We start from the raw sequence: 72,089 nt of genomic DNA on the forward strand, positions 1-72,089 counted from the left end.
ACACTTTGTACATTAAATGACACACCAAGACTATACTTTCAGGGATCATTTCTATAGTTTTATGCTTGGGAAATGTGTTTCTAAAGTGTCTGGTCTCGCTATCCATGATGATTATGTAAGATATTCTTTTCAGAGCATGAATCAGGTGAATAGAAATGACTGTTCATTTTTTTTCCACCATTGATGATTGTCCATTGTTCCTCAAAGGAAAATTGTGGTTCCTTTTGTGATGATATGCAGTTAGAGGCCTCCCACATGAACCATTAGAGAGGTATATATATCACAACACGTCCTAGTGGACCATGAGAGAACGTACCACTGGCGAGACTCAAGCTACCGCACAGGAATAACAAAACACACAACTTAAATAGAAATGTCCTATTGAAATAATAAGCACCTGCGTGCCTGAATGTTAATCTCCGCTGCCCCCTAGTGTCCAGATGGACACACACTGTACAGGTGTTTTTTATTGGTTTTTATAAAAACGCAACACCGTGTATACAATCAATTAATCAAACAATCAGACATTTAAGACATTACATTCAACAACAACCAACATTAAACTAACTAAAGTGCTCAGTGTTCAGTGTATTGTCCAGTGTAGTGTAATGTTCAGTGTTCAGTGTTCAGTGTCCAGGTTCCAGTGTCGGTAGGAGGCAGGGGTAAAAAACCTGTTCGCTGTGCATCCGGGAAAAAAATTCCCCTGCAGCCCTCTAGTTGTAGAGCGACTACTATCCAGTTTGCCCACCAGTGCAAAGCCGTGGCTCCCCCACCTCCCTCCCCCGAGGGACCCCACACACCCGACTCACCCGACCCGCCCCACCCCCGGCGCGTCCGGCCCAGCCCACCAGGCTCAGACTCCTGTAGCCCTTCACGAGGCTAGCCGGACCAGGCGCCCCAGCGGCGGAGCAGATCGAGCACGCAGGCCGACCGGAGGCCCCTGAGGAGAGGCCCAGAGAGCTCGGCGCATGGCAGGCAAGCAGAGGCGAAAAACCTGTACACAGCTTATCCAGGGAAAAAGCTCCCTGGCTCTTCTCAGCTTGTTCCGGGCTGGGGGTTGGGGGTTGGCGGGTAGGGGACTGGGCCTGTAGCTGGGGGCCTGGAGTTGGGGGGGGGGGGCCCGGAACAGGGGGTTTGGGGTCGCTGAGTTGGAACCTGGGGTTGGTGCTGGGGTGACGTGGTGGTTCCCGCCGGTCTCTGCTCCTGGGTCTGGAAGCCTGGGTAGGTGTCAGAGCTGGATATGACATGTGCCTGAAAAGATACAGGAGTGAGAGAAGGGAGGTGTGCATGGTTTGTGTAGTGTGCATTTTGGTGTCAGGCGGGTGATCAGTACTTCCCTGTGACCCAGTGGTGTTGGTCATCCTGGTGCTGGTGGTGCTGGCAGAGACGGCTGGTTCGGCTGTGGGTTGTGTGTGGTGATATTCTGGTGAGGGTAGGAAGTGGGTCAGTGCTGTGTACATGTGTAGGTGGTGGAAGGTGCAGTAAACTTCCCTGTTGGTGTTGTGCGCTGCTCCTCTCCTGGTCCTTGTGATGGTGATACTGCTGACCAGGGCTTGTGCTGGAACGGTGGTGAAGGTGATAGTGCAGGAACTGGTGGTGTAGTGAGGTAGGCCCGGGGTGGGGGGGGGGTTGGGCGATGCGGCGCGGCATGGGGGGGGGTTTAGAGGATGACGTCCTTCCATCTCTCCACCCCCCACACCGCTCTTGCTTGATCCGGGTTATTTTTAAAGTCAACAATAGCATGGTCCCTGAGGCAGAGGGTGATTCTCCTCCTCAGGGTTGTCAGGTGGACGCTCTGTTTCTGATAGACCCTGATGTTCCTCGTCTCCCAGAGTACCTGCTTGACGGCGCTGATGATCCTCCACTGTTGTTGTAGTTGGGGGGTTGTGCACCCCCCGGGAGGACCATACAGGATGTTCTCGCTCGTCAAGCGGGGCAGGGTCAGCAGGCTGTTTAGGGAGACAGAGGGAACAAACAGGGCCCAGACCCGCCTGGCCACGGAGCACTCACAGAACAGGTGGTTAATGTGTTCTGTGTCCGTGCATCCGTGGGGGCATTTCTCAGTCGTTGCGATGTGCCGCCTATGCAAGAATTCCCTAGTGGGGAGACAACCATGAGCAGCCATCCAGGCAATGTCTTTTTGTTTATTGTTAGTACATTTATGATTAATGTTTTTCCATACCTGTTTGGAGTCCACGGCTGTGCTGGCCTTGGGGTGAGTAATGGTTTCCTTCGACCTTATGAAGGTCATAATGTCTTTGTATTTCCATGAGGCCAGCCCAGCCGCGGACAATCCTGTCTTGAAGGCAAAGTCCCTCCATATCTTGTAGACTGGAGGGGGGTCCCAGCTGTAGGGCACAGTGTGATTTATTGATGCGGTCACCCTGAGTGTCCGGAGGATGGGTGTGGCATAGTATATTTCAAAGAACCTGGCTTTCCTATCTTTGTTGTTGATGTTGTTGATGAGGTTGGAGAGTCCCTGTGCCCTAATGATGTTTAGGATGTCTGGGACCCCTTTCCCCCCATTCTCCACTGTTTTGTACAGGGTGGTGCGTTTTAGTTTTTCCATCTGGCTCCCCCAGACAAAGGTAAACATGATCCTTTCGATGGTTTTGGATACTGCTCTGTCTGGGGGAAACACCCTGCCCAGGTAAAGGAGAATGGGAAGAACAATAGCCTTCAGGACCAGGATCTTGCCTGTCATTGTGAGAGGCCGTGCACTCCACTCACAGATCTTCTTTTGGACCTGGCGGATGGTCTCCTTCCAGCTGCCGGAGGCTCCTCCATCTTTCTGGTAGGTGATCCCCAGCAGCTTAATGTTTTCCGTCTTTACAGGGAAGGAGGTTGCCAGGTTCTCCTGCCAGTGCTGCGACAGAAACAGCTCACACTTACCCCTATTGATCAGGGCGCCAGTGGCTGCACAGTAGTCCTCCACCACTTTCGTTGCTGTGGAAATGGAGCGACTATCTGTGCCGACGATGGTAATGTCGTCCATGTACGCCACCACCTTGAGCCTCTCCCCCCGGGCCCCTGGTAGAGGGTAGCCCATGATGTTGGGGGAGCTCCTGATCTTCCGTAGGAACGGCTCCAGGTAGATGACGTACAGTAGAGGGGCCAAGGGGCATCCCTGCCGTACTCCAGCTTTGATGGGGAAGGGGTCTGTCAACTGGTTGTTGATCCGAACTCTGCTCGTGATGTTGTTGTAGCAGAGTTCGGTCCAGTTGAGCAGGTGCTGGGGGAAGTTCATGCCCCTCAGCACCCTCTGCAGGAAACCATGGCTAACCCTGTCAAAGGCCTTCTCCTGATCCAGGCTGAGAAGGCCTAAAGGGGACCTCCGCTCCTGGGAGTGCAGGATGAGGTCTCTCACCAGGAGCAGGTTGTCATTGATGGACCTACCGGGGACGCTACAGGTCTGGTCAGGGGCTATAACTGAGGGGAGGAGGGTTTGAAACCGTTGGGTGAGGGCTTTTGTCATGATTTTATAGTCCACTGGGAGGAGATTGATGGGGCGCCAGTTCCGGAGGTCCTTGAGGTCCCCTTTCTTGGGGATCAGTGTGACCGTACTCTGTCTCATTGACTCTCCAAGCCTCCCTTCCCTGTAGACGGCTTTGAAGACCTCCGCCAAGTCCTCCTTGAGGAGATCCCAGAGAGTCTTGTAGAACTCTGCTGGGATCCCATCCGGTCCAGGGGCCTTGTGTGTATTCAAGGAGTGCACGGCCCGGGTGAGCTCCTCCGTGGTCAGCTCTGGGTTCTCACTCTCACCACCCTCGGGGACCCGGTCCAGACCATCCAGGAAGGTGGCCATGAGAGTCTCGTCGGTTGTCTTGATGTTGTAGAGACTCTCGTAGAACTCTCTTGCCACCCCCGGGATGTTGCCTCTGTCTGACACGGTGTCCCCATTGGTGTCGTATAGGGACAGGATAGGCTTGTGTTTTGACCGTGCCTTGCGGAAGAAGTGGCGTGTGCATTTCTCCTCCTCCTCCAGGCCCTGGAGTTTTTCCCTGAACTGTTTCTTTTGTTGTTGCTCCCGGTAGAGGGTGGCAAGGTGTTGTTTGGTCTCAGCCAGTTCTCGGGCCACATCCAGACCACCCAGTTGTAGGAGACTTAGGCGTTGGAGGGCCGCGTTGTGGTGTTGAAACCTGGCCCTCTGTTCTGCCGCTTTCCTCCTTCCGACTGACCCGAAGTAGCCCTTTGTCCTGGCCTTAACCATCTCCCACCACTCTATCGGGGAGTCGAACAGTTCTTTTAGGGTCCTCCACTCCAGGTAGCGCCTGGAGAAGGAATGCACCACTGTTGGGTCCTGAAGGATCGATGTATTCATCCTCCAGGTACCCCTACCCGCTCTTGTTTGGCCATCCCATTCCAGGGACACTGTCAACATCCTGTGGTCCGAGAAGTGGGCCGCCTGGCTGGTCAGGGTTCCCATCCTCAGACCTGGCGAGAGCAAGAACATGTCTATCCTGGAGGAAGAATTCCCGGAGGAACTCACCCTTGTGTGTGTCGGCGGGGAGGTGCCACCGGCGTCTACCAGTTGGAAGTCGTCTATGATGGACTGAAGTTCTGTAGTGGATCGGTCTCTCCTGGGCCTGCTGCGGTCCTCATCCCGGAGGGCACAGTTGAAATCTCCCCCCACTAGGACTGGTGTGGGGATGAGGAGGAGAGACCGAAGTTTCTTGAAAAGGGAGACTCTCTTGGCCACGTTGGTTGGGCCGTACACATTGATGACCCTCAGCGGCGAACCCTGGATCTCTAGGTCCAGAACCAGGATTCGCCCGCTCTCTACAACCTCCCCCTTTTTGGTCTGCAGAAAAGGGTTGGCCACCAAAATGCCGACCCCATCAGCTCTATCAATGTTTGAGCCTGACCAGAGAGAGTCCCCCCGTGTCCATTCCTCCTCCAGGGTGGCGTCCATCTCCTTGAATGGGATGGCGCACTCCTGGAGGATATACATGTCTGACTGATGTTGGGTGATGTACTGGTAGACGACCTCCCGTTTGTCTGGTTGCCGGAGGCTTCTGGTGTTGAGAGATGAGATTGTTATCCTCATGGTTCTTGGATTTGGTTTGTTCCAATTTTTGCTAAGCTATTGCACATGAGGTTGAGGCCCTCCAATGGGTCGTTGGGGGCCAGATAGTGTGGTACCTCCCCTTGGCTGCTCATGGTGTGGGGGTTGTCTCCCCTCTGACTGCCTGGTGGCCCCCTCATCTGTGTTGTTGATGAGGTGATTTTCGGTGGCCCGTACGGTCCGGTGAGCATGGACTGGGGGTGGCTGGTGGGCTGTGCAGGGTGAGGAGCATGTGATGACTGGAGAGAGGAAGAGGGTGGGGAGGAGGGTTTGGGGGGGGGAGCCGGCTTACCTGTATGGCGTTGGGGTTTGGGTTCTGGTGTAGTCTTTTTGTCTGGTTTTTTCCGGATTGCCTTTTTTTGTGGTCTTTTGCGTTTTGGTTGAGCCAAGCTCCAGTCATTTTCACTGTCTGATTGGGAGGGGAGGTGGATCTGCGGTGTGCTGCTGGTGGCTATCTCAATAGAGGCCGGCTCCCCCTTCATGGTGTTTTTGCAGGGGGTGGAGGTGGCCATGGGGTTTAGGAGGGGGTGGGTGTTGAGGTTGTCTGTAGGGGGTGCTGGGACGGTTGGTTCCTCTCCTTCTCCTTCTCCGTCGCTCGAGCTCTGATCGTCCCCTCCATCGCTCGGGCGCCGGTCCTCCTCCGTCTCTCCCTTCTCTTCCTCCATGTTGGGTGTGGGTTGGGGTGTGGGTTGGGGTGGGGGTTGGGGTGGGGGTTGGGGTGGGGGTGGGGGTGTGGGTTGGGGTGGGGGTGGGGGTTGGGGTGGTGGTTGGTTGGATTTATAGCCCCGGGCTCTACTTGCATAGGAACTTGGGCAGTCACGGTAAAGATGCCCCTGTCCCCCGCACAGGTTGCAAGGTCTGGTCGTGGTGCACTCCGACGTCGGGTGGTCTTGGCGGCAGATTTTACATACCACGGCCTTGCAGGCCGCTGCCAGATGGCCCAATTGGCCGCAGTTCCTGCAGAGCTTCGGCATACCGTAGTAGTAGACGGAGCCCCTGTTGTTCCCCAGGTTGATGGTGCTGGGGATATGTTGGACTCCGCCTATCCCCTCCGGGTCCGGACGGAGTTGCACCAGCCATTTCTTGGCCCCCGTCCACACTCCGTCTTCATCCAGGACCATCCGGGCCCCCGATTTAAGGGTGGCATGACGGTGTAGCCACACCTCAATATCATATTCCTGAATCACCTCGTTGTGGAATTGAATTGTGACCACTTTTGATTCTAAATCCGTTAGTGGGTGGGCTGTAAAACGGTTAAGTGGGGGTTTGTGTTCATTAATCCTATGAAAGGTCCAGAATTCCTCTAACAGTTGGGGGGTTTTAAAGCTCACTTCAAAACATTCATTCACACACACTGTACAGAGTGAAAAATGTAAAAGAACACAACAGTCTTACCAGTCCTAACCACCACAGCCTTGACAAGTTCCCTTGTGTAGAAGCGAGTCTGGATGACGTGGGTACCACAAAATAGTGTGTGTCTCTTGTGTTCCTCCACGCAGTAGGTTGTGTCCCCCTCCTCTCCAGAGCTAGGCAGGCTGGTCTTCGTGACAGGGACACTCTCTCCTGAGAATGGAGGATCCGTGGGACACTTATTCACATCATGAGGCACACAAAGTTTGTTACAGCACAATATCTAGATTAGAATGTTATCATAATATGAATGCCAAAGTGATGAATATTATTTAATTGCTAAAAATCTGGAAAATAATAGAGATTACCCTAAGATGTTTCGACTGTGTCAACATACCTGTGCCTGCAAATTGGTTATGTTTTGTACAGACCGAGACAACATGTTTGCTATCTGGCAGAAATGCTGCATTTTTAGTACATTAGTTTTCCCCCTACATAGCATAGCATGGTGAGTGAGAGCTTGATTTAAGGTGGTTTGCACTTCTATCATTCAACAATTGTTTGGCTGCATCTAAAAGTCCAAAACAGGATTTGAATAAAATCCAACATTGTTGGGAGTCTAACCAGTGTTGTTGTGGTGTTGGCAGTTAGCGTACAATATCACAAAGTCACTTCTAAACCAACTTCCACCGGAGTGTGAGTGCGGCATGCAACGCAGCTGCTGTGTTGTAATCATGTACATCATATCCCATTGAAAACAATGGAGGTCCACTGGTCCTCAACTGCATCCAGCAGTCTGTCTGTTCAAGGCGTTCTTAGCATATAGAGAAAAAAGAACGTTTCCAAAATAAATAGAAATAAACAGTCTACACTAAGAAATAAAGAGGCACTACTAACATAAGAATGAGAGATGATATTAGTACAGATAAACTACATTGTACTTGCATAGTACTTCAGAAGGCAAACATAACAACAGAAAAAGGATAATGTAACCAATTGAATGCAAACGTATTCATTACCAAGCGAGCACACATAGTGCTCTAACATTATCATGTCTGCCCCGCTCCCTTATGATATAATGACATACCTTTATTTCCTCTACACACTGAAACACGTACAATACTGTGGGCCGCCACCATGTCATGGAGCATAACATATTGCTGAGATAAAAAAGAGAGTATTTCCAATCATGATACACAAAATCATACAACATCTCTAGCAGACAAACACAGGTAATCAATTCATGGTTTATGAAAGTAAGTGATCTGAAATGTAGGGATCTGACATTAGGTACCTAAAGACAAGCATGACTGGTTTTACTTATTCAGGGAGGAAATGCTCTGCACCCACCTTTTTGACTGTGTACAGCGAAGTAGCTATTGATATGATAGACATGAAGACGATGGCAGCTGCATAGTAGTAATATTGTTCAGTGCTCCAGAGGATGACACTGAAGAGCTGGAAGATGTAGAAGGGATTTAGGACCTGAGGAGAATGACAGTGACTGATTATCAAGCAGTATTATATGGCTGTCTATACAATTTCTAACATTGAAGTAAATGGACAATTAACAGTATGTTTTAGACATCTTGAGAAGTAGGATACACAATAGCCTACCTCTTTTATGAGTAGTTTGAACACAGAAGGAACCCTCACAGCGATTTCATTCACCTCAAAGAACAATCTCCTATTTGAAGCATTGTGAGGTAATTAGCATTTCTTTGCTTCTAAACATGTTCAATGCCAACTACTGTATGTACTGTTTTGAATGACCAGTTAAGGCAAATGTTAGAAACAAATTGTGTACCTGAAGTGACAGATTCTGAGCTTGGGTGTGGTATCTGTATGGTGTCTGTATGGTGTCTGTATGGTATCTGTATTATATGGTATCTGTATGGTATCTGTATTATATGGTGTCTGTGTGGTATCTGTATGGTGTCTGTATTATATGGTATCTGTATGGTGTCTGTATTATATGGTATCTGTGTGGTATCTGTATGGTGTCTGTACGGTATCTGTATTAAATGGTATCTGTATGGTGTCTGTATTATATGGTGTCTGTATGGTATCTGTATGGTATCTCTAGGTGTCTGTACGGTATCTGTATTAAATGGTATCTGTATGGTGTCTGTATGGTATCTCTATGGTGTCTGTACGGTATCTGTATTATATGGTATCTGAATGGTATCTGTATGGTATCTCTATGGTGTCTGTACGGTATCTGTATTATATGGTATCTGAATGGTATCAACCAGAGGAAACGAAGACCACGAATCGAAAGGTTCTCGAAGAAGAGGACTACATAGAGGTATGGTTCTATCAGATCCCGGCCAGTGAGCTAGCCAGCTTGCTGTGCTAATCTTGATTTGTTTATGTGTGACCCAGACTGCAAACGATTGGGTGTTTAACGATATAGCTAGTATGACTGTGGGATGTTTTAGCTAACATGAACAGTGTTTGTGACTGTATTGTGACTGTATTTTCTCCTCCCTGTTATACCTTTTGAATAGAGTTTAGAGAAGATCATACAGAGGGACTTCTTCCCAGACGTAACCAAATTGCAAGCACAGAAGGAATATCTTGAAGCCGAAGATTGTGGGGATCTTCAGAAGATGAGGGAAATATCCATTAGATATGGCTCCTCTTTAGCCAGGTCTACACCACGCAGCTCTGCGCCATTAAGATTGAGTGAACTGTTGTATAAACGGTTGTTTCCGCAATGTGATCGAGGCTGTCTCTGATTAATGTAGCCCTGTTAGAATAATATGCCAATACTTGTTTATTCAGATCTGACTCCAGCTACCTTCGAGACACCCGAGGGGCAACCAGGAACACCCGGTTCCATCCTTGGCAAACACAAGACTGGGATGAAAGGGGCAGATGGGGGTAAGCCCTTGTTGTCTCAGTTACTGACAAATCCCTCCTAATAATGTTAGAAATGTTGCAATAGACAAAAGTGAACTGAATGGCATCCATTAGACTCCCTGTGAAACCCTGTGTTTGTTGATGCATTGTGTTTGTAGTGAATAAGGAGGCTAAGGAGGAGAAGGAGCTGCCCTGTCTGGATCGGTTCCTGGCTAAGAACACAAGTGAGGACAATGCATCGTTTGAGCAGATTATGGAGCTGGCAGAAGACAAGGAAAAATTAAGGCATTCATGGTTGTATGACGCAGAAGCTGAATACAAACAGGTACACTTGCCTTTAACATCTCTCAATTTGATCACAATCAAATATTGTCGTTTGTAATGATCCTGGAGTGTAATGTTGTCCTGCTTGGAACTCAATATTAGATTTACCTTTGGTTGGGAGTTACTATATGATTCTGTGTTTCTTGTTTAGAGTTACTATATGATGCTGTGTTTCTTCTGTAGCGTCATGAACAAAACCTCGCCCTACCATCATCAGAGAAGCAGGCCCTTGAGTGTGTTAAGGCTGGACTGGAGACTTGGGAATACAAAGCAAAAAATGCGCTGATGTATTATCCAGAGGGTGAGGATGGATGTTCTTATACAAGTACACCATATGTAATGGATAAAAATGAATCGTGTTTGAAAGTTGTAAGAATAAGTTTAACAGCTCTATGATCTGGTCATCAGGTGTCCCTGACGATGACCTCTTCAAGAAGCCCAGGGAGGTGATTCACAAGAACACTCGCTTTGTGGCTGACCCCTTCAGCAAAGCTCTCAACAAATGTCAGATTCAGCAGGCAGCTGCCCTCAATGCACAGGTAAAGTGCCTATCCCTTTCTGTGCGGGACATGACTGTATATCGTACATGGGCTGTGTCTAAATAAACTGTATATCGTACATGGGCTGTGCCTTAATAAACTGCTATAACCTGAAGTCCTCTAGATGTGTGCCTATAGCCTAATGATAGTTATTTTCAACATTGCTATGGGATCCCACATGGTAGTCTATGAATCTTATTTTGTGGTAGCCACACAGCCTGATGGCATTTTATAAGAAACAATACAATTATATTAATTGGTTTGGATATAATGGTGGTAGCGTCTTACCTGTTGTCAAGGGTTTCTATAGTTACGACCAGATCAAAATATAAAATTAAATTGTTTAATCCTGAATGATGTAGCTGATCTTCCCAAATATTTATCTCCAGTTCAAACAGGGTAAAGTAGGCCCAGATGGAAAAGAGCTCATCCCCCAAGAGGGTCCAACAGTGAATGGATATGGCTTTGAAGGAGCTCCCTCCCCTGCACCTGGCAAGTAGCATGGTTATGTTCAAGACAAGTATATATTACTTTCAAAATACTCTACAATAGAATAGCAATGAGAAACATTTATATTACTGTCTCCTCCCGATGAGATCGGAGAGGGGACTATGACTTGGTCTCTGTCTGTTCGTCACATGCGTTTTCTCCGACACCACTGGGACAATTCTAATGAAACTTGAGTGAATGATGGGCGTTGTCATAGAGATGCAACAATTACAAAATTAGAGCCATAGAGATTGTTAAGGCATTTCGGGCCTAAGCCGATTCGTCATTAAAAACGTTATCCAAAGTGGAGAGTTAGGAGTGTGTAGCCTAATGCAGTAGGCTACATTCCGGTAATTCTTCAGTCTGACTAAAAATGCAGCTGCAGGTGTGTAGCTTAATGCACTAGGCCTATAGCCTAATGAATTTGTGAATAATATTTTGTGAGTGAAGTCTGTTATGCAGCATAATTTAACACCGACACTTGGCATATATCAATACGAAAACCAACACTTGTGTAACCTCACATTCTAATAATGTAGAACTGTGTGCATGTAATTTAATTTGTCTCTTTGTCTAATCCTATTGGGGACACTGCACTATAAAACCACTGTGTCTTAGTAAACAGTTTAGCAATGAATGTCTTGCTTCATTCAATTACTTTCCAGGGGGGAACAACATGTTTACTGTACACTTGTATAATGTGTATTAATATAACAATGCACAATAGATTCAACACTGTGCCTTTAGAGGGCACTCTGTAGAAGAGTCCCCTAAAATGATGTTGTCTATGCAGGTGTGGCTGACTCTCCTCTGATGACCTGGGGTGAGATAGAGAGCACCCCCTTCCGCCTGGATGGGTCTGACACACCGTATGAGAGAAAGCATGGCCCATCATTTAAGGTATAATCTAATGACTGCCCTTGTACTATCTACATTTCTCTTGATCTATATGTCCTATTTTGGTTTTTAAATTGTTCGTTCAGAGCAGTAGGTAATAGACATTATTTTACAGATTCCAGAAACAGGAAGAAGAGAGAGGTTGGGTTTGAAAATGGCTAATGAAGCTGCAGCCAAAAACCGGGCAAAGAAGCTAGAAGCATTGAGAAAGGTCACAGAGAACCTTGCAAGGTAGAGGACATTTCTGGACAATCAATACAACTAATGCTTCTGTTTATCCCCACAGCCTACTGTTGACATTTATCATTGTATTTGGCAAAACGCCAACAGTTGTCTGTCCCATGCGAACCCTTTATCAGGCACTATTTTGGATGCCACTCAATGTACCATTGCATGTGCTCTGCTGTTATTTGCACTGGTTGCTGAGGAAATAACCCTAATGTCTGTCTTGCAGTCTCACCCCGAAAGGCCTGAGCCCAGCACTGACTCCTGCCCTTCAGAGGCTTGTAAACCGGACGTCCAGCAAATACACAGACAAAGCTCTAAGGGCAAGCTATACCCCCTCACCCTCACACAGAGGAGCAGGCTGCAAGACTCCCCTGGGGTCCAGTCTCTCTGGTACTCCGACACCAAGCAAGGCCGGGACCCCTGCATCTCAGGACCCAGCCTCCATCACAGACGACCTTCTGCAGCTTCCCAAGAGGAGGAAAGCCTCAGACTTCTTCTGATGGGGGGGGACCAAAACTGAGAGAGAACAGACTTCTTCTTCTGATGGGGGGGGGGGGGGGGGGACCAAAACTGAGAGAGAACAGACTTCTTCTGATGGGGGGGGAACCAAAACCGAGAGAGTACAGACTTCTTCTGATGATGGGGGACCAAAACTGAGAGAGAACAGACTTCTTCTGATGGGGGGGGGGGACCAAAACCGAGAGAGAACAGACTTCTTCTGATGGGGGGGGGGGGAACCAAAACTAAGAGAGAACAGTTGGATTTTGGGGAAAGCAGACTCCATGCTTTCAAGCAAGTTGTCAAGAAAATGACTATTTGTTCAATCCCCCAGCTCACGCCCTCACAATGTTTTATGAAAACCTGGTAGAACGGTATGTGCATAGAGATGGGGAAAGAGGCTGAATAAACTCTGTTCAGGAATATTTGGGAGTTCATAATTGTTCCTAAGTTGTTGGATGGTATCATAGTATCTGAAACCCTCCAGAAAGATCCCATAATTGTACATAGACAGATATAATTACAATCATGTTGAATGTTATAATGAGGCTTTGCTGAAGGTTTTAGTTCTTTGTAAATATAATGCTAACAATGTTAGCCTCTGTTTTGTATGCCTCTTTCTGCAATATAATCTTTCATGGCTTAATTTTTACTTGTAATGTGTAAGAGTGATTTGTTTGTAAAACTGAAATATTGAGCATAGAAAATACTTGCCTTTAGACACAGCAGACTCAACATCTGAAAAAGTTAATGTTGAGATGGGCGATATTCACAATGATGTATGCTCCGTTTATTATGCACTAGTTTGGTCTAATTGAGTCATGAATCTGCAGGTACGTCTTGATTTGTAACAGGGGAGGCTGCCTTTTCCTTGACCCTCTCGGATGGTCCAGCAATATCTTTGCTCTCCGTGGGTTTGGGATCCGATTCCTCAGCATTAGCCCCTTTAGACGTGGAAGGCCCATATTTCTTATTCCCTTGATGTGACTTGCATTTACCCTGCATCCATGCATGCTCGAGAATGACATCAATCTCAATTCGCTGGGTCACGTCGGGGTTAAGCATCCGATGGATCAGGTCTTTGCATTCTGACGGTACACTCTTGCTTCGCGGGAAATGAACAGAATGTTTTTTCTGCATCTTCAGCATCTTCTTAATGTTGGAGTCGTCATATGGCATACATCCACAGAGCATGATGAACAGAACCACGCCCATGCTCCACACGTCATACACTTTGGGGTTGTACGGGATTCCCTCTAAAACCTCTGGTGCTGCATAGGCTGCGGAGCCGCAGAAAGTTTTACTGAGGATCATTTGTCCATCATCATGGTAACTGATTCTCCTGGCGAAGCCAAAGTCTGTCACTTTGAGGTTGAAGTCCTTGTCCAAGAGTAGGTTTTCGCATTTTAAGTCTCTGTGGACAACGTCTTTGTCGTGTGCATATTTCATTGCGCGTGACAGCTGTCCGAATAGTTTATTGGAGAAATCCTCGGGTAAAGCACACCCACCTCTGGTTTTAATGAAGTCCAGTAAGTCCCCTTGCGCACCAAGCTCCATAATCATGAACACCAAATTTCCTTCCGACGTCTCGAAAATCTCGAAGATCTTAATGATGTTGGGGTGGCTTAGGGATGCAAGGATCTCCAGTTCCCGGGGCAAGAATTTCTCCAAGAAATCCGCTGTTGATTTTTTTTTGTTCATAATCTTCACCGCAACAGTTGTCTTCAGACGCTCGGAATAAGCGGATTTTACTTTGGCGTAGGATCCCTCCCCTACACTGATGCCTAAAGTATATCCTCGTTTCTGCAGCACCTGCGAGTCGTCCATGGTAAATTATGATGATTGGTGAAATAAAACAATCACCATAATGGTCGACTGACCATTGCATTCAGATGACCATTAGATAAATAACAAATTCATCAGTTAGTTTCAAATATGTATGTGTATGAAGTTGATTTTATGACATATTATGTTGTGTCATAACGGCTTGGAGACATTATGACGTCACAAGAAGTATAACAAGGCTATAAGAAGTATGACAAAAACACGACATGATTTTACTTTACAGTAACTATAACATTTTTCACTTGATGTTGGCAGCGTACTTTCACCCATAAGGTACATGAGTCTCAGGCGTTGGTCATCGCGTTCCAGTGTTAGTGTGTAAGCAATTGAGGAACAACTGTAAAAGTTTACTCAACTGAAAAAAACAAGTTTAACTGAAAAAACCGAAAGGAATGCATGCACCTGCCGGCCATCAGCGAAGGAGCCGGATCATCGGCTAGCAGACGGACGTCTAGACATTATTGTCAAGGCACCAAAAGACAACAATAATACTTACACACATAGCCGACTCACATCCGTATACAGTTCAGTTATTTGATGTTAATACAGAGGGAAGTCGACTGTTTTGTGTCCGTTTTGAGTTCAGCCCGTTTTGCCTGAGTAACCTTTGGTGGCAGAACATCCATATATATATAACTGAGCGACACTTCAATCTTTTTTGCAGGAAAAGTGCTATATTATTATAATTATTATTATTATTCCGATTTGCTTTGGGTACCGTGAAGAAAGCAGTGACGTCAATTCGACATAGGCGATAGGCCTCCAAACAACAAAGACAATAGTCTCTGAGGTTCTTTTGAAGGAAAAGTGCAATACAAATAAAATCGATTATTATTATTATTATTATTATTATTATTATTATTATTATTAACCGACATGTAGGAAAACGCAGGACAGCGCCCGTGGATCGAACCCGGTTAGAGGTGGAGAACCAGCTGTAACAGAAATACAACCACTGGCGAAGTAACCACTGAGCTAAACCGGCGCAACGGTCCCCTGACAACAAACCCACATTTGTACAGCCTACAAATAAAGTTATTCGTTGTTCAGACAGAGGGGAGGCGCTGTGATACAACACTGTTCTGGATCTGTGGTTTAAAGCTTTTAAACTTGCCTTTTGCCTGAATCACCTCTGGTGGCAGAATATTACATTAAATCACTCATATTAAGTGACAGTTTATTGATATGTCAGTTGCAGGTAGTTCCAAATGAATGGTTCTGTATTGACATCAAAGTGTCCTGTTGTTACAACACGCCATGGGAAACTTCTATAGAGGACAGCGAACAAACATGACAAGACATAAGTAACAAACCTTGTGATGGGATTTCTGTTACTCAAAGTCAAATGTATCCATAATTGCCTACATGTTTTAGCTAAAGACTAACTTCAACCGCACACACTAGTGTTAAAAAGGGAACAGAAAGCTACCTATAACAGCAGGCTATGCAGGACTACGTGTGTGACGACCAGAGTTCACGTTTCATGTTGTCTCTCCGTGCATTTGAACTGTCATTTTATGTTTCATGTTGTCTCTCCGTGCATCTGAACTGTCATTTTATCCTAAAACATTTCCCCCTGAACGCCCACGTCCTCTCAGGACTGCTACAAGTAGGAAAACGCTGGACAGCGCCCGTGATTGGACCCCGGTCAGGTTGCCCCGACCAGGGTGGAGTGAGTTTGGATTTCTTACGAAGTAACCACTGAGCTAAACCGGCGCAAAGGTAACCGGGGGAAATGCAGCTTATAAACATCGACGTCATATATAAATATTTATCTATTCTACGAATACTGTTTTTATAAATATAAATACATACATTATTAATAATAAATCCCAATATTTTCGTATCAAACCACAGTAACCATCTCTGACTATGTATGGCCTTCATCTCTGTATCTTCTATAAAACTGGTGTAACCATTTTTGCTTTAAATTGGCAAACTAATGAACTAATTTGTGAATGTCCATTGAGGTGAAATGTCCATCCCTGCGTGGCTGTGTGTAGATCAACAAGGGGGAGTATGAGGGTGTTTTTTATTGGTTTTTATAAAAACGCAACACCGTGTATACAATCAATTAATCAAACAATCAGACATTTAAGACATTACATTCAACAACAACCAACATTAAACTAACTAAAGTGCTCAGTGTTCAGTGTATTGTCCAGTGTAGTGTAATGTTCAGTGTTCAGTGTTCAGTGTCCAGGTTCCAGTGTCGGTAGGAGGCAGGGGTAAAAAACCTGTTCGCTGTGCATCCGGGAAAAAAATTCCCCTGCAGCCCTCTAGTTGTAGAGCGACTACTATCCAGTTTGCCCACCAGTGCAAAGCCGTGGCTCCCCCACCTCCCTCCCCCGAGGGACCCCACACACCCGACTCACCCGACCCGCCCCACCACCGGCGCATCCGGCCCAGCCCACCAGGCTCAGACTCCTGTAGCCCTTCACGAGGCTAGCCGGACCAGGCGCCCCAGCGGCGGAGCAGATCGAGCACGCAGGCCGACCGGAGGCCCCTGAGGAGAGGCCCAGAGAGCTCGGCGCATGGCAGGCAAGCAGAGGCGAAAAACCTGTACACAGCTTATCCAGGGAAAAAGCTCCCTGGCTCTTCTCAGCTTGTTCCGGGCTGGGGGTTGGGGGTTGGCGGGTAGGGGACTGGGCCTGTAGCTGGGGGCCTGGAGTTGGGGGGGGGGGCCCGGAACAGGGGGTTTGGGGTCGCTGAGTTGGAACCTGGGGTTGGTGCTGGGGTGACGTGGTGGTTCCCGCCGGTCTCTGCTCCTGGGTCTGGAAGCCTGGGTAGGTGTCAGAGCTGGATATGACATGTGCCTGAAAAGATACAGGAGTGAGAGAAGGGAGGTGTGCATGGTTTGTGTAGTGTGCATTTTGGTGTCAGGCGGGTGATCAGTACTTCCCTGTGACCCAGTGGCGTTGGTCATCCTGGTGCTGGTGGTGCTGGCAGAGACGGCTGGTTCGGCTGTGGGTTGTGTGTGGTGATATTCTGGTGAGGGTAGGAAGTGGGTCAGTGCTGTGTACATGTGTAGGTGGTGGAAGGTGCAGTAAACTTCCCTGTTGGTGTTGTGCGCTGCTCCTCTCCTGGTCCTTGTGATGGTGATACTGCTGACCAGGGCTTGTGCTGGAACGGTGGTGAAGGTGATAGTGCAGGAACTGGTGGTGTAGTGAGGTAGGCCCGGGGTGGGGGGGGGTTGGTCGATGCGGCGCGGCATGGGGGGGGGTTTAGAGGATGACGTCCTTCCATCTCTCCACCCCCCACACCGCTCTTGCTTGATCCGGGTTATTTTTAAAGTCAACAATAGCATGGTCCCTGAGGCAGAGGGTGATTCTCCTCCTCAGGGTTGTCAGGTGGACGCTCTGTTTCTGATAGACCCTGATGTTCCTCGTCTCCCAGAGTACCTGCTTGACGGCGCTGATGATCCTCCACTGTTGTTGTAGTTGGGGGGTTGTGCACCCCCCGGGAGGACCATACAGGATGTTCTCGCCCGTCAAGCGGGGCAGGGTCAGCAGGCTGTTTAGGGAGACAGAGGGAACAAACAGGGCCCAGACCCGCCTGGCCACGGAGCACTCACAGAACAGGTGGTTAATGTGTTCTGTGTCCGTGCATCCGTGGGGGCATTTCTCAGTCGTTGCGATGTGCCGCCTATGCAAGAATTCCCTAGTGGGGAGACAACCATGAGCAGCCATCCAGGCAATGTCTTTTTGTTTATTGTTAGTACATTTATGATTAATGTTTTTCCATACCTGTTTGGAGTCCACGGCTGTGCTGGCCTTGGGGTGAGTAATGGTTTCCTTCGACCTTATGAAGGTCATAATGTCTTTGTATTTCCATGAGAGCCAGCCCAGCCGCGGACAATCCTGTCTTGAAGGCAAAGTCCCTCCATATCTTGTAGACAGGAGGGGGGTCCCAGCTGTAGGGCACAGTGTGATTTATTGATGCGGTCACCCTGAGTGTCCGGAGGATGGGTGTGGCATAGTATATTTCAAAGAACCTGGCTTTCCTATCTTTGTTGTTGATGTTGTTGATGAGGTTGGAGAGTCCCTGTGCCCTAATGATGTTTAGGATGTCTGGGACCCCTTTCCCCCCATTCTCCACTGTTTTGTACAGGGTGGTGCGTTTTAGTTTTTCCATCTGGCTCCCCCAGACAAAGGTAAACATGATCCTTTCGATGGTTTTGGATACTGCTCTGTCTGGGGGAAACACCCTGCCCAGGTAAAGGAGAATGGGAAGAACAATAGCCTTCAGGACCAGGATCTTGCCTGTCATTGTGAGAGGCCGTGCACTCCACTCACAGATCTTCTTTTGGACCTGGCGGATGGTCTCCTTCCAGCTGCCGGAGGCTCCTCCATCTTTCTGGTAGGTGATCCCCAGCAGCTTAATGTTTTCCGTCTTTACAGGGAAGGAGGTTGCCAGGTTCTCCTGCCAGTGCTGCGACAGAAACAGCTCACACTTACCCCTATTGATCAGGGCGCCCGTGGCTGCACAGTAGTCCTCCACCACTTTCGTTGCTGTGGAAATGGAGCGACTATCCGTGCCGACGATGGTAATGTCGTCCATGTACGCCACCACCTTGAGCCTCTCCCCCCGGGCCCCTGGTAGAGGGTAGCCCATGATGTTGGGGGAGCTCCTGATCTTCCGTAGGAACGGCTCCAGGTAGATGACGTACAGTAGAGGGGCCAAGGGGCATCCCTGCCGTACTCCAGCTTTGATGGGGAAGGGGTCTGTCAACTGGTTGTTGATCCGAACTCTGCTCGTGATGTTGTTGTAGCAGAGTTCGGTCCAGTTGAGCAGGTGCTGGGGGAAGTTCATGCCTCTCAGCACCCTCTGCAGGAAACCATGGTTAACCCTGTCAAAGGCCTTCTCCTGATCCAGGCTGAGAAGGCCTAAAGGGGACCTCCGCTCCTGGGAGTGCAGGATGAGGTCTCTCACCAGGAGCAGGTTGTCGTTGATGGACCTACCGGGGACGCTACAGGTCTGGTCAGGGGCTATAACTGAGGGGAGGAGGGTTTGAAACCGTTGGGTGAGGGCTTTTGTCATGATTTTATAGTCCACTGGGAGGAGATTGATGGGGCGCCAGTTCCGGAGGTCCTTGAGGTCCCCTTTCTTGGGGATCAGTGTGACCGTACTCTGTCTCATTGACTCTCCAAGCCTCCCTTCCCTGTAGACGGCTTTGAAGACCTCCGCCAAGTCCTCCTTGAGGAGATCCCAGAGAGTCTTGTAGAACTCTGCTGGGATCCCATCCGGTCCAGGGGCCTTGTGTGTATTCAAGGAGTGCACGGCCCGGGTGAGCTCCTCCGTGGTCAGCTCTGGGTTCTCACTCTCACCACCCTCGGGGACCCGGTCCAGACCATCCAGGAAGGTGGCCATGAGAGTCTCGTCGGTTGTCTTGATGTTGTAGAGACTCTCGTAGAACTCTCTTGCCACCCCCGGGATGTTGCCTCTGTCTGACACGGTGTCCCCATTGGTGTCGTATAGGGACAGGATAGGCTTGTGTTTTGACCGTGCCTTGCGGAAGAAGTGGCGTGTGCATTTCTCCTCCTCCTCCAGGCCCTGGAGTTTTTCCCTGAACTGTTTCTTTTGTTGTTGCTCCCGGTAGAGGGTGGCAAGGTGTTGTTTGGTCTCAGCCAGTTCTCGGGCCACATCCAGACCACCCAGTTGTAGGAGACTTAGGCGTTGGAGGGCCGCGTTGTGGTGTTGAAACCTGGCCCTCTGTTCTGCCGCTTTCCTCCTTCCGACTGACCCGAAGTAGCCCTTTGTCCTGGCCTTAACCATCTCCCACCACTCTATCGGGGAGTCGAACAGTTCTTTTAGGGTCCTCCACTCCAGGTAGCGCCTGGAGAAGGAATGCACCACTGTTGGGTCCTGAAGGATCGATGTATTCATCCTCCAGGTACCCCTACCCGCTCTTGTTTGGCCATCCCATTCCAGGGACACTGTCAACATCCTGTGGTCCGAGAAGTGGGCCGCCTGGCTGGTCAGGGTTCCCATCCTCAGACCTGGCGAGAGCAAGAACATGTCTATCCTGGAGGAAGAATTCCCGGAGGAACTCACCCTTGTGTGTGTCGGCGGGGAGGTGCCACCGGCGTCTACCAGTTGGAAGTCGTCTATGATGGACTGAAGTTCTGTAGTGGATCGGTCTCTCCTGGGCCTGCTGCGGTCCTCATCCCGGAGGGCACAGTTGAAATCTCCCCCCACTAGGACTGGTGTGGGGATGAGGAGGAGAGACCGAAGTTTCTTGAAAAGGGAGACTCTCTTGGCCACGTTGGTTGGGCCGTACACATTGATGACCCTCAGCGGCGAACCCTGGATCTCTAGGTCCAGAACCAGGATTCGCCCGCTCTCTACAACCTCCCCCTTTTTGGTCTGCAGAAAAGGGTTGGCCACCAAAATGCCGACCCCATCAGCTCTATCAATGTTTGAGCCTGACCAGAGAGAGTCCCCCCGTGTCCATTCCTCCTCCAGGGTGGCGTCCATCTCCTTGAATGGGATGGCGCACTCCTGGAGGATATACATGTCTGACTGATGTTGGGTGATGTACTGGTAGATCAACAAGGGGGAGTATGAGGGGGAGGTGGTCATCTTCGGGACACCGGAGGTCCAGCAGAGAGCCAAGGAGATGATCGAGGCGCTGGTGACAGACAGCGGCCCCGGGTTCCACAACGGTGAGATAAACATCGATAACAATGCTTGTTTGGATGAACAGAGCCTTTTTCTAGACACGTTATGGGGGAAATCACCTCATCCAGTTGCAATGTGACGGAGAAAGAGAGAGATGGGGCGGGGGGGGGGGGTTACATTTCTTTGTTTGAGATGTTTTAGAATTGTCCGACGTCAATAGAATAACTTGTGGTAACACCTGTACAGTCAAATATCCAAGACAGAGAACACTCTTGCCAAAGGTTCCTCATGCTAACTGCACCGCTGTCTGTCTGACTGGCTTTGGTTTATTTTTTTCGTTCTCCCTGTCTGTTCTTTCAGGTCCTGGGAGGGGTGGTGGGTATGGAGGGGGAGGTGGTGGTGGTGGTGGTGGGGGGGGGTATGAAGGTGGAGGTGGAGGTGGGTATGGAGGGGGAGGTGGTGGTGGGGGGTATGGAGGTGGAGGTGGAGGGGGAGGGGGAGGGTATAAAGGGGGAGGCCAGAGCAGCTCCTATTGGACGGCGGAGCAGATTCAGGCCTCAGAGGCCGCGCCCCCCCAGCCCTCCATCGACTGGAGCTCCATCAGAGAGAACCGCCAGAAGTACGAAGAGATGAAGTGGCAGGGTAAACAAACTACTACACACACACTATTTCACCTCACTATCCAGACATTCCCTCACCGAGCAGCTCGCTTTACATTTTGTTTGCGAACCGTCAATTGACGGTGTCAAAGTGTGGCGGAGAGATTCCCATGTCAATCCCAGTTTGATTTTGTTGGCCCTTGGCCAGACCTCCCGCCTCTGAAGAAGAACTTCTACATAGAGGCGGAGAGTGTGACCCGCTGCAGCGACGAGGACGTCAAAGAATGGAGGTAAAGGAAGCTTCCCCCCCCCCCCGGCTGCGTCTTCACTCCAGGGGCCCCCGGGTGTTTCAACACGTCTCATCTGGATCAGAATGATCCCCGTTCTTTCTGTTGCAGATCCAGGGTCAGATCATATCTGGCTGGGTTTTGAGTCGTAGAGAGAGAAATGAGCCAGCTGGATCTGATCCTGGATCTGTAACAGAAAGAAACGGGATCATTCTCTCTCCTCTCCTCTCCCTCCTCTTCTCTCCTCTCCTCTCCCTCCTCTTCTCTCCTCTCCTCTCCCTCCTCCTCTCTCCCCTCCCTCCTCCTCCTCTCCCCCCCCTCCTCCTCTCTCCCCTCCTCCTCTCACCTCTCCCTCCTCTCCTCTTCTCTCCTCTCCCCTCCTCTCCTCTCTTCTCTCTCCCCTCCTCTCCTCCTCTCTCCTCTCCCTCCTCCTCTCCTCTCCTCTCCTCTCTCCTCTCCCTCCTCCTCTCTCCTCTCCTCCCTCCTCCTCTCTCCCCTCCCTCCTCTCTCCTCCTCCTCTCTCCCCTCCCTCCCTCTTCCCAGGAAGCAGAACAATGACATCTTTGTGGACGACCTGACAGAGGGGGCAGAGAAGCGCACCGTTCCCAACCCTGTGCGCACGTTCCTGGAGTGCTTCGAGCACTACCCGGGGATCATGGACAACATCGTCCGGGTCGGCTTCACCAGGCCCACGCCCATCCAGGTACCGGCCACCTGCCGCCCCCTGCTGGTCAAACCGGGTCACTTTTAGGTTGTCCGTAAAACAAAACAAAACAAAAGTCACTTTTGACAGTTACCATCTCCTATTAAAACCGGGGGGGGGGGGGGGGGGGGGGGGGGGGATTGAGTTTAGGTGTCTACTAAATCTAAGAGTGTGTGTGTGTGTTTGTGTCGTGTGTGTGTGTCGTGTGTGTGTGTCGTGTGTGTCCCGTGTGTGACTGTGTTTGTGTCTGTGTCCTGTGTTTATGTGTCCCGTGTGTGTGTGTGTGTGTGTGTGTGCCCCCCTCCCCAGTGCCAGGCGTGGCCCGTGGTGCTGACAGGGGAGGACCTGATTGGCATCGCCCAGACGGGCACGGGCAAGACCCTGGCCTACCTGCTGCCTGGGTTCATCCACATGTACGGCCAGCCTGTGTGAGTCTGGGGCTCTCGGAAGACTTTCAGAACACATTTTTCTGTATCTCTACTGCGACGCCCCAAAGCCTGATTGAACCTGTTCCCCGAGAATTGTACTTCTTGTATCCGTACGTCCATGTGATAAAAGCGGTTCCGGTTCTGGTTCTGAACACGGCCCTTCTTCATGTCTTAACTGACACGACGACGCTGTGTTCACGTGGATGTCTGGAGTTCACACACACACACACACGCACACCAGTGCCATGGTACACTAAAACAGTAGCACATATTGCGATAGATGACAGGCCGAGTTAAGGGTCGCGCTGCTAATCATAGTGTGTCTGTGTGTGTGTCTGTGTCTCTGTCTGTCTCTGTGTTACACTGGTATGAACCCTGATGGTTCTGGTTACACTGGTATGACCCCTGATGGTTCTGGTTACACTGGTATGAACGCGGGCTCGTTCGCCAGACAGCACCAATGTTCGGAGGTTCCCGAACGCGAACCGGCACGGTTCTTTGCCGGTGTGAAAGCCCTAACAGAGAGCTCTATAAAGAGAAACCACCAAACTGAATGTCACATGGTCGTAATTCTTATGAACTGAATCAGTTCAGTAGAACCTGATGGTGAGAACAAGTTATAAACCGCCAGGCTGTCAACCTAACCACAGCTTCTCCTGTCTCTCAGACAAATATGAGAATGATCACACAGACTGGTTACAGACCAGTTACAACAACCTGACTAAAGAGAGAGACGACCTTCAGAGGAAACTGAAAACCGGTTGTGCAGAAGGATGGATGAAGTTTGGCTGCAATTGCTACTTCCTCTCCACTGAGACTAGAACCTGGGATGAGAGCAGACAGGACTGCAGAGACAGAGGAGCAGACAGGACTGCAGAGACAGAGGAGCAGACCTGGTGGTCATCAACAGCAGAGAGAAACAGGACTTTATCATTGATTTGAATAAGAAATTTGTCTGGATTGGTCTGACAGAGAGACACAGAGGGGACCTGGAAATGGGTGGATGGCACACCTCTCAACACAGCGTACTGGGGTCACAATCAGCCAAATAGTTATAGGGATGATGACTGTGTTTGCATATTTAATTATGGAAGTAAACTTAATCAATGGTATGACTACCCATGTAGAGTGACACTGAACTGGATCTGTGAGAAAGTGGTTTATACATAATACAGGGGTGCAAACAGGTGATGGCCCAAAAAGGTGACACATTTTTTTGTGGCTAACCTTAGGGGGGGGGGGGGATAGCGCTAGCACTAATGGTGTTAAATAGATATCGCTAGCACTAACGGTGGTCTAACAATGATGCGTGTGTAAGTAGCAGCAGCCCTGACCTCAACACCTGCAGAATTACTTCTAAAACAGTTTACCGTGACTGTGTTCTCTATGCTGTCTGGAACTGCACGTACACTTTGTCAAGCTGCCCTCGAACAGGAGGTACAGGACCCCGGCCGCTAAGACAAACAGACTGAAGGACTGCTTCTACCACAGGGCCGTCAAGGCCCTGAACACAGAAAAGGCCTAAGTTCTGGGCCCAGGACAGTCCGGACGGATTGTATGGCAGCTAGTGCTGAGGCACAAACATGTACATTTTCAAGCCTGCAAACTGTGACACTTTAAAATAATGTGAAAAAATACTCTTTGTGCAATATGACAACCCTAGTTGACTATCTGTGCAGTATAGTACAGTGGATTGTGTACATAGCCTTTATTGATGTAAACCAGCTCCTTACCTTCTTGTGATTTTATGCATCTATGTTTTTTCTAAAATGAGTTTTCTTTTTCCTTTCCTAACACCAGGGGAGCCACCCCTCCTAAATTTCGTTGTTTGGTACCTGTACTGTAGCAATGACAAATAAAGTCCATTCCATTCCATTCCATTCCAACTGTACCTAGCTCCCTGAAGCTAAACGTTATTTCAACTGCAGCAGAGTTTAGCAGACAGGGAGATTAGCTAGCTTGTGCATCATGTGACATGGATGAGACTTAGGCCCAATCCCGATTCACCACTCTGGCTCCGTTTTCAACCCTAATCTCCCTTTTGCGCGTTCACGTGTAGTCGTAGTGGCGTCCCAATTCATTACTCATTTAGGGTTAGGGTTAGGGTTTTCCATGGCTCCGTTTGGAGAAAATCTAGACCCACGTTCGATTCGGAGCCATGACACTCCCTTCCGGCATGCATTGCGAAACATCTACAGAAATGTTCTTTTCACTCTCGTAATACGGAAGCGAGCCTGAAATTTACATTTACATTTTTGGCATTTAGCAGACGCCTTATTCCAAAGCGACTTACAATCAATACATTTGAATACTAAGCATGTGAATCAGCAGTCCACCATTCGTTGCAGGAAGAGTACTCTAGCTCGGGCCGGGGGCCACTGATAGAAGGAAAAACCTTCTCCCTATTATCGCCTTCCACTAAAACTTTTTTTTTTTTTTTTACTGGAGAAACTGAGAAACAGTACAAGGGGGGCAATAGAAGTTCTAGGGACACAGTAGAGGGGAAAGCGGGTGTCTTTAGGAGACGTAGAGGTGAGGGTCGGAAGATGTCTCAGGAGGAGCAGTTAAGATGTAACCTGAAGAGATGGGTCTTCAGTCTACGACGGAAGATGGGTAGTGACTCTGCCGTTCTGACAGCCGTGGGGAGCTCATTCCACCAGCGGGGAGCCAGTGTTGTGAAGAGACGTGATCGGGCAGCCCGACTGCTGTGTAGAGGAGGAGGGGCCAGTCGGCCAGCCGAGGTGGAGGAGCGGAGTGAGCGGGCAGGGGTTTGGAGGGTTACCATTTTCTTCAGGTAGGCAGGGGCTGTCCCTTTAGCTGCCTGGTATGCAAGCACCAGGGTCTTGAATCTGATGCGAGCTGCTATCGGGAGCCATTGCAGGGTGCGAAGGAGAGGGGTGACATGCGAGTATTTGGGGAGGTTGAATACCAGCCGGGCAGCAGCATTCTGGATGAGCTGCAGAGGTCTAATGGCTGAAGCGGGGAGCCCCGCCAGGAGTGCATTGCAGTAATCCAGGCGGGAGATGACCAGTGCCTGGATCAAGAGTTGCGCTGCCTCTCTGGTAAGGAATGGTCGTATCCTTCTGATGTTGTAGAGGAGGAATCTGCAGGAGCGAGCCGTTGCTGCAATGTTCTCCGCACAGGATAGTCGGTTATCCAGGATCACTCCAAGGTTCTTGGCTGTCAGGGAGGGGGTTACAGTAGAGTTCTCCACTGTGATGGAGAAGTCTTGGAGAGGGCAGGCTTTCCCGGGGATGAAGAGGAGCTCAGTCTTGTTAAGATTGAGCTTGAGATGGTGGTCAGCCATCCAAGTTGAAATGTCAGCGAGACATGCTGAGATACGGGTTGCCACGTGTACATCAGACGGGGGGAAGGACAGGAAGAGTTGAGTGTCGTCTGCGTAGCTGTGGTAGGAGAGCCCATGTGAAGAGATTACCGAGCCAAGAGACTTGGTGTAGAGGGAGAAGAGTAGGGGCCCTAGGACGGAACCCTGGGGAACTCCAGTGGAGAGGGTTCGTGGAGAAGATAGCGATTCTCTCCAGGTCACCTGGTAGGAGCGGCCCGCCAGGTAGGAAGAAAACCGGGAGTGTGCGGTGCCAGAGATGCCCAGGTCTGAGAGGACGGAGAGAAGGATCTGGTGATTGACTGTGTCGAAGGCAGCAGACAGGTCAAGGAGAATGAGAACAGAGGAGAGGGAGGAAGCTTGGGCAGAGTGGAGGGCTTCCGTGACAGCAAGGAGCGCAGTCTCAGTGGAATGCCCAGCCTTGAAGCCGGATTGGTGGGGGTCTAAGTGATCCATCTTCCGGAGATAGTCAGTCAGTTGTTTAGATGCCGCGCGTTCAAGGGTTTTGGAAGGGAAGGAGAGAAGGGATACCGGTCTGTAATTGTGGACAGATGATGGGTCAAGGGTAGGTTTCTTGAGGAGAGGCTTGACTCTGGCTATTTTGAAGGCCGCTGGGACAGATCCAGTGGATAGGGAGGAGTTGATTAGGGTGGTAAGGTAAGGAAGGATGTCGGCGGAAATGGATTGGAGAAGGGGGGAGGGGATGGGGTCAAGAGGGCATGTGGTTGCCCGCTTTGATGTGATAAGTGTGAGAATCTCATCGGGGGAGAGGGGGGAAAAAGATGACAATCCAGAGATCGAGTGTCGAGGGGGGAGTTTGGAAGGGGTGTTAGCATTGTTAGTGGGAACAGTGTTAGCATTGTTAGTGGGAGGAGGGAGCGGTGGGGGGAGAAAGGTGCTGCTGATGTCGTCCACCTTTTTTTCAAAGTAGGTGACAAAGTCATCGGCGGACAGGGAGGAAGGAGGAGGGGGAGGAGGTGGATTAAGGAGTGAAGAGAAAGTGGAGAACAGTTTTCTAGGATTAGAGGCAGAAGAATGTATTTTTGAATGATAGTAGGATGTTTTAGCAGCTGATGCCGAGGAGGCGTAGTTGGCAAGGAGAGAGTGATAGAGGTTAAGGTCATCAGAAAGGCCAGTTTTTCTCCATTTCCTCTCAGCTGCTCTGAGCTCTAGTCTACAAGCATGTAGCGTTTCAGAGAGCCAGGGAGCTCGAGGAGAGGATCGAGCTGGCTTCAAGGTTAGTGGACAGAGGGTGTCGAAGGATGAGGTGAGAGCGGACAGAAGGGTTGAGGATGCCGCATCAGTGGATAGAAGGGAGAAGGATTCGACAGAGGGTAGGGAGGATAGGACAGAAGAAGAGAGGGCGCTGGGGGACAGGGTACGTAGGTTACGACGAGAGGGTCTTAAGTGGTTAGAGGCTGAGAGGGAAGAGGAAGTTTTGAGGGGAAGGGAGAAGGATATAAAGTGGTGATCAGAAACTGGAAGAGGGGTAACGGTAAGGTTGGAAGTGTGGGAAGATCTGGTGAAGACAAGGTCGAGCTGATTGCCTGCCTTATGAGTCGGAGGAGAGGGGGACAGGGTAAGGCCGAAGGAGAGGAGAAGGTCAAGTACTCCAGATGAGAGAAGCTTCTCAGATTGGAAATTGAAGTCACCTAGTAGTACGAGCGGAGTGCCATCATCAGGGAAAGAGCTGAGAAGGCCATACATCTCGCCTAGGAAGTCACCGAGTTGGCCTGGGGGGCGATAGATGACGACAATGTGGAGTTTGACCGGGGAAGAGACAAAAGCAGCATGAAATTCAAAGGAGGATGTAGACAAGTGTGCCAGGGGAAGGACAGTGTGTGACCACTTGGGCGAGATGAGGAGTCCTGTGCCTCCCCCTCGACCAGAGGGTCTAGGGGAATGAGAAAAGGAGTAGGCGGCAGAGAGGGCTGCCGGTGTAGCTGTGTTTTCTGGTGTGATCCAGGTCTCAGTGAGAGCAAGGAAATTGAGGGCCATAAGAGATGCATAAGCTGAGATAGCGTCAGCTTTCCGGACCGCCGACTGGCAATTCCAGAGACCGCCTGCGGCGATAAAGTCATGGTCAGTAGAAAGAGGTGGGTAGATGAGATTGGAAGGTTTGCGAGGGGGGATGTAGCATCTAGGTGTCCTCCTGAGTGTCAGAAGAACAGGGATAGGGAGAAAGCACATTGTGGCAAAAGTCTGTAGAGGGGAAGAGGGCTAAGGAACCAACAGAACTAGCACTAGCTAAGCGCACTCAGTAGACCGGAGTGACTTGAGAAGACAGCAGCAACACTACAAACAACTGGAAGAGAAGGTACTTAGTACCCTGGCTTCCGGCTTCCTCTCAGGAAGCCATTTACCTTTTCTGGAATTACTTGTAATTAAAGACTTGAAAAATTATGATAACCATCGTATTATCTTAGTTTAATGTCATTTCAATGTATTATAGACCTTTTCTTTACAACAAGCATAACACAAAAAGATCGCTATTATGCCGCTATTGTGCCTATGCAGGAGCGCCCCATGGAAGCGTCAAGCACAGCCTTCCCATAATATAATATATTCTATAATAATATAAGGAGCGCGATTCACATCGAGATGTACATTCCTGTTTAGAAATAAAAGATTACCTGTGGCGTTTGACAGCGGATGATGAGACGTATTTAATGTGAAGTTATCTATCTAACGTTAGGCTGATGTGTGCATGATAGACGCGCATGACCTATGTCCATGTTTTATTTACAGCTATGGCACGTATTAAACCAAAACAACCCGCAATCCTATCCGAGCAGTTGTTATTAGGTAATATTATTAATGGGTTGTATCATTCATTTAAATACATTATAGACCTTTTCTTTATAACAAGCACAACAACAACAAACCGTTATTATGCCGATGTGCTGTGTGTCTAACGTTACAAGCTGATTTGTGCATGACAGCCGCGCATTGACATATTTCCATGTCTAATGTCTGATGTAGGCTACTAATGTCATTTCAATGCATTATAGACCTTTTCTTTATAACAAGCATAACAAAATGCTTAACATAGAAAGTTCCACAGTCCAGCGCGCTCAGGACAGCGGCCAGGACACCGGAGCCAGCAGAACAGACCGGAGCACTCATATCTGCGCGTTTGTCACAGGCTGACAGTCACCGTGTTCCGCTGCCCCGACGCCAGTCCCATGGAAGTGTCAAGCACAGCACGATTTCCATTTCAGAGATGTACAATCATGTTTATTTAGAAATAAATTATTACCTGTGGTGTTTGACAGCATGATAGGCGCGAATTTCCCCCCCTTGGTGGTATATGACGCTATATAGTTGTTATTATACCAAAACAACCGGCAATCTAATCCAAGCAGTTGTTATTACTATTATATATGTAGTTAACTAATGCAGTGGACAGCGGCTGTTTCTCCAGCGTTCCTGTCACATCGGATTTCGTAACGTCATAAAATTAAATCTGTAAGTCATGCATTTTTCCATGTTTCCCTTTGATGGCATATGACGCCGTAAATGTAACTAAAGTTCAGCCGCGAAGTTGTTGCACTGTTGTCCTAAATCAGTGCAGACTGGCAGGATAGGAGCACAGGTTTCATACAGGTTAGAGCTTATTCTGTCATGGTCTGATAATGAAGCATTGTTCTTTTTTATTTGATGACTTGTTTGATCGATTGATAGCGTTCAAGTTCATTCAAGTTGTGAATGAATCGCGATGACGCGAATGACGTTTCAGTCGTGAAGGGTTGTCCCATTTCTTAGGGGAACCACTACGGCTTGTGGCTCTGTTCGGAGGCCTTGGCTCCAAAAGCGAGTGACTCCAAAACGAGCCGAAGTGGTAGAAAAGAGAATCGGGATTGGGCCTTAGACACCCCCCCCCCCCCCCCCCCACCACACCCAAAACTTTTTTTTTTGCAGATCTACACAATTCACATGGATGACCTATTTTGAGATAAAAACGGCTAATTTAGCAGAAAGGTGACAAGTTTGCACCCCTGAATGATGTTGGTTTGCATTGTCTTGTCCTGTCTTGCACCTGTCCTGTCGTAAACTGCGCTCTACTGTCCCAAACCAAATTCCTAACATGTTTACATGTCATGGCAATAAAGTCTTCTGATTCTGATTCAATCATGTTTCCTCCCCGGTCTAAGCGGCACCGTCTCCTCACCTCATCTCCACCATCATGCTCTCCAGGGCGCGGGCCTCCTGGGTCTCGTGGAAGCGGATGTAGAAGTTGCTGGGTGACTCCACATGCTCCACCAGCACAGCGATCACCTCCCCAGGGTCCCTGGGCGTGGGGGCCCTCAGGCGCTGGCCCCGCAGGGCGTCGAGAGGAACCATACCTGCCATACACCGTACCTGCACGGCAGGGAACATGGCCACCACCTAGAGGGGGTAGAAACACACAGCCATGAGTGTCCACAAACACACACACACACACATGAATGTGCGTGTATACACACACGCACACGTTTTTATTGTCACCACAAAGAGACTTCTTGTGGATTGAATGGGGTTGTCCTTGAACATTTAACAATCACCAAAGAAGATGTACAGACATAACACCACACAGGCATTAATAAACACCTAATGGATCAGATTATGTAAAAATGCAATTTTGACCAAACATGTAGATAGAACCTTATAATTCTAACGTCACAAGACGGGTCTCGTCTCTCACTTGTTGGAACGTCGTGGTGGCGATGCGGAGGTCTGTCTCTGACATCAAGTCGGCAGGGTCCTCCCCGTCCTCCTCCTCTCTGCGCCCCTCCCAGGGCGACTCCCCAGAGCTGAAGTAGTACCCCTGGCTGGAGGGGTTCAGACCGTCACCCTGCTCAGCATCCCTGGGGCTGTCGGGCTCTACAGCCCCTGGACAAAAACATCAGGGAGGGTGCTGCGTTTATAGAACGCCATGAGCTATAAGATACAGTACTCAGTTCTGCCCCCCCTATCTTCAAATGACCCTTCCCCCAATGGGACAAATGGCTGTGATCTCTCAGTGATCTCTCATTAATGTGGGAATGCAATGGTATTAGCTGAATAGAATAGATAGGATGCATTTTTACATTTTAGCCATTTAGCAGACTAGTACTTGTCACTTGTCCAATTCTCTCACTTATGTCATATCTATTGGCACTTTATTTATCTTATGGATTGCCGGCGGAGGGGTAGGGGCTTACAGTTTTTGGTGGATTGGGAGGGGTATGGGCCGGAGGAACGGTCCTGGGTGCCTCAGAGGGACATATTGGACCCAAAACTAATTACAGACTTCCGCCAACTACATCCTGAGGCACCCAGGTGAACGGCAGGTGCCGTTCGTCGGGGGGGGATACTGTAAGGGTTGGGGAAGCGACCTTATTGTGGAGCGACCCTTTGGCGCCCTCTGGTGTTTTATGTATGCATTTGTCTGTCCTAATTAACTGATTTGTACCTGGTGTGTGTTGTTTGGCTGTGGCTATTTAGATCCCTCTGTTTCCCCTCTGGTTGTCGGTTGTTCACTTCATGTTGCGTTTGTTATATGTATACGATTCTTCTTAGCCTTATTGTTCCTCGCCGGATTAGGAAATAAGTATAGTTGACGATTGTAAGTACATTGCTCTGCCTTGTTCCTGTTATTATTTAAAACGTTTATCGGAGACTTGTTTTCTCCTCTTTTGTTTATTCGCTTACTGTGCGGTTATTATTTGTTCCGTTTACTCAAAATAAAGAGTACCGTTATTATTTTACTCCGGCTTCCGTCTACTCTGTTCTACTCTGCGCCTGGGTCCAAACACATTACCCCATCGTAACAGGGAAGAATACTGCAGCTCCTGTACGTCCTGTCTCTGGGTCTTTTGAGCCATCTGTAAAAATTAAGAACTTGCCTGTATAGTGCTGACCAATATAGTTTTGTACCACATTCCCAGGATGGGCATGTTTGGATTTCTTTCGTAGTTCTTGTTGTATATCTAAATCTACTAATGGATTCACATATAACCAGGGTGGAATAATTGAATGCGGGATTACTGGACTATACCGCAATTTATCTAAATCATATCTTTTTGCTATTGTATTCCCTATCCATCCAAAACTCATATAATGAGTCTTATTATGCTCCCAACAATCTTGTACAATAGACCTAGTTGGATGTGAACTATTCTGACCTTGGAGATTAACCCAGTAAGCTAACAAAAGTTTAATTCTGCGTATCCACAGTGGCTGTTCCCCAACTTCAACTTGTATTGCTGCTACTGGGGATGTTTTAAAAGCTCCACTACATATTCTAAGTCCTTGTGTTTGTTGCACATCCAACTTTTTAAGATGGCTTACTGCTGCTGACATGTATCCTAAACATCCATAATCTAGAGAAGCCTGATACACATTAAACAATGCTGCTCTGCTTGCTCCCCAATCTCTCCCTGACAGGCATCTTAACAGGTTATTGACCTTTTTACATTTATCTTTTACTTTATCCGTGTGCTGTTTCCAGGTCAACTTTTCATCAAATAAAACACCAAGGAATCTAATTACATTAACCTGTTCTAAAGTATGCCCATATAATTTCAATGACACTTCTCTCGGTCGTTTAGAAAAAACTATTACCTGTGTTTTAGGTATAGATAATTTGAACCCCCACTCATTTGCCCATTGTTCCACCTTCTCAATTGCAATCTGCATTTTCTTCTCTATGTATCTCAGATTCCGCCCCCTTATCCATAAGGTCCCGTCATCTGCATACAAAGACTTCCCTATTCCTTTTTCTATTTGTTCAAAGATGTCATTAATCATGACATTGAATAATACTGGACTACAAACACTCCCCTGTGGAGTCCCATTCTCAACCCTGTATTCCTTTGAATGTTCTGTCCCTACCCTTATCTGTATTGTCCTGCCAAAAAGAAAATCTAACACCCAGTTATATAACCTACCATCTACCCCCAGTTTACTTAATTTGATTAGCAATCCTTCCTTCCACAACATATCATAAGCTTTCTCAACATCGAAAAAGACAGCTAACACCATTTCTTTGTTAGTTTGAGCTTTCCTAATTTCTGACTCAAGACGTAAAATGGAATCCATAGTATTTCTTCCTCTACGGAACCCACTTTGAAAAGGAGAGAACAACTCTTTACTTTCTAAATAGTATGTTAGCCTTTCTGTAATCATTCGCTCCATAGTTTTCCCTAACTGTGATGTAAGTGCTATTGGTCTATAGCTTGATGGATCTGATGGGTCTTTACCTGGTTTTAAAATACAATGATTGAGTGTTTCCATTTGTTTGGAATTTTACCTGATTCCCACACTTTATTAAACAACTTTAATACTAAATCTAATGCATGATCCTTCATATGAGCTAACATACTATAGCAAATACCATACTTCCCTGGTGATGATTGCCTCCTCACATTTACAGCCCTTTTTAATTCAAGCAATGTAAAAGGTAAATCTAAACTATCCCTTGTTGCACTCTTCTTTACATTAACATCTATATTCTGAGCAAGAATTGTATCCCTACGGTGTCTAGCATTTACTGTTAAATTTCCTGAACTGTGAACTTTCACTAGTGTTTCTGCCAGAAGTTCTGCCTTATCTTTATTACTGACTGCTGATTTATTGCTACCTGTCAACACTGGTATTACATAATTCCTTTTAATTCCACTCATTCTTCGGATCATTCCCCATATATCAGACAGCTTAGTCTCTCTTCCTATCGTATTACAATATTTCCTCCAGTATGTTCGTTTAGCTGTTTTTATAGTTTTCCTAACTACTGCTTGTGCCCTTTTATATTGAATTAATGATTCCAGAGAATGATGTTTTTTCAACTGTCTAAATGAACTATTCCTATGCTTAACTGCTTGCCAACACTCTTTATCCCACCAAGGTACATTCTTCCTATCTTTACACCCTTTACTCATCGGTATTGTTTCCTGTACTGACTCTATAATGGCTGACACCAACTTCTCATTAAACTCATCCACATCTAATATTTCCTCTCTAAGTAACGGTTCAACCTTGACCCAACTAATTTGCTGAAAGTTCTCCCAGTCAGCTTTATCCAACTTCCATCTCGGTATCTTAATGTCCTCTTCTTGATTTACTTCTACTCCAAGCATAATACTTATAGGGTAATGATCACTCCCCACTGTAGACTCCCTTAATACTTCCCAATTTGTGATACCTGCAATTCCCATTGAAGCCAGTGTTAAATCTATTGCACTCTCCTTATTTTGAGCACTCTTATATCTAGTACCTCTCCCATCATTCATACACACCAATCCCCACGTGACTGATCAAGGCAACACGTGACTGATCAAGGCAACACGTGTCTGATCAAGGCAACACGTGACTGATCAAGGCAACACGTGCTGTGCACCCTAGAACGTAACCGTCCTACTACAAACAACGTGACTACAACATTCGTCAGAAGCATAATTAATTTTGTCTCCAAAAATATTGTTCAGCTGTTGAGTGGACAAGACAGGCATGTAAAATGATACATATTTTCTTATAATGAAAAAGGCTTTGATCTTTGGTTGTGGTTGAGTAGAACTTGTACAAAGTTCAAAGTTCAAAGTTAATTTTATTTGTCACGTGTATATCGTACAGGTACAATGTACAGTGAAATGTTACTGCCGGCTCCTAAGAAGTGCTACACAAATGTACAAATTACACGAGCAGGTTTCAAATCACACAAAATCACACTCAAATCACACAGGGGGGGGTATGCACAGATGACATTTGCAGGTTGGGTAAAAACGATACTATTAGGTTGGACTATATAGAGATGCAACAGTGTGTACAGGTCAATTTACAAATCAATATGTACAGTTTTATAAATATATATATATAATATACTATTAATATACTACTAAATATACTAACATCTATCATAAATATAAGGTGCTGTAGTTAGTCAATATTGCAGGGGGGAGGGGGGGGGCATCCTGCTGGGGGCAGGGGCAGTTGCCTGGCTGTGGCCTAGGTGGTGTCATTCAGGTCACAAAGCAGTCAATAAAAACGGAGGCTAGGTGAGATGTGGTGAGATGTGCGCACCACTTCAGCCAGTGAGTGTCAGTTTGACTGCAAGAGGCAAACAGCATTGCAATGTCCTCTCACTCTCCTATTTATTATATATGATATGAACCATGTAAGCTATCTTGGCAAATGTATTCGATGTCAGTATTCAATGACTGCACAAATGGTGAACCACCAAATAAACTGATAAACATTTATCATATACACAGTATATTATTATAAGGCTATAAATGGGAGGGCATTGGTTAAGCAAATGGCAATCATTTTGTTTAAGTCATCTGTTCTCTTGAGGTAAAACAAAAGCAAATAAAAACAAATATTCACAAAAGCAGTTATAATTAGGACTTACATGTTTGAGACATGGATGTGGGAAACAAGTTGAGGTTGTAGGAACCAGACTTTCTTTGCATTCCTGTCAAATCAGCTCTTCAAGGCCATGTTTAGTCACAGAAGGCCAACTGACGCAGGTCTAGACAAATATTTGTTGGTGATGGAAAAAAAGAGCAACAGGACTCAAAATCATACTGAACAACTTGTTTGTAACAACTAGTGTTATACTAATTCAAGACTTGCACAGTAAAGGGTACAGTAGGCACCTATCCTATTGCTTCATCGGTTAATACCTCTAGTGGGGGTAGGTCGGGGGGAGACCCCAAACTGCCCCCATAACACGGACCTATAGAACAGCCTGCAGTTGCACAAGCGCTTATAGCTAATTTATATTATGGTACATTTCTATCGTCTTCTGTATGTCCCCAATAACACAACGTGATGGATGTGCACCGGAAAGAGGAAAGGCATAATGGGACAACAAGGGTTGACATTCAGTTTATTATGCATTCATAACGTGTGATGGTTGGTTTCCTCAGCGGATTTTACAATATAATCACAGGCATTTAAAGACATTTATGATATAGCCTACAACTCTGGCCCAGGTATATTGATGTAATGTTAATTAATGTATGCATGTGTCATAGTACCATCATCTGCATGTTTGTAATAGCTGTATATTAATTTATGCACTACTATCACTAATTTCTACAAAACAACACTTGACTCTCCTTTTTGATTGATTTAAATGATGGTGATTGAGCATGATGATAACTCTTAATGATCATCTTCATAATTGCCTTAGTCCCTCCCAAGTCTTTGGCTTCAGTGTGTGACATCAAAGGAAGCTCCTCTCCAGATCTCGTGCAGATATGGTCCTGAAATGGTAGGATGAGAGGAAGAGAGGAGGGTAGGGCCCCACGGAGGGAGGAGGGGACAAGCAGGGGGGGCGCTGTGATCACAGAGGGGGTATCATCCTCAGCTCTCTTCCACATTTCTCTCTCTCTATCAAACGCTCCTACAGAGCCGTAGAAGGCAACGGTCGGGGGTTCCGGGAGATCGAGGATTAATTCTAGAGAAACAGACAGACAGACAGACAGACAGAAACAGAGGGAAAAACGACAAGTGAGAAATAACAGTACTTACTGGTTCCAGTAATATCAGAGAACATACCAGAGGGGAGGCTGGTGGAGGTCGATGCCGGAGAACATGTGTGTTTGGTACCATTCCATGCATTACAACGAGGCCGTCCTCTGATTTCTACCTCCACCAGCCTCCCCTGGAACCTTCAGTGTCTACGGTCATATGCAACATTTCCAGGACAATATATTTAATGTCACTAGAAAGATTCCAAACTTAGAATAACTTTGTATATAGAATAGAATTATGTCAGTAGTATTACCTGAGTCGTCACGCAGCTGAGTGTGCAGGTAGGGGTGTTTGGTGTAGAACCTGTTGTAGATGCAATAGACGACGCCCATCAGAGTAACGGTTCCCACGGCTGCTGCTATGAACACGGCAACAACGTCTGCGTCTTTGATCCCATATGCATCTGTGAGGCAGAGTATTACCCCCCCCCACACACACAGACACACGTGTTAAGCCTGCCAATATCTCCTATGTATGTATGTATACTAATACAAAACATTAGGGTGGGTGGGTGGGTGGGGTGCAGACCTTCCTCAGGGACACGCTGCGCTTCTGGCACAAGATACTCAAGGACCGCCTGGCCAGGTGGGGGGGGGGGGTGTGTATGGGGAAGAGTTTGTGTGTGTTGAGTAGGGTTGGGTATCGTTTGGGTTTTATCCGGTACCGGTATATACTTTAAAAACGGTACCGGTACCGAAACGGTACTTAATTCGGTACTTTAGATTTTTTTAAATGACATATACAGTGGGGAGAACAAGTATTTGATACACTGCAGCAGGGATTTGGGCCCACTCCTCCATACAGATCTTCTCCAGATCCTTCAGGTTTCGGGGCTGTCGCTGGGCAACACGGACTTTCAGCTCCCTCCAAAGATTTTCTATTGGGTTCAGATCTGGAGACTGGCTAGGCCACTCCAGGACCTTGAGATGCTTCTTACGGAGCCACTCCTTAGTTGCCCTGGCTGTGTGTTTCGGGTCGTTGTCATGCTGGAAGACCCAGCCACGACCCATCTTCAATGCTCTTACTGAGGGAAGGAGGTTATTGGCCAAGATCTCGCGATACTTGGCCCCATCCATCCTCCCCTCAATACGGTGCATTCGTCCTGTCCCCTTTGCAGAAAAGCATCCCCAAAGAATGATGTTTCCACCTCCATGCTTCACGGTTGGGATGGTGTTCTTGGGGTTGTACTCATCCTTCTTCTTCCTCCAAACACGGCGAGTGGAGTTTATGCCAAAAAGCTCTATTTTGGTCTCATCAGACCACATGACCTTCTCCCATTCCTCCTCTGGATCATCCAGATGATCATTGGCAAACCTCAGACGGGCCTGGACATGCGCTGGCTTGAGCAGGGGGACCTTGCGTGCGCTACAGGATTTTAATCCCTGACGGCGTAGTGTGTTACTGATAGTTTTCTTTGAGACTGTGGTCCCAGCTCTCTTCAGGTCATTGACCAGGTCCTGCCGTGTAGTTCTGGGCTGATCCCTCACCTTTCTTATGATCATTGATGCCCCACGAGGTGAGATCTTGCATGGAGCCCCAGACCGAGGGAGATTGACCGTCATCTTAAATTTCTTCCATTTTCTAATAATTGCGCCAACAGTTGTTGCCTTCTCACCAAGCTGCTTCCCTATTGTCCTGTAGCCCATCCCAGCCTTGTGCAGGTCTACAATTTTGTCCCTGATGTCCTTAGAAAGCTCTTTGGTCTTGCCCATTGTGGAGAGGTTGGGGTCTGATTGATTGAGTGTGTGGAGAGGTGTCTTTTATAAAGGTAACGAGTTCAAACAGGTGCAGTTAATACAGGTAATGAGTGGAGAATAGGAGGGCTTCTTAAAGAAAAACTAACAGGTCTGTGAGAGACGGAATTATTACTGGTTGGTAGGTGATAAAATACTTATTTCATACAATAAAATGCAAATTAATTATTTAAAAGTCATACAATGTGATTTTCTGGATTTTTGTTTTAGATTCCGTCTCTCACAGTTGAAGTGTACCTATGATAACAATTACAGACCTCTACATTATTTCTAAGTGGGAAAACCTGCAAAATCAGCAGTGTATCAAATACTTGTTCTCCCCACTGTATATATATAATAATAACACGGTCGACAACATTAAACAGCTTTTCACTTTTTTATTGCTGAGGCACAATATATATTTGTTAAATATACACTCAAATTAAAATAAATTAAAATAAAACTCCTGCTGACTGAGGCACAATATACATATAATATTACAGTGAAATATACACTCAAATTAAAATAAATAAAAATAAAACTCCCACCTCAGCAATTCTTTTGCAAAAAGATCAGCATATCTGCCTTCTCTGGCAAAATACGACACCTCTCTTGACTTTTTTATTGTCATTTTGACTTTTGTTTTGTTTTGACATAATTGTCTAATGGCACAGATTTATAAACATAAAGTAAACAAATATTGTTTTCACGTCACTTTACCTGAAACAGGGAGATTCCACAGTGGAAAAGGAATGCAGTCCCTTGACCACAAACCTGGTAACAGCCCTGTGAATTTCCTCCACCTTGTCTTTGGTCAAAGTTCCCTTCTTTGCCAAGGTGAATGGCGTCTCTGATGCTGTAGCTGGAGAGCCAACAATATAAACATAGGTTAAATAATGTTACTGTAGCTAAATATTTGCTGCTGCCTGTCTTGGATAGGACCCTCTTGAATAAGATGTGTTTAATCTCTCAATCCCCCCCCCCTTTCCTGGTTAAATAAAACAAAACAAGAAATAATTTAATAGAGGGCGAATAGCCTACTTAATAAACGCAGGATTTGCGATCAACGGTTAGGCTACATTGGGACTGCCGATGAAAACTAGCTTAGGCTAACTCTAGTGCAGGGGTGCTCACACTTTTTGGAACCAAGATCTACTTTTCAAGTAGCCAGTCTGCCAAGATCTACCAGTCTAGTTTCAACATCGCAAACGTACATGCACGTACTACAAACACACACACACACACACACACACACACACACACACACACACACACACATTTGCCAGTCTGCATAGGGAGCCATAGCACAAACCCTCCCTCTCTCTCTCCCTCTCTCTCTCTCTCACTCTCTTACACACACACACACACACACACACACACACACACACACACACACACACACACACACACACACACACACACACACACACACACACACTTTCTCTCACTCACACACTGACAGCCAGTCTGCAGTACCATAGCCAACTACTGATCCAACAAACAGAAAAGTAAACCAGATACAAAACAGGTAGTTTGAAAGGAGGAAATAAATGCATTTCTCTACCTTAGTGGGAGACCTGGCACTGGGAGGAGGCAGCTAGTTTCTAATAGTCAGGGCTGTAGGAGCTGGTTGCAAGGTGTCATCAGCCACTGTGGATCTGTCATCGAAAAGGCAATCTGCAGCCTCGAGAAACTTTTTTCACAATTTCGCCGTCTTTGAATGACTTCTTGTGTTTAACAAGAACGTGACTGACGCGATAAGAAGCTATCGTTGCAGCCGTACGTTTTCGCTCTTTTGCCACATTTCCCTTCTTCGAAATAGCCATCGTAGATTTGCTGATCAGACAGACGCATTTCCAATATCACATCGTGTAAAAAAGTCCTCCTCCCATTCTGGATGGAAGTTATACGTTATTGGTTTCTTACTTGGTCCAGCTTCCCCACTCATTTGTATAGCCTTTATTTAGTATTATATAGTAAATAGTAGAAATTGGAAGGCTAACTAGGTAATTAGTCCCGCCGGTATTTTGTATTTTGTAGTTGGTGCTGTTGACTGCGCATGCGTGGTGAACCGTGTGTTAGGTGTAGGTGAAAAGATCAGATCTCAGACTGGCTTACCTGTACGTCAATCAAGTGGCAAAAGCCATAGTGAGGATGGATGATAGGCGAACTTTTTTGTCGTTTTCGGTTTTTTTTCCGTTTTTTTTCCGTTTTTTTTTTTCCGTTTTTTTTTTTTCCGTTTTTTTTTGGGTTTTGTTCAATGCCATGCGATCTACCCATACTACCTTTGCGATCGACCGGTCGATCGCGATCGACGTATTGGGCACCCCTGCTCTAGTGCATTTACATTGATAGAAAGATTAGAAACAGACTTGTTGATTAATGTCCACTGTCCCCCTCTTTAAATAAATAAACGGAAATAAACGGAAACATTACTAACCTGAGGAAATGCTGCTGTCATCATCCTCAATGGGAATGGCGGTCTCCCCCTCCCCCTCTCCGGGACTGCTTGAGGTGCTTGCCGAAGGGTTGCGCAAGCTGTCAAACACGGTGCACCCTTCTACCCTTAAATGTATCCCGTGCGTTGCCAGGTGTTTCATCAAGTTAGATGTGTTCCCTGCTTTACACGCGAATGATTTTAAGCATTTTGAGCACTTCGCATTGTTTTCGTCGAGTCGGGTGAAATGCAGCCTCACTTTAGAACGCTTCATTAGGGCCTTCGGCATTCTCGGTGACCTCGTAGCTAGGCTAGCTAGCGAAATTCGATAATATGATGATGATAATAATAATAATAATAATAATAATAATAATAATAACAATAATACAATTCAGATAATATAATAATTTAGTATATATGCTTTCACTCACTCTTCTTAACTCGTAACACAACTGCTCAGCTCACTACCACGACACGCACTGAGTGGAAATTTAACAGGCGATGTCACGTCACGAGTCACCAGTTGACTGTTGCATGACACCGGACACCAGGGGGCGAGATAGAAAAGTACCGAAATTAGGTACCGAAATCTCCTTTGCAATTCGGTACGGTAGATACCGAATGTAAAGTAACCGGTACCTACCGGTACCGATTTTCGGTACCCAACCCTAGTGTTGAGTGTGTGTGGTTGGTGTGTGTGTGGGGAGGGGGAGGAGAGTTTGGAGTGTGTGTGGTTGGTGTGTGTGTGGGGAGGGGGAGGAGAGTTTGGAGTGTGTGTGGTTGGTGTGTGTATGTGGAGGGGGAGGAGAGTTTGGAGTGTGTGTGGTTGGTGTGTGTGTGGGGAGGGGGAGGAGAGTTTGGAGTGTGTGTGTGTCGTTGGGGGGGCCGGGGGGGGGCTTCTGACACAATATTTAAAATGAGCAGGTGTTACGCTTGCCTGGCTCTTGACAAGGTGACAAAAAGGGAGACGACACATGGATAACAATAATAGGAGATTTATTAACGTAAATAATGTAGAATTGAAATAATGATAAAGAAAATAGTAACGACAACCAAAAACGGCTGCTGGTCGACAAGGAAGAGAGCGAGTCCATCAATTTGACCCACTCTTATGGTTCCTGGGACAATTAGGATGATCACCCCCACCTGTGCCCATCTGGAACCAAGAGATACGGTCAACATGACAACAGATGTATAGCGCCCACTATTGGTTCAAGTGTGGATCGTCACAGCAGGTGATTAGTTGATCAGGTGTGTTAACTAGGAGTGCAGCGGTTCTGGATTTTCCTTTAGCAACATTGATGGAACACCCCCCTTGTAGTCATGTTTTAACCCTCCTGTCTCCTCTCCTCCTCCTCCTCTCCTCCTCTCCTCCTCTCCTCCTCCTCCTCCTCTCCTCTCCTCTCCACCTCCTCCTCTCCTTCTCTCCTCCTCTCCTCTTCTCCTGCTCTCCTCCTCTCCTCTCCTCTCCTCTCCTTTCCTCTCCTCTCCTCCTCCTCCTCTCCTTCTCCTCCTCCTCCTCTCCTCTCCTCTCCTCTTCTCCTCCTCCTCTCCTCTCCTCCTCTCCTCTCCTCCTCCTCTCCTCCTCTCCTCCTCCTCTCCTCCTCTCCTTCTCTCCTCCTCTCCTCCTCTCCTCTCCTCCTCCTCTCCTCTTCTCCTCCTCTCCTCCTCCTCTCCTCTCCTCTCCTCCTCTCCTCTCCTCTCCTCCTTCTCTCCTCCTCTCCTCTCCCTCCTCTCCTCCCCTCTTCTCCTCCTCTCCTCCTCTCCTCCTCCTCTCCTCCTCCTCTCCTCTCCTCTCCTCCTTCTCTCCTCCTCTCCTCTCCCTCCTCTCCTCCTCTCCTCCCCTCCTCTCCTCCTCTCCTCCTCTCCTCTTCCTCTCCTCCTCTCCTCCTCCTCCTCTCCTCCTCTCCTCCTCTCCTCCTCCTCTCCTCCTCTCCTCCTCCTCCTCTCCTGCTCTCCTCCTCTCCTTCTCTCCTCCTCCTCCTCTCCTGCTCTCCTCCTCTCCTCCCCTCCTCTCCTCCTCCTCTCCTCCTCTCCTCCTCCTCCTCTCCTGCTCTCCTCCTCTCCTTCTCTCCTCCTCCTCCTCTCCTCTCCCTCCTCTCCTCCCCTCCTCTCCTCCTCCTCTCCTCCTCTCCTGCTCTCCTCCTCTCCTTCTCTCCTCCTCTCCTCCACAGTGACTTTGAGAAGGTCCTCACTCAGCTCCAGTGGCCCTTCATCTCCCCCCCCCTGCAGACGCTGTCCCCCCCCCCCAACGCCCAGGAGCTCAGCAGCCAACTGGACCTACTGGTGGCCCAACTGCTGTCCCTGCAGACCTCGTATCCTCCACACACACACACACACACACACACACACACACACACACACACACACACACACACACACACACACACACACACACACACACACACACACACACACAGCTGCTGTCACTGCAGACCTCGTATCCTCCCCCCCCACACATTTGAATACTTTATTTGGTTCCACAAATTATATTATACAAACAGGGAATCAAATATTTCGGGGCTAAGCAGCACTGAACACTTAAGGGTACACATAACACCTCCTTCTCCACACGGCCAAGCTGCCAATAATAGCTGAGACAGAGCAAAATTTGGCAACCTGTTTGGCCTTTCTTTTAGACATTGCAGCAATTCTCAGACCCCTCATGGTGCATTTATATACATGGCCCAGACTTCCAAATACAAGTATGCTGAATTTGCACTTGTATCCAAAGCTGGTTATCGTACCAAGCAGTGGTTGGTATTTGATATACTTGTCCTGGAAAGTCTGGTCCATGTACAGGTCAAAGGGGCAGCCTACTTCTACAATCAGCACCTCCTTGTGGCTGGTGTCAACAAAGACAACATCAGGTGTATTTGGGATGTTGGCAAAAACATCATTGGCAAAACCAAACCACTCTGGTAACACTCCGGCATGCTTGTACATAGCTGCGCTAGATGGTAAGATGTTTTGTACTGAATCAGACACACACACACACACACACACACACACACACACACACACACACAGCTGCTGTCACTGCAGACCTCGTATCCTACACACACACACACACACACACACACACACACGCACACACACACACACACAGCTGCTGTCACTGAAGACCTCGTATCCTACACACACACACACACACAACTGCTGTCACTGCAGACCTCGTATCCTCCACACACACACACACACACACACACACACACACACACACACACACAGCTGCTGTCCCTGCAGACCTCGTATCCTCCACGTAGACACACGCACACACACACACACACACAAGTACTGGGAGGGGGGGGTTACACATGACAGGGCCGACCTGGACCATGCTGTCTATGTAGCCTTTCATTTCACATTTACATTTTTGTTATTGACAGAAGAAACCTGGTAAGCTCTCAGCTCGGCTCAGATCTGTTGTGTGAATATTTAAACACTTTTAATCTGGACCCGTCGGGCTGCTTTTGAGTCGTATACGGGAAACCAGATTAAACGTTTTCAGACACTGGACACAGACCAAGCCTTGTTCTGTACATTTTCAACATATTATCTCCATGGAAACAAATGCATTTAAATCTATTTTAATCTATGTTCCAGAAACAGCCACCCAACCACCAGTACCAGCTCAGCGGCCTTGTGGTTAGAGTGTCCCTCTGCCCTGAGATCGGGAGGTTGTGAGTTCGATCCCCGGCCGAGTCGTACCACCAAAGACTATAAACATGGTACCTGATGCCTCCCTGCTTGGCACTCAGCATTAAGGGTTGGATTGGGGGGGTAAGACCCTGCGACATACCAGCGTCATGTCCAGGGGGTGTACTTGTACATCAAGCCGCCTCACGCTACGGAAACTGGCGATAGGCTCCTCCCCCTAAAGGGCCGTTAGGCTCCAGAACCATCGCTTCTCAAGGCTGCTTACTTATGTTTCAGAAACCAGGCCCAAGTATCTATGTACATAATAGTGTCTGTGTACAATATGTACATATCGTTTGTTACAGTTCTGTTAGGGAGGACGTTGTTTGTACGAACTCTGACCTATGACCTATGTGATGATGTCACGTGACATTTGACTGAGACAGAAACCGGGTCTGTTTCCTTGACGACCGTCTCTCAGTGATGACCTCATATCGGAGAAGGAGGCGCCCTCGCGCCTGGGCGAGCGGCTCACTCCGCCCCTCTCGCTGCCCATCCAGATCATGCTCCTCCCCCTCAGCAAGAGGTTCCGCTACCACTTCACTGGCAACCGGCAGACCAACTCTCTGAACAAGGTACACACACACAGACACACACACACACACACCGACACACACACACACACACACACACACACACACACACACCCCGACACACACACACACACACACACACACACATACACACAGACACACACACTCTCACACAAGGTCAGAACAGACAGACAGACACACACACACACACACACACACACACATACACACAGACACACACACTCTCACACAAGGTCAGAACAGACAGACACACACACACACACACACACACACACACACACACTCACTTACTCAGTCATACAAGGTCAGAAAGGACACTCACACACACTCCTAAATGTTATGTGTGTGTGTGTGTGTGTGTGTGTGTCTGTCTGTTCTGACCGTGTGTGTGTGTGTGTGTGTGTGTGTGTGTGTCTGTCTGTCTGTCTGTCTGTCTGTCTGTCTGTCTGTCTGTTCTGACCGTGTGTGTGTGTGTGTGTGTGTGTGTGTGTGTGTGTGTGTGTGTGTGCAGCCAGAGTGGTACCTGACCCAGGTCCTCATGTGGATGGGTAACAGCTCTGCCTTCATGGAGGAGAAGATCCAGCCCATCCTGGACCGGGCTGGCGCCAACGTCAACGCCAAGGTCAGAGGACGGCTCTAGGATAGGTGGTTCTAGAATAGATGGTTCTAGAATAGGTGGTTCTGTTAGAATAGATGGTTCTAGAATCCAGACATCTCATGCAGTTACTCCCCCCCACCACCAGGTGGAGCTGTGCCGCGGCCTGCTCACCCTGGCCACGGAGAAGCTGGCGTCCGACACCCCGCGGCTGCTCTACGACGACGCCCTCTTCTGCCACCTGGTGGACGAGGTGCTGCAGTTCGAGCGGGAGCTGCGCAGCACGCACGCCTACCCCCCCACCCTGCAGGGGGCGCTGCACATCCTGCTGGACGAGGCCGTGCTGCTGAAGTGGCTCACTGTGGAGAGGAAGAGTGAGTGGAGCGTGTCTGTGTGTGTATGTATGTATGTGTGTGTGTGTGTGTGTGTGTGTGTGTGCTTGCCAGAGGAAGAGACTGTGTGTGTGTGTGTGTGTGTGTGTGTCTGGTTTACATTTACATTTTTGGCATTTAGCCGACGTCGTAGCAGGAAGAGTAATCTAGCTCAGGCCCGGGGCCATTGGCAGTCGTCGTGCTAAAAGAAGAAAGATATATTTTTGGGGTTGTGTGTGTGTGTGTGTGTGGTTGTAACTGGGTGTCTGGGTGTCTGTGTGTGTGTGTGTGTGTAGTGGCGGTGGAGAAGGTGGATGCGATGCTGTCGTCTGAGGGTGCGTGGAGCTCCCAGTACAGAGACATCAGCGACATGGACGAACTGAAGGCTCCTGACTGTGCTGAGACCTTCATGACCCTCCTGCTGGTCATCACTGGTAGGAACACACACACACACACACACACACACACACACACACACCTGTCTGTCTCTCTCTCTCTCTCTCTCTCTGTTACTGGTCATCACTGGTAGGAACACACACACCGACTTGTGTCTCTGTCTCTCCGTCTCTGTCTCTCTCTCTCTCTCTCTCTGTCTCTCTCCGCCTGTTTCTCTCTCTCTACCTCTCTCTCTCTCTCTTTCTTTTCTGACTCTTTTCGGGCACTGCCCTAAACTGGTTTAGATCCTACCTACAGGACAGAAGCTACTACTATGTCTCCATTGGCAACTTTGTGTCCGACAAATTAAAATCATGTGAGGTTCCCCAAGGATCAATCCTTGGCCCCCTTCTATTCATGTCTACATGCTTCCATTGGGACACATCATAAAAAAGAACAAAATTGCCTACCACAACTATGACATGCTGACATGGATGACACACAAATCTACATATGGCGCTTTTCCACTATCGGCCCGGCTCGGGTCGGGTCGGCTCGCTTCGGCACGCTTTTGAACAGTTCTGGTTTTCCACTATACACAACAGACCAGGAACGAGTAGGAGGAGTAGGCGATAGTAGGCGGAGTTACGCGTCATAAAAGCGCGCCATGGTGGTGACGTATATTTTCACGAGACACAACACAGCCACAACAATAGCAACATGGAGGAACTTGAAGCTATGTATACTTTTTCCTCGGCATGTGGTATATTATTAACCGTGATTTTTTTGGGAGAGAAAGAGAAAGAGAGAGAGGAAGCTATGTACACATAATAAAGTCATGTTTTTTGAACCCTTAAAACCACTGCCTTCACTTGTCTGCTTTATGAACTGTAGTATCATTGTGTGCCGTGTTATTTACGGACAAACACGGTGCCCGGAGGCACCCTTTGCGGGTTAATAACTTCGGTTTACCGTGGGTTAGGATAACAACTCAAACGTGTCCGGATAGGGGAGAGGACAGGGAATCCAAAACCATTTGAATGGTGTCGATACGACACTGCTATCACGGTCGACACAGCGCGGAGCGAATTCCCTGTTAAAACTTTTCTCTCCCCCCGCTGTCAAAGGGAGTTTCAATCAGCTGGCGCGGTGCTGCGAGCAGCAGCGGGTGAACTCCCGGTTCATTGAGTTTACGGTTAAAAGCATAACTTCTCGGGGTGTAAAGCACTCTCTCTATTTCGGGCTAAACTGTGCAGTGTAGCCGGCGTCCTGGTTCCTCCAGCAACCGGACACAAATAACAACAAATATGTAATATGTAAATATGTATAATACCACGTTCATTGATAAAATGATGCCAGGGATGGAAAGGGGTGATGGCAGTTTTAGAAGGGGGATGATGAAGCTCTGGACTATGGAACGGCACAGCACAGCACAACGGGGGGAAATGCGATAAGAATTATGTCAAAATGCAGCACCATCATGCACAGATCAGCCTTAATGCATGTAACGTTAGATATATAACGTTATACAGGGAGCGATGTATTTCTACAGAAAGGCTGATAGATTGTAGAATCTTCTTGTTGGTAAAACGATGGAATCAATCTATTGAGGATTGTGATCTTAAATGCGTTGTGTCTTCTCAGGATAGATTAGGTGCACAGCATACACGATTTGACAAGGAAATAGGATGTTCAACACGGGTCGGAATCTCTGTACTTGATTTAATAAGACAGTCAGCGAATGGTCCATCAGCACAGTATCTCAGCATCGGCATTCAATGACCATTCCACGACATCATTATGACATACAGACAGGCTGATAGATACGAGTGCAGCGCTGTCTTGCTGGTAGTCAAATATATTTATTTATACAGCATATGGATGTTACGTGCCTGTTAGCCTACTTGCCGCTTTCAGTTCTAGTAGATTTGTAGTTTAGATCTCGCAACCAGGGATTGGGAAGCGATGTATTTCTACGAAAAGGCTGACTGACGCGGGGCTCCAATCTCTGCGTTTATAGAGTGCTCCGGTGTCTTGCTGGTAGTCAAATATATGTATTCATATATACAGCATATGGATGTTACGTGCCTGTTACCTGCCGATTTCAGTTCTAGTAGTTTAGATCTCGCAACCAGGGAAACGCCGACAAGACGCGAATCTACCGGCATTTGACTCATGAGTGAACGGCGAAAATGGCTGGACGGCACAGCTTGGGATTCCATTGAAGTTACAGGGAACTATGTGTGAAAGAGACTTAAATGTTGAAATAACAGTAATACAATGTTCATTGATAAAATAGCAGGGATGGAAAGGGGGATGGAAAGGGGAGATGGCAGTTTTAGAAGGGGGATGATGAAGCTCTGGACTGAGGGACAGCATAGGCACAGCACATCGCCATAATAGCGATTTTTTGGTTATGCTTGTTGTAAATAAAAGTTCTATGATGCTTCCTGCTTCTGAGTAGATTAGACGTGTTTCTCCCTCGCTCCTCTCATACCACTGCTTTCCTGCTTTTTTCTTGCTTCTTTTTTTTATAGTTTTAACACTTTTTTTATATAGCTTTTATTTCTACGATGCCTGCTATCTGTCAAGGTTGTGTGGATCTTTCAAAGAGAGTAGACTTATTGGAATATACTCTCCAGGGGCGACTCTCCGCACTCGAGAATCGCTACGCTAATGGTTCTCCACCCACGCAAGCCTCAAAATTCACACTTCCCAAAGCTAACGAGGCAGGTGACAGCTGCAAAATTCACTGGACAGATGAAATATCCCCCGAAACTACTGAAAAGCAGCCAACTGAAGTCCTCGTTAGCATCATTAGCAACAGGTAGGCCCGAGCCATGGGCTTGCATGACTAAACAGAGCCGAGATAGGAGTCTGAGACACCGGCCCGCAGAGCAGCGAGCTGGCATGACTCCCAAGGCCCGAGATAAGAACATCAGAGTCACGCCAAGATTTCCCAGGCCTGGGAATCACGTGACTCCCCGGCCCCCCCCCGGTGACTCCCCGGCCCGCAGACACGAGTTCAAGGTCACCCCCTCCTTCTTCTACTTCTCTGTGTGACATGCAGCGGATGAAACAGACTTCACCTCCAAAAGATACTTTGTTGATTGGAGACTCGGCGATCAGAAACGTAAGAGGTAAAAAATTACATATCCACTGTCTTCCTAACCTAACGGTCTCAGAAATAACAAAAGATTTGGAAGAAACACTGTCTAAAAACCAGACACAAAGCGTCTTGTATTACGGTGGACAAACCGATTCACGTAAAATGGGCTCAGTAGACTTGAGACGTGATTTCATGGAACTTTTCAATAGACTTGACAAGCTTAAGATTGAGACATTCATCTGTGGACCGCTACCCACTGTTGACAGAGGTAACCTGGAATTCAGCCGGCTCCTAAGCCTTAACACGTACTGTTAACTTAAAAGGCTGAAATTCATTGACCACTGGAACATATTCTGGAGGCAGAGAGACCTATTCAAAAGAGATGGCCTCCACTTAAACAGATCGGGAGAATACCATTTAATGAACAACATACTCTTCAACCTCATAAACTCTGCTCCCCCTTCCCTCGATGCTCTTAAACCAACTGAAAGGCCTACAGCGCAGGATTCTTCAGACTCAGCACAGGCAGCTGAACTGCTCACAGTGGATAAACTCTCCCCACAGTCCTGCGACTCATCACAGCCTACAGTAAAGGGCCCTCCAAACTCATCACAGCTGGCTGAAGTGCGTGCTGCAGATGACTTATCAATCTCCCCATCGCAATTGCCGAAACTGCGCTCCACAGTCGACAGGGCAAAACGAATCATTAGCCAACTCGTTGAACCCCCACTAAGGCGACGGTCCAGCCCCTTTTCTCTCCCCCCACCCTCCCTCCCTGCCCCCAAACCACTCTACCCCAAACTCCCAGAGACACTCATCCACTGAGTCCACTGAGCTCTCCTTCCTCCAACTCACGCCGTTCCTGCCTTTCTCAGCTAGGTTAGAGAAAATGGTGAAGACAGGAGTAGAGCTCACCCGAAAGCTGCTCCATCTCTCCATTCTACAACACCTGGCCCCACACTCCCTGCGACGCCAGCCTCATCAACAATGCCAGCCTCATCAACAATACCCATCGCCCCACCCCGACGCCACAGGATGCTATCTACAACACCCATCCCCCTCCCCCGGATGACACCCATAATCAGTTGATGCTCTAACAGTCCCTGCTTCCATAGAGTTGATACCATTGACATTCCTGATATAAAGCTGGGACTCTCAACTCTTGCTATCCCTGTTCAAATCAGTAACAGAACAGTTAATTGCAAGTCTGAATGCTTTATACACCCCTCAAATTGAATTTCTATACCCTGCCACACACAGCGACCAAACACAAAACCACTCAAGCTAGCACTTTTCAATGCCAGATCCTTAGCTAATAAGTCTCTCTTAATCAACGACTTGATTAGCTCCTATGAACTAGATTTCTTATTTATCACTGAGACCTGGTTAGATAAAGATAACAAGACACCAATTCTTATTGAGTCAGCACCCCCCAATTTTAGAACCTTAGATGTCATTAGATCCCACAAAAAAGGTGGTGGAATCGCCTCTTTCTTCCGAGACAGTTTTAACTGCAAACAGAAATCCTTCGGGGAATTTTTATCATTTGAATATCTTATTATAATGATTTTTAAAAATAATTTTATACAGACCACCCCAATACTCTACTAGCTTCTTTAATGAACTTACAGAGCTTCTCTCCATCATTACTACTGAATTTAATGGTCTGATCATTGCTGGTGATTTCAATATTCATGTAGATAACTCAGAGGACAACAAAGCCAAAGAACTCTCTGTTCTGTTAGATGTTTTTGAACTTCAACAACATGTGAACCTCCCTAATCATAATCGAGGTCACACTCTGGACCTTATCATCACCAAAGGCCTAGATATTTCAAATGTTGTTGTAACTGACATTGCCCTGTCTGACCACTGTTGCATATTCTTTGACGTATCTATCTTTCCTGTTATTCAAACTATGTCTAAAACTATTTCCAAACGATATATCAATGAAAAGACCAGTGCACTGTTCACACAGGCCTTTTCCCTAGCCCCCCCCCCCCAAACTTCTATTCCAAATGTAAATGACCTGTAAATGACCTTCTACACGATTTCAACTTACAAATCACAAAAAACCATTGATGATATTGCACCCATTAGATCCAAATGCATCTCTGGTAAGCAAAAAGTTCACTGGAGAACTGCCCCATCCGTAAAGACCCAAAAAAGAGAATGTCGTAAAGCAGAGCGCAGATGGAGAAAAACAAACCTTCAAGTCCACTATGATATCTATAAGGAGAATCTTCAGAACTATAACTTAGAAATAAGAAGTGCCAGGCAATCATTTTTCTCTAAGATCATAAACAATAACATCAATAATGCCCGCATCCTTTTCAGAACTGTTGACAGACTAACAAATCCCCCAACACCCATTGCTCAGGAATTTCACTCAACTAGTAAATGCAATGAGCTTGCATCCTTTTTTAACAATAAAATAGAAACCATTAGACAAGGCATTAGGTCTTCTGTGTCAGGCATGAAAAACATGTCCCCATTAACAACCCCAAATAGGGCGGACATAACAACCATGTCACAATTTAACACCATTGATTACAAGACCCTAGATAAAATCATGTCACGTCTTAAACCATCCACCTGTGCCCTTGATGTCCTGCCAACAAGCTTTTTAAAAAACATATTTAGCTGCATGGCAGGCGAACTAATACAAATAATTAACACCTCCCTTTCATCAGGAATCTTCCCTGAAGCCCTGAAAACTGCAGTTATTAAGCCTCTACTAAAAAAGAACGGCCTAGACCCATTTGTACTAAACAACTACAGACCCATATCAAACCTTCCCTGTACAGGAAAAATTATTGAAATGGTTGCCCACGAACAACTTATTACTTATTACAGCAATTATTTGACCCTAAATGATCTCTTTGATGACTTTCAATCAGGCTTTCGCCCCCTACATAGCACTGAAACGGCCCTTATTAAGGTCCTTAATGACATTCGCGTAAACACAGACTCCGGGAAAATCTCAGTTTTGATACTACTAGATCTTAGTGCTGCCTTTGACACTGTGGACCATGACATTCTGGATTCTTAATAGGACTGGTTGTTAAAATCCCTAAATATTCAGGGATTTTAACAACCAGTACCTGGGTAGGACTTTCGGGCACTTCCCTAAACTGGTTTAGATCCTACCTACAGGACAGAAGCTAATATGTCTCCATTGGCAACTTTGTATCTGACCAAATTAAAATGACATGTGGGGTTCCCCAAGGGTCAATCCTTGGCCCCCTTCTATTCAATCTCTACATGCTTCCATTGGGACACATCATAAAAAAGAACAAAATTGCCTACCACAACTATGCGGATGACACTCAAATCTACATAGCCCTCTCACCGAACGACTATCGTCCCATTGACAATCTCTGTAATTGCATTGAGCAAATAAATGCCTGGATGACACAAAACTTCCTCCAACTAAACAAGGACAAAACAGAGATAATTGTATTCGGTGCACCTGACAAAAGATCGAAAGTCAGTGCAAAACTTGATTCTCTCTCTCTTCACACTAAAAAACAGGTCAGAAATCTTGGTGTAATTCTAGACTCCGATCTAAACTTCAACAGCCACATAAACTCAATAACTAAATCAGCCTACTATCACCTGAAAAACATACCAAGAATGAGAGGTTTCATGTCCAAGCAAGACCTTGAAAAACTCATCCATGCATTTGTTTCGAGTAGACTTGATTATTGTAATGGTCTACTAACAAGCCTATCTAAAGGAGCTGTTCGTAAATTGCAGCTCATCCAAAACGCCGCTGCTAGGGTCCTAACAAAAACAAAGAAATGTGAACACATTACACTAATCCTGAGATCCCTGCACTGGCTACCAGTCTCTCAGAGAATTGAATTCAAAATCCTCCTAATTACATACAAATCACAAAATGGTCTTGGACCAAAATACATATCAGATCTCCTCCCACCCTATATTCCCGCAAGGTCCCTAAGGTCAGCTGAGACAAATCAGCTAATAATTCCAAGAGTAAAAACAAAACACGGTGCAGCAGCTTTCAGTCACGCTGCTGCATGCTCCTGGAACAAACTCCCTGAAGAAATCAAACAGGCCCAAACCCTTAAAATATTTAAATCTAAGCTAAAAACCTTCATGTTTTGCACCAGTTATGATTAAACACAAACACTTCTATCAATGTCTTTTTTCCATTAACTATTGTCTTTTTAAATGTTTGATCTATTTACTTCTTATATTTGCTTTTATTCATTGTAATTTTTATTTTTATTATGCTCCTCTTGCTGTATTTTTAAATAATGCATGTAAAGCACTTTGAATTGCCCCTGTTGTATGAAATGTGCTATACAAATAAACTTGCCTTGCCTTGCCATTGAAATGACATTAAACTAAGATAATACGATGGTTATCATATTTTTTCAAATCTTTATTAATACGTTATTACAGAAACTGTAAGTGACATTTTCCTAGAGCGAAATCTGTTGTGGTATTTAAAAATGGCGGTTAGTGATGAAATCTATGAACATGGGATGACGATTTCCATTGACCAATCAACGGTGTGCAGCGTCACACGTCACACGCAGCCTGGCAAAAAGGTTCCGGGTCTCAAAAAAGGTTCCTGCCATCGATGGGTAGCTAAAGAAGCGACCCGACCCGACCCGACCCGACCCAGGCCGACAAATGGAAAAGCGCCAAAGAAGCAGGCCAGCCCGGGCTGACCCGGGTCAGCCCTCTAGTGGAAAAGCCCCAATAGTTGTATGAAATGTGCTATACAAATAAACTTGCTTTGCCTTTCTCTCTCTGTCCCTCTCTCTACCTCTCTCTCTGTCCCTCTCTCTCTCTCTCTTTCTACCTCTCTCTCTCTCTTTCTACCTCTCTCTCTCTCTTTCTACCTCTCTCTCTCCCTACCTGTCTCCCCCCCCCCCCCTCCAGACAGGTACCGGTCCCTCCCGTCCCCGCGGGCCCAGCTGAGCTTCCTGGCGCTGCAGCGAGAACTGGTGGACGACTTCCGGATCCGTCTGACCCAGGTGACCCCTGACCCTAACTCTGACCCTAACTCTGACCCTAACCCCTGACCCTAACCCTCTGACCTCTAACCCTAGGTTACTAGACCCTCTATCTAACCGTACTATCCTCTGACCCCGACCCTAACCCTAACCCTAACCCTCTGACCCCTGCCCCTCTGACAGGTGATGAAGGAGGAGTCTCGCTGTCCGCTGGGCGCTCGCTACGGCGCCGTGCTGAATGCTGCCAACTACATCAGCACCGTGCTGGGGGACTGGGGGGACAACGTGGTGAGAACGCTTTATTGGGACACAGCCTCCCTATGCAGGGTTAGGGGTTAAAGGGCCAGACTGCGTGGCCTTAATTGATGCACTCTCTAAGTCTCTAAGTTCCCTTTCAAACGCACCTTAATGGATATTTATTTCTTTTATTTATTCGAGAGAATATTTATTTTGATTTCCTTTTCAGAAAATGTTTACTTTTTTTATTAGTAGGTTGCAGCAGTGTTGATGCTCCTCTCCCTTCCTCTCCCCCCCCTCCCCACCCCTCCTCTCCCCCCTCCCCTCCCCTCCTCTCCCCCCTCCCCACCCCTCCAGTTCTTCCTGCAGCTGCAGCAGGCTGCGGTGTCCCTGGGGGAGGAGGAGGTGCTGGGGGGGCTGGGGGTGCTGGAGGTGGGCCGCCTGGCCTCCCTGGAGGGGTCTCTGTTCGAGGGTCTGCTGGGTCTGCTGGAGAGGCTGAGGGGCGACATGGTGGGGCGGCTACTGGACGCCGTCATGAGAGAAGTGAAGAAGAAGAGCCAGCCCTACTGCAGGGACAGGTGGGGGGGGGTAGGGGTGTGAGGGTGGGTGTGGGTGTGGGTGTGGGTGTGGGTGTGGGTGTGGGTGTGGGTGTGGGTGTGGGTGTGGGTGTGGGTGTGGGTGGGTCGGTCAAGATGTTTTCTGTAGAAGCTCATCCTGTTGGCTACTGCTGCAGTACTTACAGGAGTTGGACACGAGTGCGTTTGTACATTTGCTCTGAGAGCGCCGGAGCACACACTGGGTTCAAAGTCATAAACGGGACCAAGTCATTTGTTTGGACAAGAGGCATTCCATGAGCGCTGATCAGATTCCACAGCGAATTTACGAACGCAGGCAATTTCTGTCTGGGAGGGAGGAGGGGGGGTACTGGTAGTGGTTACGGTTATGAATATTAGGTTAGGGTTAGGGTTAGGTTTATTCATTTGATTGATAATGATAATAATAACTTTTATTTGTATAGCACTTTTCCTGCAAACGTTGTTGATATAGACAATTTTACCTGATGTAAACCCTCTGTATTCCCTCCCCCTCCGCCCCCCCTCAGATGGCTGTCCCTGCCCTCCCAGAGCGACCAGGCCACCATGTCTCTGTCCAGCTCCGCGTGTCCCATGATGCTCTGCCTGAGGGACCACCTGCTCCGCCTGCAGGAGCTGCTCTGCCTGCCGCTCTTCCACTCCGCCTGGCAGGGCCTGGCCGACCGCCTGGACCTCTACCTCTACCAGGACGTAAGACTGTCTGTCTGTCTGTCTGACTGTCTGTCGGTCTGCGTCTGGAGATTACATTTTACATTGACATTGACATTTTTGGCATTTAGCAGACGCCTTATTCCAAAGCGACTTACAATCGATACATTTGATTAAGTGAGCAAGTGAGATGTCTGTCTGGGAGTGTCAGCGTGATGCACCTTGTGACACACCTCATTAATTGTGTGTGTGTGTGTGTGTGTGTGTGTGTGTGTGTGTCTCAGGTGATCCTGTACAACCATTTCAACGAGGGCGGGGCAGCCCAACTGCAGTTTGACATGACCAGGAACCTGTTCCCTCTGTTTGGACACTACTGCAAGAGACCCGAGAACTTCTTCAAACAGTGAGTGTCTTTCTGTCTCTCTCTCTCTATCTCTCTCTCTCTCTGTCTCTCTCTCTCTCTGTTTCTCTGTCTCTCTCTCTCTGTCTCTTTCTCTCTGTGCCTCTCTCTGTCTGTCTCTTTCTTTCTCTCTGTGCCTCTCTCTGTCTGTCTCTCTCTCTGTCTCTCTCTCTCTCTCTCTGTCTCTCTCTCTCTGTGTATCACCATGCCCCCCCCCCAAGTGTATAGAAGGCCTTATCTCTCTTTCTCTCCCCTCCTCCCCTCCAGTGTGAAGGAGGCCTGCATCCTGCTCTGTCTGAACGTGGGTTCCGCCCTGCTGCTGCGTGACGTGCTGAGGCAGGGGGGGGGGGGGGAGGAGGAGGGGGACACCCCCCAGGGACAGCAGCAGCCCTCCCCCGTGGCGGCCCTCAACGAGCTGGGGGTGTTCCGCCTCGCACCCTGCGACGTCCTCATCCTGCTCAACCTCCGCGCCTCCTGGCCCGGCCAGTGACCGGGGTCAGAGGTCAGGGGTCACAGGGGGTCACAGGGACCAGGAAGAGGAAGGCCCACAGCTCCCTCACACCCGATTGGACCAGACCAGGTAGGACCACTGGACCACAACGACCAATGGGAACAGGCCCTGCTGACTGGACTAGAGACTGTCTGGAGTCAACAAGCTGTTTCTCCCTGGTGGACCGACCCTCCCGTGGCTGTCTGTGTGTTGCCATGGAGATCTGGTACACACACACACACACACACAGGACGAAGTGCTGGATTGAACGGTTCTTCAGAGGAATGGACTTCTCCTCCCTCCCTCCTTACCTCTCTCCCTCCCTCCCACCTCTCTCCCTCTTTACCTCTCTCCCTCCCTCCTACCTCTCTCCCTCCCTCCCACCTCTCTCTCTCCCTTCTTACCTCTTCCCTCCCACCTCTCTCCCTCCCTTCTTACCTCTTCCCTCCCACCTCTCTCCCTCCCTTCTTACCTCTTCCCTCCCACCTCTCTCCCTCCCTTCTTACCTCTTCCTTCCCCTACTCCCTCCTTTATCCTCTCCTCCCCTCCTCCCTCCCTCCCGCCCAGTACCAGAGCTAGGAGACCGTACCACTGCTGTTTTAAGCGGTGTGATGTGTTTGATAACAGGACATCTGTACCGTGTGTTCATGTGTTAGCTGGCCGTTTTAAGTGTATGTAAACATTTGTAAAGAATGAAATTACAAATACAAATTATTTAAATCTGAAAAGTTTTAATTTCTTTCATTCCTTAAGTGTTCTGAGGATACATTGGATACACACTCACAACTGTCACACACACACACACACACACACACACACACACACACACACTGTTCGAACAGGCTGTGGTTTGGGGTGGCTGGGATCTTTGATGACACCGTTTGTCGTATATATCCTGGATGGAGGGAAACTCACATCCAGTGATGCGCTCGGCTGTCCGCACCACCCTCTGTAGCGCTCTGCGGTTGAGGGCAGTGCAGCTGCCATGCTAGGCAGTGATGCACCCAGTCAGGATGCTTTCAGTTGTGCCTCTGTAGAAGGCCCGCAGGGTCTCAGACCCCATGCCAAACTTTTTCAACCACCTGAGGTGAAAGAGGCGCGCGCTGCTGTGCCTTTTTCCCACCTGTCTGGTATGCACGTCCCAGGTGAAAAGTATTTGGTAGACGGAAGTATTGTTCTTCTCACACAAACATAAGATGCAAGTTCTGTATGGAAGCATATAGTGGACTTAATTCAAATGTTAATACAATTTGAGATTGCAATTGCATGTTCCACTTTTGCATGCATTCTTTCAGTCAATATTCAAATTCAAATGCAATCATATGATTTTCATTTTCATTTTCATGTACCTGGTATGCACATTCGCTGTCAATATTAAAATGATACTGAAGAATCTTCTTGTCGGTAAAATGATGGAATGGATCAATCTATTGAGGATTCGTGATCTTACATGCGTTGTGTCATCTCAGATAGATTAGGTGTGCAGCATACATGATTGACAAGAAAGAGAATATTCCAAACACGGGTCCAATGAGTACTTAACAGATTTTATTAAGCCCACAGCAGAGTAACTTCGTCAGTAAAGTACAAGCATATGAACAATCACCCTCTGGCCCAGGATGGTTTAAATACCCTGGGAGTCAGATACTGGTAAGCCTTGGAACACCGTGCCACATCGTAATAATCAACATCAGTCAGCCTGACGCCAGCCCGCAAGACACTCTGTACCGACTGCCAGTCAGGCTGCCCGATGCAGAGACCATCTTCTAAACATGACAGACAACAGCTGAACGGTGTGATAGAGCAATGACACACAGATTTATATTATAAAGAGATCCCACTAAAACCTAACAGTGAAATACTATCAGAGCTAACAATACTGCAAAGCCATTTGACATTTCATTTTCAAAATCATGCGCTGCTTTGTAACTGACAAAATTCAAAAGTTCATTCTAAAGTGAAAATTACTATGCAATCCCACAATAGCATTTTCATTTCATCCCCTCTCAATAACCCCCAATCCCTTAAGGATAGGAAAGGGTTGGGGCTGATACATTTAAATGCTAGAAGCCTTCTTCAGCATGATAACATGGACCACCTGAGAATACTTGTTACTGAAGCAAACCCTGACATTGTGGTTATATCTGAAACATGGTTACGAAACACAGCTTGTGACTCAGCTGTGGAACTGCAACATTTTAATTTGTTTAGGGCTGACAGAATTGGAAGAGGAGGGGGTGTCGCCATATATGTCAAATCAAGGTATGCTGTTTCACTAATCAAGTCAGTTACTCTTCCAAAGTCTTTTGAGTTACTTGTTTTGAAGGTTGTCCTGGGCTCCAATAGCTCAATTTATGTTGCTGGTGTTTATAGACCCCCCTCGGCAAATACTGACTCTCTTAATATTCTTGCTGAATTGCTCTCTGCTTACTCTGATTTTGAATTGCTTGTGCTGGGTGATCTGAACCTTGACTGGTTGAGTGATAACTCTCAAGGACTCAAGGAAGTCTTTGGGAACCTGGGCTTATCCCAGCTAGTCGCAGAACCTACTAGACCTAACCCCAAAAACTATTCCAAATCCACACTCATTGACTTAATTTGTTCTAATAAACCGGACAGGATTTCTGCCTGTGGTGTTTTCGATCTGGGAATCAGTGACCATTGTCCTATTGCTTGTATAAGAAAAATGAAACTTGCTAAATTTAAGCCTCTCGCTGTACTGAGGAGAAACTTCAGACTGTTTGATGCTCAAGCTTTTTTAGATGATCTGGAAGGAACTTTACACCCAATTGCCTTAACTGAATCTGACGCTCAGGTAGCCTTACATTCATTTATCGACTGTTTTAACACAGTGGTTAATAGACATGCACCACTTAAGATGATTCGCATTAAGGATAGAGTTACCCCTTGGTTTAGCTCAGAATTATCTTTGTTGTTTATGGACAGAAACCTAGCCTGGGCCCTCGCTAGGCGATCGGGAGACCCTCTTCATTGGACTACATTCAGGCAAATCAGGAACAGATGCACTAGCGCTGTAAGAAAGGCAAAATCTGATTATTTCCTAGATCTAGTTACAAACGTGTATTCTAATCCCTCTGAATTTTGGAAATCAGTAAACATAAACAAGAAACAATTCTCCAACTCCCTTCTATCCTTCTATCCCTTCGAATTAAAATTGAAAATAACGAGATCTTTGATCAGAATGAAATCTGTCTGGCTTTTAACAGGCACTTTGCTGAGGCAGGACATCTGTTCGACAGGATTAATACTGGGTCAAATCCTGCTGCAACAGTTGCTACCCACTCTTCAGTGTTTAAACCATCTACAGCCTCTCCCCGCTCAAACTTTTCTTTTCTTCCGTTTACGCACGAGGAAGTTCTTGGGGCACTTCAGTCTATTAACCGGAAGTGTACTACTGGTGAGGATGACCTAGAGGCCTTCTTCATTAAATTAGCTGCCCCAGTTATAGTTGAACAGTTGACTTACATTTTAAACCTCACTGTTTCTGAAGGGAAACTCCCCCTTGAGTGGAAGTCCGCTAGGGTGATGCCATTACACAAAGGAGGTGACAGGGATAATGTGGACAATTACAGACCAATCTCTCGTTTATGTTGTTTAGCAAAAGTGCTGGAGTCATTAGTAAATGTCCAAGTGAAATCCTTTCTTTTTACCTTCTCTGTGCTCAGTCCATTTCAATCAGGTTTCAGAGCCCAGCATAGTACAATCTCAGCTGCCACTCTGGTTGTAAATGATATTGTTACAGCGTTGGATCAGGGAAAACACTGTGCAGCCCTGTTCATTGACCTGTCTAAGGCCTTTGATACAGTAGATCATTCTCTACTTCTGCATTGTCTAGCTAGCTTAGGCTTGGATAACACTTCTTTAAACTTTTTCCTTAATTACTTTTCTGATAGGCGCCAGTGTGTAAGTGTTGGTACTGTCCGGTCTGAGTTCCTGCCCCTTACTAAGGGTGTTCCGCAGGGTTCAATATTGGGTCCGGTTCTTTTTACAATCTATATAAACAATATTTTAACTGCTCTGGACGACTCATGTAAGGCTCACCTTTACGCGGATGATACGATAATCAATTGTACTGCGGATTCTCTTGAGTCAGCTAATCTGAAATTGCAACAAGCTTTTGATCATCTTCAAAAGGCGTTTAAAGAACTTAAATTGGTTTTAAATGCTAGCAAAACAAAAGTCATGTTTTTTACTAAGTCTAGAAATATTGATGTTAATAGCTTCCAAATTTCCATATCAAATGGCTCCATACTAGAGCGAGTCAAGGAGTATAAGTACCTTGGTTTATGGATTGATGAAAAATTCACTTTTAAACATCATGTTGATATTTTGTCCTCAAAACTACGTCAGAAGATTGGCTTTCTCTACAGAAATCGCAGTAACTTCCCGCCGAGCTGTAGAAAGAGAGTAATTGAATCTGTTTTTATGTCTGTACTGGACTATGGAGACGTGATCTATCGTCACGCGGCTGTCACTACCTTAAAGGCTCTGGATTCGGTATACCACTCTGCACTCAGATTCATCACTCAAGACAAATATAACACTCACCACTGTGTCTTATATGATAAGGTTGGCTGGACATCTCTCGCAGCCCGCCGAGATTATCACTGGTATCAATTTATATTTAAGGGGATTTCAGGCAAACTCCCCCCCTATATTACTTCCCTGTTGGACTGGAATGTTTCTTCCTATCAAACACGCTCCAGCGAGTGGTTGGTTTGTACGGTCCCTCAAATGTCTACTAAGCTGGGTAGGACAGCCTACGCTTATGATGCTGCTAACACTTTGAACTCTATTCAGAATTCTCTGAAACTGGTCACTCTCCCATCACTCAATGATTTTAAGAACTTGGTTTTTCCCCTCTGTGTCACTTCTTGTAACTGTTTTTAAATTATGTTGTACATTTCTTAGTAATGTTTTTTGTTTGTTTGTTTGTTTTATATTTTGGTTTGATTTTTATTCTGTTTATGACTTGTATTGTTGGTTCTCTTTTGTTCACTCGTTGCTGCTGTAAATGAGGGCAACCTCAGTAACTTACAAGTTTAAATAAAGGTTTGAATGAAAAAAAGAAGAAAAAAAAATCCTCTTTTGCCTGCATTATTTGAGTCAATATGACAATTGTAATGCAATAATGTGATTAGCGTTTGCATTTCCATGTTCTAGTAAACACATGCTGACAAAATTCAAACGTTGACCATTTCATGCAATAATGGCATTCATCAGAGCAATTGCGCGTCATCTCCCTGTCATCAGAATGATCACGCCCCTTTTTGGGTGATAGAAGTGTAGAAGTTTGACTGGCGGTCAATGGGAATTTCCGTTGCCGTGTAAATCCCCAGACTGCCCAAATCCGATGGCCAGTCAGGCAAACAATTACCGTATATAGTGTCGTTGCCGATCAATGATCGACGTCGTTATATGGATGTGTCCTTTCAGTCTGCCTCCATCCATGTGGATGAACCACCCGACCCAAAGGCCTGAGGTGTTGTAGGAGGTAAGAATATGATTTAGGGGGTATTTAGTATAACAGGCTAATGGGTTTATTGTGAGTTTACTTTGATTGTTTGTTTATTGCCTAGATCACCGTATTGAGAAGTCATATGGTTATGGGGGGTGATATTGCAAGGTAATTTAAGCACCTGCGCACCTTGCATGGCGGTAGTGGAGAGAGAGGGGAGCGATGTATTTTTGTTGACCGCGTAAATCAAATGAAGAACAACAAATGCCTGATGACAGGAGATGACGTATGACTGCTCTGATGAATCAACCCCTATTTCATTAATCTTCTCTATATAACGACGTCGATCATTGATCGGCAATGACACTATATAATAGTTTGCCTAACTGGCCATCGGATTTGGGCTCCTAATATCTAAAAAGCACTACGGTTTTCTTATTTTATCGGATTAAAGTAGCAAAGACCAGAAATGTCCATTGACCGCCAGTCAAACTTCTACACTTCTATCACCCAAAAAGGGGCGTGGACATGACGGGAGCCAAAGTACCCGGATGCGTTGCTCTGATGAATTGCATGGACACGCTTAGGCCTATAGGCTAATATATTAGAATATATTATTCAAATTATCCCATTCTCATGTTCTACCGGCCTGTCAGTCATTCTCTGGGGGCAGGACAATGTTCAATGGCAGGACTAGCAAAAGTCATTTGGGATTTCGCAGATCAGATCGAAAGCAATTTGATTTCCTGGTCAGATGCTCATGACAGAATAGAACTAATAATTGAAAACGTAGCTGAATTCTCTGCGATCACGAATAATGATAATCAGACTACATGCACAATCACTTCACTTCTACTAATACGGCTCATTAGCTTCAGGTCCAGCGCTGTTCCCCACCAGCTGTTTACAGGAGCTCTGCAGTGTTCCGGACGTTACGGACAAGCTTTTTGACAGCGTCATCCCCGTATCACATGCCTAATGTCATAATAATAATGTTGTGTCCGTGTGTATTCATTTATCATTATCGTCCATAATAATAATGTTGTGTCCGTGTGTATTCATTTATCACCCACTGAGACCACCACCACCCCACTGAGACAAGCATGCTGTTGTTCTCCTGTATGGTCACCGGGGGGGGGGGTGGCGTGGCAGTCTTTTTGAAAGATTGTGAAGTCATTTGACTGGGAGCGTACCTATGTTCCCCGGATCCTATGTTCCCTGGATCCCCGCTTCCGAAAAAGGGTCCTATGTTCCCCGCTTCCGAAAAAGGGTCCTATGTTCCCCGCTTCCGAAAAAGGGTCCTATGTTCCCCGCTCCCGAAAAAGGGTCCTATGTTCCCCGCTCCCGAAAAAGGGTCCTATGTTCCCCGCTCCCGAAAAAGGGTCCTATGTTCCCCGGTCTTATGTTCCCCGGCTAATTAACTACTAAATTGAAGTAAATTTAAAGTTGTTTCCGTCCATGATTGGAAGATGGTATAGCCCATATGCAAATGAGAGAAATACTAGTGAAAGGCTATCTCCCAGCTAACACAGTTACGCAGTGCTTAATTTGTAAATCTGGAGGTGCCGGAGCAAAAAGTGCTCCGGTGACAGAGGCAACCAAAGCCTCTGAAAGGTCCCGGAGCGCAAAAAAAACGTCAACAAAAAAAGTCCCCAGTGTCGCGTTATGGTGTTAAATAACCCATTAGACCTAGGTTGCATCAACGCGTTGCCCATGCCCACAGGTTTACTGTTTGAAGTAAATTGAACCATATGCACAAACATAGTTTAATTAGTTGGTTGCAATAAAAGCCTATATTTTGGATTGATATCTCTACTGTATTTATTTGATTTCGTTTGACAAAAATATAGAAAAAATATTTAATAATGTGTATATATATATATATACACTGTCACTTGTGTTTCTTTTAGGAATATAAGATTTTCAATTCCATCTCGAAAATGATCTATCTAGGCAGTACTCAAGTTGTAAAAGAAAATCAGGGGAGGTGGTGGATTTTATCATGAGGACAATTTTAGCATCCCCTCAGCGTCAGTGACTTCAGTGTCAGTAACTTGGTAAAAATGTCATTGCATGTGTGCGTGCCCCCTCACACCTTGAAATAGCAGTAATACCACGTTCATTGATAAAATGACAAAGTATGGAAAGAGGGGGACGATTTTGACTGTTTTTATTTCTGGGGGGATGCCATCCCCCCTCAACTCGAGTGCTGCTTATACTGTAATAATATAATGGTCTTATTCTTATCAGGTGGTCTTATTCTTATATGGCTGCTCACTCCCTTTGCGAACTCCCAGACACCGGAGAAAATCCAGTATAATTTAGCGCGTGGCCGGCCAAGGTCCGTTGTGGAACGCACTACACAGTAAATCTTGCAGTGCTAAAGTAACACTTAAAGAGTTACATTTAACACTATTCCGGAGTGTATATGGTCCTACTCCAAATTGGATTTAAACTGACTCTTTCCCTAGTGTTAACATTTTAAATAGAGTAAAAAAGTAACTGGTGTACACTGTTTTGTGTTGTTTAAACTTAACACTACAGGTTAATTAGCTCTGTGGAGTGTTAATATCACTCCCAGTAGTGTTGATAATTCACTCTTCTGTGATAACAAATCAACTCTGATTGAGTTAAATTCCTATGCTCATTAACACTGCATTGAGTTATTAAACGTTAACACTGGAGGGTCAGTTGACTCAGATAAGTGTTGATTTTACACACTGCTGTGTTGATAATTTACTCTCTTACAGTGAAAAACCAACTCTGATAGAGTAGAATTTTAACATCAATTAACACTGCATGGTGTCAAAGAAACTTGCCAATATTTGTTAAATAAAATCTGTGTGGTGTTATTTTTACACTTACCGGTCATTTAAAAGTCTAACTACAAATATTCCATGAAGTGAGTAAAAATGACAACTTAACACAAATTAATGCATTCAACAACTTTATTTTCAGCTCCCAACCATGTGAGCCCAAAATATGAAAAGATGGAGATTATACCATCATATACAAATTCACATCAAATGCACTGTGGGGGACATGGCACATTCTAGCCTGCAGGTAGAGCTAAGCTTTAGTGGAATGGGGATGATGGGATGATTGGCAGCAGGTGTCGCCAGTCAAACCATCATCCACATGACTATTTCACCTGTGTGTTTGTCCCTCTTGGCAGGGAATGAGACAGAGGAATCCGGAGAGCAGGCAGAGGAAAGAGCCAAGAGGGACAAACACACACAGGTGAAAGTCATGTGGCAACGGAGAGCCGAAAGGGCGAAACACCGGGCGCTAAGAAATGTGTTCACACTGGATGTAGCTGTGTGTTTGGTACTTTTTCTGGTTTTAAACACTAAACACACTGATAATTTTGACCAACAGGTTGACACTGATGTTCCTTTAAGCAGTGTAGAAGAGGGGGTGACAGATGGTCTAGTTGAGACGTCGACATCTTATCTTTTAAGAAAGTCCAATAAGAGCACCATAGATATGTGCCACTGCTGTCGCACAACTCAAAGCAGGTGGATTAAGTCAGTCTAGTGTAAATAGTTTTGTGTCATCCATGGAAGTCTTTTTTTTTTTTTTTACTTTAAATTGTTATTATCATTTTCTTTTATCAAGTGCAGTCAAACAATATTTCACAACATATTGATGTTACATAAAGGTGTCAGGGGTAAGTCGCAAAGGAATAACAGTCCATGAATATCTTTCTTAAAAATAAATAATAACAATGAAGTAAAAGAAGAAAAAACAAACAACAACAAAAATAATCCCTAATTTCCTCGCTGGCATTAACAACCACAACAGCCAATAAACAGAATCATTATCACCATTATCAACAACAGCAGCAGTGTGACAACAGTAACAATAACAACAACCAACCATGGTAAGAGAAAAGAAAGGGAAAAAATAAATAAAAAATAAATAAAAATACAAATATAAATAAACACATCTGCATATCAGTCAGATCAAATGAAAATGTAGTGCAATGGATGACCATCTAATGGTGTGTGGTAATGGAATGTGTCTAATTTTAATTTCAATAGTGCTGTTGTACGTTCCATGTTGTAGACTTGTTGGATTCTTTCCCTCCATTGTATAACTGTTGGGGGGTGTGGCTTCAGCCAGGAGGTTGTGATTGCCTTGTTAGCTATTAAGAGAAGGATTCTCAGTTGGTATGTTTGGCTGTTTTCTTCAAGATCAGCTGGGAGTATCCCTAATATGAAATGTGATTGTTCTAGAGGTAGATCTATAGAGAGACATTTTTTAATTTCTCTTTGTATATTTTGCCAGTATTCTAATATCTTTGGGCAGTCCCAAAATATATGCGTGTGATCTCCAACCATGTCACAACCCCTCCAGCAGTGATCTGAGGTGGTGCTCCATTTCGATGTTATAAGTGGAGTGTAAAAGTATCTCATTTTAATTTTCCATCCAAATTCCTTCCAGTTTGGGCTATTGGTTACCTTGTCCCTGACTGCATGAAATCTCCCATTGCTCATCTGAAATGATTGTGTTCATTTCTAGTTCCCATTTTTCTTTAATATCTAAGTTATCTTCTTTTAACTCTTCCTGCAATATCTTGTAGATACGTGATATGAACTTTGTCTTCACTGTTCCTTTAGTTGTTAATATAAAGAGGTGTTCTAGTTGTGTTGGTAATGAGCAGAGCTGTTCCCATTCTTGGTGATGTTGTAAATAGTGTCTAATTTGCAAGTATCTATAGAAGTCTTGATTTGGTAAGTCATATTCCTCTTTGAGTTGTTCAAATGATTTGAGGACTGCTTTGTCAAATAGCTGGTCCAGAACCACTAAACCCCTTTCCTTCCATTTCAGGAATCCCTTGTCTAACCTAGCTGGAGGAAACTCACAGTTGTTTGCTATCATTATAGCTCTGGAAGTGGCCATGGGAAGTTGTAGCTTTTTCCTCACAGTTGACCATATTTGTAAAGTGTTTTTGCTCCATACATTTGTAACTTTCTTTTTCCCCCATATGTCTTGGTTTAAGAATGGTATTGTATGTAAAGGTACATTTGGGCATTCACTCTGCTCCATTCCCACCCATATAGTGTCAGTGTCTTGGGATATCCATGCAATCATTGCTCTGAGTTGGGCTGCCCAGTAATATTTTTTCAGGCTAGGTAGGTGCAGACCTCCTCTTTCATTTGTGCAGAGTAGTCTTTTAAATTTAAGTCTGGGTCGTTTGCCTTGCCAAATGAACCTGGACAACCATTTATCCAATACAGAGAAGGTGGAAACAGGAACATAAATAGGTAGTGATTGGAAGAGGAATAGCAACCTTGGTAAAATATTCATTCTTATACTTTCTATTCTTCCTATCAAGGAGAGTGGTAGGATTTCCCAGAAGAACTCTTCATAGTCAGGCTAAAGATGCAGCTTTACAGTGCGTATCCTCACAGGACACAGATAGTAAAGAAAAAATAGAACAATCCTTTAAAAAAAATGGAAAACCCATTCACACCTTTAAATTCTGAAGCTAAAAGAAACAAACACTTAAAAGGAAAATGGGGAAGTGTTGTACCTATTGAAAAGGTGCTTGGCACACGATTTGACAGTAGAAGAAACAGAACTACAAGAACATATGACCAGGTTATTGTAACTGATAAGTTTGCATATGTTCCCATTTTGGAAACACTTAAGAACATTTTTCAAAATCCAGAACGTGCAGACATGTTCAAGCCCAGGCACATTCACAAGGAAGGTGTGTATGCAGATTTAAGAGATGCCACCTATTTGAAAGAAAGTCCCCTATTTTCTGTAGAAAAAGATGCCTTGCAGATTCAGCTGTTTTATGACGACTTTGAAACGGCAAATCCCTTGGGCTCTAAAAAGGGCTTACATAAATTAGGTGCTATATATTTTACATTAAGAAATTCCCCCCCAATCTTTAATTCCTCTTTGATTAATATTAAATTGGGACCTTGGCCCCGCCGAGACACAACCAGAAACGAGCAGTCATCATCCGGTTCCATAAATTCCAGGACCGGGAGTTTGTGTATCAGTCCAGTAAACAGGCTACCATCACACATGACGAGATCAGGGGCGATTTCACCGCAATAGGTGCATACCGCGGCTTCCAGCTAAATCCATGCAAGATGAGTCATACAATGGGAGGATACACCCAGTGTTTCCTCTATATGCATTTATTGGTGGCGGGCCGCCACGAATGAATTTCCTCCGCCACTAATTGATTCAGTCCACAAAAAAAAACTAAAAAAACAAAAATAAAAAAATCCACCTCTGAACATTTTAGCTGATTAAAATATATCTGATCCTAGATCAGCGCTATAATGGATGTTGACTAAAAGTGCACCTAAATCCACACCCATCTCTCTCTAACCGCTGATCCAAAATCAGATTAATGACATTCAGTTGACGACGTGACACAAGGGCTACTCCTGATTGGTCTAAATGTGAACCGGCATGAGAACCGTGCAGACTCAACCATCCCCGCTACCTTCCGAAATGCTCGGGCGCCTGTGTTTTCTCCTCGCAAATAACGGGCTAAAAGTCACCGGTAGTACCATCTAAAAGATACAAAAAGCTGATCTAGCTAGCTAGGTGCACAAATAAGATATCACGTTAAATAACTTCGAAAAATTAAACGAAAACAGCGACAGATGGATGGATTTTTCAAGAAAAAAGATGTCCCAGACACTTCAAACATTGCTGAAGCTAGCAGTGGCTATGAGCGATACGAAACTGCATGGCTGGGTGTCGTATTGCAGGATTTAAGTTTCTCTCTATATTTCGGGACGAGGAGCCGCATGGCATGGTCGGACCTTCCCAGCAGTGCCCTCGGGAACGAACGGTAAGCCTCGTTGATAGTAACGTAGCAGTGGTCTAGTATGTTAGCTCCTCTGCTGGGGCATGACACCTGTTGTTTGTAATTGGGAAGTTCTGTTGGTGTGATTAAAATCGCCGAGCACAATAACTGCTGCGTCGGGATTAGAGTTTTCCACAGAGGAGATGTAGGTAATACTTGGGACATTGCAAAAAAAATAAAAAAATAAAAATAAATCAACATCAGGAAACTAGGGGATCACCAGGTTAGACAGGAAGCAGGGCTTACACGTAGAAACAGATTCCAAGCATTAGCAGAAATGGGAGATGTTGAGGAACATTGGGAAAGCTGCAAGAAGGCCCTCATCGACACATGTGAACAGGTCCTAGGCTATAGGTGATGATTCGCAAGGCATTCTGGGAGATTTCACGTAACTACATTTGGAGTGTGCCTCTGAAAAAACTCAGTGTGCAGGGCCTTGTAGCACTACCACATCAGCTTACCTCTACATCCCAACAACAATCGTGGCGAAAGATGTTAACCTGCAGTAATTCTGTAGCTACATGCTATGTATTTCATCATCTGTCTCTTTACAGGGTATCCGCGGTGTCTTGAAAAGTATTAACTGTAATTTTCCATTAAATTTACAAAAGATGGCCATCATTGGATTTCTTGCAGTGCATCAATAGTTCATCAACTTCAACTGGGTTGTCTAGGATGATGGGTGGTTTAGGTGATTCAACAGATTAGTGACCTTGAGCTTGTATATCCTCAAAGCATGCATGTATGAGTTGACTTGGAAACTGTTGACATTCAGGCTCCGAGTCAAAAATATCCTGAAATATCGATAGGATTCAGATAGGAAAGAGTTCTAAATGGATTGACTTCTATAGCGCCTTATTCCAAAGCACTTTACAATGGCATCTCATTCACCCATTCACCTACCAATGGTGGCAAGCTACCATGCAAGGCCCGCCGGGTTGTCTAGGTTGATGGGTGGTTTAGGTGGGGGGGGGCCCAAAATGATATTCTGTCATGGGGCCCAGAATCTCTAGCGGCGCCCCTGCCTACACTATCTCATGTATAAGGTGTGAAACACAGTTGTCTGTTGAATTCACTTCAGTATTTCAACACGGCCAATCATTTTTCTGTAGACATAATGCATGATATTCTAGAGGGGGTATTTGATGTAGTGACACCACTTCCGGTTTACCGCAAATCTACTTCCGGTTTGGGAGTTCATCCTTTGCCAGAGAGAGACCGAGACGTTATGTGTGTTCTCCATTCATCATCCAACATCCAATGCAGATTTACACAAAGCAATGTTGTAAGTACGAAATATCAAGTGTTGGATTGTAGGGGTGCAACGGTTCTCGTTTTTTTTACGGACGGTACGGTTTGCGTTCCACGGCTCAATTCACTAGTGAACCGTGACGGTTTCCGGTTTATGCTGCGATTTGGCTGCGTTCGTAAATGAGCTCTGAGAGCGCCGCAACAGTTTGAGGAAGCCCCGGATTCCTACAAGTCTGCGGTGTGGGGTCATTTCGCTTTTCCCGTTGAATACGACAATAAGGGGGGGGAAACAGTGGACAGAAATATTACTGTCTGCAAGCTCTGCTTAAAGCGTGTGCCATATGCAAATGGTTGCACCTCTAACATGAACCAGCATATTCGCCGCTACCACTCAACGATAACACTGACTGGGAGCAGGAAAGCCAGTCAGGTAGCGTCAGTGAGCAGACAGCAGTCTCTCTCTGATGCGTTCGGACAGACGTACACTACCACTTCAGAGAAACACAAAAAAATAACCAATGCAGTGGGGATGTTCATTGCAAAGGATTTGCAGCCCTTTTCGGTGGTTGGAGATTTGGGAAATCTGATAAAAACTCTCGAGCCCCGTTACAGTGTCCCCTCCCGTACATCATTCAGCACCAAAATAATCCCCTGTATTTACCAAACAACGCGCAGAGGCATTGAAGACGATTTGGCAAAAACACAGAGCTTTGCACTGACTACGGCGGGTTGGACCTCCCGGGCAACGGAGAGTTACCTCACTGTCACGGTCCACTACATGTCACCGGATTGGGAGATGAAGAGCGCAGTACTGCAAACTCGTCCACTATACGAAAGCCATACCAGCGCGCACCTGGCAGAGGAACTAACAAATGCAGTGACTGAGTGGAAGTTGGAGAGGCCAAACATAACAATTCCCGTAACAACAGACAACGCAGCAAATATCGTAAATGTGATCCATGAAGCTGGTGGACTGGGGCCACAGATCGGCTGCTTTGCGCACGTCGTAAATCTCGCCGCCAAGAAAGCAGGGGCAATAACCCCGGTGTCCCGCCTCCTGGGTAAGATCAGACATGCAGTCACTTTCTTCCACAAAAGCACCACAGCCCACCATATTCTGACAATTAAACAAGATATGTTAGACTTACCAAAACACAAATTAATCCACGATGTCGCAACTCGTTGGAATACAACACATGACATGTTGGAACGCTATGTGGAAAGTGTTACTTTTGTAGTGTGAATTTGTTTTCCTCCTGTTTGTATACGGGCTACCAGCTGTCAAGGCTAAAGTGCACTTTTACTTTCGAAAGTGTTTATTTATTTTTGGACATTTGAAAGTGTTTTGTTTATATACAATTATATATACATTATATACATAACATATACATGTGTATGTTAAAGTTCCATATTATTGTAGCGAACGGGAACTGGTAGTGCAACTCGCCCCATGCGGGAATCGAACCCCGATCTCCCGCATAACCGATGGCCGCGCTAACCATTAGACCAAGAGAGTTAACTTAACGGTTTAGACCGTTTTAGAAGGCCATCGGAGAGGTGTGTCCACGTGAGGGACTTGACATAGTGTAGCGAACGGAGACTTGGTAGTGTAACTCGCCCCATGCGGGAATCGAACCCCGATCTCCCGCATAACCGACGACCGCGCTAACCATTGTAGCGAACGGGAACTGGTAGTGTAACT

The 72,089-nt window shown here is 46.5% G+C and overlaps 3 protein-coding genes across 3 annotated transcripts; 2 read left to right on the forward strand and 1 right to left on the reverse strand.

Moving 5' to 3' along the window:
- Positions 1–8,645: 8,645 nt before the first annotated feature.
- Positions 8,646–12,257, forward strand: LOC308164680 (splicing factor ESS-2 homolog; the record flags this gene model as incomplete). Its single annotated transcript, XM_080550753.1, has 10 exons — positions 8,646–8,723; positions 8,926–9,103; positions 9,203–9,301; positions 9,439–9,605; positions 9,788–9,905; positions 10,013–10,143; positions 10,533–10,635; positions 11,426–11,532; positions 11,645–11,760; positions 11,984–12,257. The coding sequence occupies 10 exons, from the start codon at positions 8,646–8,648 to the stop codon at positions 12,255–12,257; spliced, it is 1,371 nt and encodes a 456-aa protein (XP_080406879.1).
- An 817-nt stretch (positions 12,258–13,074) lies between these two features.
- LOC308164682 (testis-specific serine/threonine-protein kinase 1-like) lies at positions 13,075–14,082 on the reverse strand (the record flags this gene model as incomplete). Its single annotated transcript, XM_080550754.1, has 1 exon — positions 13,075–14,082. One exon carries the CDS (start codon positions 14,080–14,082, stop codon positions 13,075–13,077), a length of 1,008 nt encoding a protein of 335 aa, XP_080406880.1.
- A 30,820-nt stretch (positions 14,083–44,902) lies between these two features.
- LOC308164699 (RAD50-interacting protein 1-like) lies at positions 44,903–56,889 on the forward strand. The gene is made up of 10 exons (XM_080550763.1): positions 44,903–45,025; positions 45,516–45,626; positions 45,748–45,973; positions 46,267–46,404; positions 54,372–54,466; positions 54,629–54,733; positions 55,040–55,260; positions 55,785–55,965; positions 56,208–56,326; positions 56,591–56,889. Exons 1-10 carry the CDS (start codon positions 44,954–44,956, stop codon positions 56,811–56,813), a joined length of 1,491 nt encoding a protein of 496 aa, XP_080406889.1. The 5' UTR covers positions 44,903–44,953; the 3' UTR covers positions 56,814–56,889.
- Positions 56,890–72,089: the final 15,200 nt, after the last annotated feature.

The sequence above is a fragment of the Nansenia antarctica genome, assembly GCF_963989245.1.
Source record: "Nansenia antarctica genome assembly, contig: SUPER_8_unloc_1, whole genome shotgun sequence".
Taxonomy (NCBI): Eukaryota; Metazoa; Chordata; class Actinopteri; order Argentiniformes; family Microstomatidae; genus Nansenia; species Nansenia antarctica.

Bases quoted from the DNA above. Each gene is read 5' to 3' on its own strand.
- LOC308164699 (XM_080550763.1), top strand. From the start codon at position 44,954: ATGCTCCTCCCCCTCAGCAAGAGGTTCCGCTACCACTTCACTGGCAAC. The intron at 45,627-45,747 runs GTCAGAGGACGG...CCCCACCACCAG, and splicing joins GCGCCAACGTCAACGCCAAG to GTGGAGCTGTGCCGCGGCCT. The intron at 55,261-55,784 runs GTGGGGGGGGGT...GCCCCCCCTCAG, and splicing joins CAGCCCTACTGCAGGGACAG to ATGGCTGTCCCTGCCCTCCC.